The sequence below is a fragment of the Bos mutus genome, chromosome 8 (assembly GCF_027580195.1).
Source record: "Bos mutus isolate GX-2022 chromosome 8, NWIPB_WYAK_1.1, whole genome shotgun sequence".
NCBI lineage: Eukaryota > Metazoa > Chordata > Mammalia > Artiodactyla > Bovidae > Bos > Bos mutus.
This window is the reverse complement of record NC_091624.1, coordinates 31734513-31806601: the sequence shown is the minus strand read 5'-3', so window position 1 is coordinate 31806601 and position 72089 is coordinate 31734513. Positions and strand designations below refer to the sequence as shown.

General features: G+C 42.2%; 2 protein-coding genes and 1 pseudogene across 2 annotated transcripts in view; 1 reads left to right on the top strand and 2 right to left on the bottom strand.

Annotated features, from left to right (window-relative positions):
* The window catches only part of CTSL (cathepsin L), a 5798-nt gene extending 1193 nt beyond the window's left edge, over positions 1–4605 (top strand). Inside the window, exons 3-8 of the mRNA XM_005909490.2 lie at positions 4–126; positions 221–367; positions 841–1065; positions 2609–2771; positions 3656–3773; positions 4241–4605. Coding sequence (XP_005909552.2) covers positions 4–126; positions 221–367; positions 841–1065; positions 2609–2771; positions 3656–3773; positions 4241–4340 — 876 coding nt within the window. The 3' untranslated portion in view covers positions 4341–4605. The remainder of the gene's footprint in view (positions 1–3; positions 127–220; positions 368–840; positions 1066–2608; positions 2772–3655; positions 3774–4240) is intronic.
* Positions 4606–4834: 229 nt separating this feature from the next.
* LOC138988837 (CTD nuclear envelope phosphatase 1 pseudogene) lies at positions 4835–8105 on the bottom strand (annotated as a pseudogene).
* Positions 8106–27632: 19527 nt separating this feature from the next.
* FBP2 (fructose-bisphosphatase 2) lies at positions 27633–71294 on the bottom strand. The gene is made up of 7 exons (XM_070375365.1): positions 71029–71294; positions 65765–65927; positions 63696–63788; positions 44434–44574; positions 37778–37915; positions 31272–31391; positions 27633–28038 (listed from the first exon to the last, which is right to left on the bottom strand). The coding sequence occupies exons 1-7, from the start codon at positions 71196–71198 to the stop codon at positions 27844–27846; spliced, it is 1020 nt and encodes a 339-aa protein (XP_070231466.1). The 5' UTR covers positions 71199–71294; the 3' UTR covers positions 27633–27843.
* Between the last annotated feature and the right edge of the window lie 795 nt (positions 71295–72089).

The following is a 72089-nucleotide window of genomic DNA, read 5'->3' as shown; positions in this document are numbered from 1 at the left end:
TAGAATGAAGAAGGATGGAGAAAAGCGGTGTGGAAGAAGAATATGAAAATGATTGAGCTGCATAATCAGGAATACAGCCAAGGGAAACATAGCTTCAGCATGGCAATGAATGCCTTTGGTGACATGGTGAGTGTGGCATGAATTTTTTGTGCCTTCTCTGCTTAACACTTTAGCAAAATAACCTCTTGCTTTTCAACATTCTATTTCCTTTTCCTTGAAGACCAATGAAGAATTCAGGCACACGATGAATGGCTTTCAAAGGCAGAAGAACAAGAAGGGGAAAGAGTTCCATGAAACTATCTTTGCTTCGATTCCTCCATCCATGGATTGGAGAGAGAAAGGCTATGTAACTCCTGTGAAGAATCAGGTATGATGGTACTCAGCAAATCTCTCTCCAAGAGTAAAGCCAAATAGGAGTTGCCATCCTTGCTATGATACACTGTGCTGCTGCTGCTGCTGCTAAGTCGCTTCAGTCGTGTCCAACTCTGTGCGACCCCATAGACAGCAGCCCACCAGGCTCCTCTGTCCCTGGGATTCTCTAGGCAAGAACACTGGAATGGGTTGCCATTTCCTTCTCCAATGCATGAAAGTGAAAAGTGAAAGTGAAGTTGCTCAGTCGTGTCCAACTCTTAGCGACCCCATGGACTGGAGCCTACCAGTCTCCTCCATCCATGTGATTTTCCAGGCAAGAGTACTGGAGTGGGGTGCCATTGCCTTCTCCGGACACACTGTGCAACAACATGCCATTCACTAGGTTTTAAAAGCATTTCCATATATATGGGCTACTGTCCAAGTCTTGCTATTTGTTTTGTAACTTATGCTTTTAAATTTTGTTTTCAGGGTAAATGTGGTTCTTGTTGGGCTTTTAGTGCCACAGGTGCTCTTGAAGGACAGATGTTCCAAAAAACTGGCAAACTTGTTTCACTGAGTGAGCAGAACCTGGTGGACTGCTCTCAGCCTGAAGGCAATCGGGGTTGTCACGGTGGCTTCATAGATAATGCCTTCCAGTATGTTTTGGACGTTGGAGGCCTGGACTCAGAGGAATCTTATCCATACACTGGATTGGTAAGAGGAGCTCCTTGTAATCAAAGTTGAACACTTTAGGGGAAAATAGATATCACGTTTAGAATCCACATTTTAGATTGTAGAATCTTTATCTGCAGACTGTCAGAACTGTCATTAAAATAGTTAGCCTTGCACAGTTCTCTGTTTAGCTACTTACCATGTGTTCATGCTGTCGCTTCAATCATATCCAACTCTGTGTGACCTTTTAGACTATAGCCCACCAGGCTCCTCTCTCCATGGAATTCTCCAGGCAAGATTACTGAAGCGGGTTGCCATGTCCTCCAGAGGATCTTCCTGACCCAGGGATCGAACCTGCATCTTTCATGTCACCTGTATTGGCAGTCAGGTTCTTTACCACTAGTGCTACTTGGGAGCCCAGATAGTTACCATAAAGCTGTTAATGTTTCTACTGAATGTGGAAATATACATTTGTTGTTGTTGTTTAGTCACTCAGTCGTATCTGACTCTTTTGCAACCTTTTTGGGCTCCAAAATCACTGCAGATGGTGATTGCACCATGAAATTAAAAGACACTTACTCCTTGGAAGAAAAGTTATGACCAACCTAGACTGCATATTCAAAAGCAGAGACATTACTTTGTCAACAAAGGTCCGTCTAGTCAAGGCTATGGTGTTTCCAGTGGTCATGTATGGATGTGAGAGTTGGACTGTGAAGAAAGCTGAGCGCCAAAGAATTGATGCTTTTGAACTGTGGTGTTGGAGAAGACTCTTGAGAGTCCCTTGGGCAGCAAGGAGATCCAACCAGTCCATTCTAAAGGAGATCAGTCCTGGGTATTCTTTGGAAGGACTGATGCTGAAGCTGAAACTCCTTTGGCCAAATACTTTGGCCACCTCATGCGAAAAGTTGACTCATTGGAAAAGACTCTGATGCTGGGAGGGATTGGGGGCAGGAGGAGAAGGGGACAACAGAGGATGAGATGGCTGGATGGCGTCACCGACTCGATGGACATGAGTTTGGGTGAACTCCGTGAGATGGTGATGGACAGGGAGGCCTGGTGTGCTGCAATTCATGGGGTTGCAAAGAGTCGGACACAACTGAGCGACTGAACTGAACTGAACTGAACTGAGACTATAGCCTGCCAGGCTCCTCTGTCTGTGGGATTTACTGGGCAAGATTACCGGAGTAGGTTGCCATTTCCCCCTCCAGGGGATCTTCCCAACCCAGGGATCAAACCCCTGCCTCCATGTCTCGTGCCTTGTAGGGATCAAACCCCTGTCTCCTACCTTGTAGGAGTAAAGGTGGATTATTTACTGCTGAGGCACCAGGGAAATATACATATCATTCTTTATAAGTACAAATTTCTCCTGAGTAAAGGTTTCTTATGGGCAGGTAGATTGAGAGTGTTTGATTGCATAGACACAAGCTAATTTTTTCCATTTCAAAACAGCCAATGGCATTCCATCTCCTGGGATGCTTTGTAACAAACTTGACTTGGAAATCATTAAGCTGCAGAATGTCTTGAACTCATATACCCCAGGAGGAGGATGGTATTAATCAAGCCTCTTCCCCATTACCTTTAAAAGGTTGGCACCTGCCTTTACAATCCCAACAATTCTGCTGCTAATGAAACTGGTTTCGTGGACCTCCCTAAGCAGGAGAAGGCTCTTATGAAGGCAGTGGCAACTTTGGGTCCCATCTCTGTTGCTGTAGATGCACACAATCCATCTTTCCAGTTCTACAAGTCAGGTAAGTATTTGTCTATCTTGAAATTTAGGCAGAAAAATTGGAAAATCACCATGACATACAGCAAAACTGACTCTTTGGTATGTAGAATTCAATGTAAAATTTGAAGGTCTATAGATTTAATATAGTTGTTAATGTTAGTATTTGTACCTGATGTGTCCATTTGACATTACTTGAACCATGTCCCCATGATTTTAAGCACTTCATAAATATATTTGAATGGCTACTTAATTTGATTCATATAGCTTAATTTACTTTTTTCCAGTTGTGTGTGCTCAGTTGTGTCCATAACTCTTTGCAGCCCCATGGACTGTAGTCCACCAGGCTCCTCTGCCTGTAGAATTTTCCAGGCAAGAATGCTGAAGTGGGTTGCCATTTCCTACTCAAGGGGATCTTCCCAAACCAGAGATCAAACCCACGTCTCGTGAATCTCCTGCATTGGCAGGCAGATTCTTTACCACTAGCACCACCTTGAAAGTCCTATTTACGACTGTAGCCACCCAGAGTTTCAACTGTTAGACCTTTGAAATTTTCCAAAGAATTTTGCTACTGTAATTAAAACCAGAAAGAACTTCTTGGCTGAAGTAATTTTGTGTTGTGTGCTATTTCCCTAGACTGAATGTCTTGAAAGTAAAATGATAAGATTTTAAGGAGTGTTCTTTTATGTCTCTTGACATGTTGTTTACAAAAGAGAGTATGCCGTTTGTATATCTGCTAGTGTTAGATGAGGGCCTGGATCCCTAGCCTAGAATGAAAAAAAAAATCTTGTTTTTAAATCTTATCTAGATTTGTATCATTTAGCTTAATTTTGAGATGTCTCCTTACCCTGATTAATAGACTAGGTCACTTGGAGGTCTTCACCCCAACATTGTATTTTATTTTCCCAGGCATTTATTATGAGCCAAATTGTAGCAGTGAATCCGTGGATCATGCTGTTCTGGTAGTTGGCTATGGCTTTGAAGGAGCAGACTCAGATGACAATAAATATTGGCTTGTCAAAAACAGGTATAAAATGCCCCAAATACTTATATTTGAGGTTGAAAAGGGGAGTCCTTTTTGGAATCAGCATTTGAATTCAGGTCCTCAAATCCTTAAGTACACTTCTGAAGTCTTATGCCACTTAGGATGATCACAGGCATATTAATGTTTGATTATAACATTAAGATACTGTCTGAAGTTGCCTAAGGTATTGATGTAGTTTGGGTATCATCTCATTTCTAAATCCAAACATTTTTTAAATTCTAAAACACATCTGGCCCCAAGAGTTTCTTTTTTATGTCTCTAATTTTATAGTTTTGTGAAAGGTTTGGGATAGAAGTTATGTATACATTTAGAACTCAACCATGAATAAGAACAACTGCATTTCTTGCTTCTTTCTGAATCTGTCTTGACCTCTGGTGCACTGTTTAAATATTAATAAATATAAATGTGTTTGATTCTTCATATAAAATGAAAACCTTCTCTTCTTTCAGCTGGGGTGAACATTGGGGCATGGATGGCTACATAAAGATGGCCAAAGACCGGAACAACCACTGTGGAATCGCCACCATGGCCAGTTATCCTACTGTCTAAATGTCAAAGGCTGGATTAAGAACAATATCCAGAGGAAGGATTTTCTCTTAAAACTGACCAGACTTTATTGTGTGGGAATGAAAGGCTTGAATCACTGAAGATCCAAGTTGTGGTCTGAATTCTGTGACCTTTTACACTGGTGAAACGTTACCACTTCTTTCACTACTGTTGTAAATATGTTTGTATGATCAACTTGCCTAATGAATTTTGAACTTTCATGTTTTAAAAGGATGTATACAGTTTTGCCTTTTAAAATAAAACTTTATTTCAGAATAGAGGTGGCTTCTTTCTGTTTTTAATACATTACATTTTTAGAGTAAAAAACATAATTGGGCTCTTAAGACGCAACTGATTATTTTTTGTTGTTGTTTAGTTGCTAAGTCACGTCTGACTCTTTTGTGACCCCATGGACTATAGTCCACAAGGCTCCTCTGTCCATGGAATTCCCCAGGCAAGAATACCAGAGTGGGTTGCCATTTCCTTTTCCAAGGGGATCTTCCCAACCCAGGGATCAAACCCACGTCTTCTGCATTGCAGGTAGGTTCTTTACCTCTGAGCCACCAGGGAAGCCCCTAACTGAATGTGCCAGTGGTCTATTAGGAGAATGGCTGTATGGCCTTCTGGTTCTTATAGTTATCAATATGCAGATCTTATGTTAGCTGCCCATTGACTGTGTCTGACATCCCTTGAATAGAGCAAAATTTGACAACCTAAAGGACAAGGGTAAGTCGTTTTGTACAAGAGTTATTAAAAAATCAAATCAAAACAAAGCTAGCTTGGATTCTCTTTTGAGCCTCCTAGATTACTGAATGTGTCTCATACTCTGGCCAGTCGTGTTTCTCGACCGGCCAGAGCACTGTTGTGGCTCTCCTAGACTGTTAGGTCCCAGTCTGGAGTTTTCAGGGAGTGCAAACATGAAGTTAAAGGGTGGCTGCTTCAAAATCTGGCCCTTGTGTCCATCCAGACTCCATACAGAGTGCAGGGCTCTGAGGGCAGAGAGGGTGGGAGGGCAGACCCTGCGCAGGCCGTCATCATCATTGGACAGGGCATCAAACAAACAGCCTTCCAAGGGCTCAACCTCCCTTCCCCACCCCAACTCAGGGGGAGGGGAAGCAGCTGCCACCAGAGCCTATGTTGGTGAAGTTTTCCGCTCAGCACAGAACAAACATCAGTGGTGAACCCGAGGGCATCTGGCATCAGAATCAGGTTGAGAAGAGTGAGATTGCTGGGGTCACTGAGCTAGGATTTGATGGGGATGACCTTGGCTGGCTTCTGTACGCCCTGGGGAGTCATGCAGGATCACAGTGCTGGAGAAGTCACTGTGGATCACAGAGAGTGTCCTGGAGGTAGTGGCCAGATTCCCAAGTGCAGTGCCGTCTGCAGTATTTCCAGAGTGCTTCTGCTATTATCCAGTGCATCAGCCACAGTAGAGCCCCGAGTCTCCACGCTTGCTGTGACCACCACCAGCTGGGACCACTGGCTCACCTCTTCCAGGAAGGAAGCCACATGGGGCCTCTTTACTACAAAATCCCAAGGGGATGTTTGTCTATTGCCACCTCCAGAATGAAGTCAGGAGGTGTTCCAGGTGGACTGTGGGCCTCAGGACCCCATGAAAAGGGGACTGAGTAACACCAGGATCTTCCCCTTCACCTGGCTTGGCCGATTCCGGGACACATGACCGCCGGATCCCTGGCGGGGGGAACGCGGTAATGGGACGGGGTTGGGGGTGGGTGCCAAGGGGGCGGAGTCCCAAGTGGCCGAAGAAGATGCAGAGAGGGGCGTGGAAGGGGCGGCTCAGAAAGCCACCCACGACAAGTCATCTTTCTGATGACTTAGAAAGTCCAGTAGAACAGGGAGCTGGGGGACAGATGTGGGCAGCCCACTGGGGCCCACGTGGGCTGGGAGTGGTACTGACAGCTTCGCGGAGGTTGCCGGCAGGGCCGAGACAAGTGGTGCTACAGTGGGGTCCTCTGAGACCAGGCGGGAAGGGGATGAAGAATTGAGGAGCTAGGGAGAAGGGACGGAAGGTTAAGGAAGGGGGAGGGGCAGGGGGAAGCAGGGGGTGGCCTGCTGCGCAGGTGTGCTAGGGCACTGCCCTCAGGAAAGACGGTAAATTGTTCTCATAAGGAAATAATTCACATTTTGGAAAAGTGAACACACATGCATATGATTTCCAATCAAGAAAAGGGCCTTAGAGGTCACGATCATTTGGCCCACAATGTTATAGGCTATAACTGTGAAAAGCAATGTCCCAGGGCCTGTTTCTGGTGCAACTTGCCGGACTTCTAGTGAAGACAACGTGGCTACTTTGCAAAAGACCCAAAGCATTGCCAAGAATGTTTGTCTTCACATCCATAAGCAATGAGGGACAAGCACCCACTTTGGAGACTGGGCTTCAAAAGTAGTATGGTGGCCTCAGAGGTGGACAATAGGTGAATATCAAAAGTGATTGTCTGAAGCCTAATTTACACCTAGGTCCCTAATTCCTGAATTTGATTTTAAAAAGAAAAACCCTACATTCTGCAGGCTAAGGAAACACATAGTATTTACTGTCTTTGGGTTTAAAATTATCATATTCCTACTCAGGGAAATAAAAAGCAAATGGAAGCATTCAGTTAATAGAATGCTATGAGGACGTGAAGTGGAGCACAGCTAGGGTCTCAGCCCACGAAACTTCCAGCAGTCTCTGGTCAAGTCCATCTGCACTGGACTGTGTGTCATGCTGGAGCTTCAGTGTGGCCACAGGTGCTTACATTTCCAACTTCCTGACCCAAAATGACAGATGTGTTTGGAGTAAAAGTCTGTGGGTTTTGAGATAGCATGACCCAGTGTAGCCACAGGAAAATTTGGGAGGCTCCCAATCTGAGCCCCTTCGACTGGTTGGGGCCAGATTGAGACACCAGAATTGTAGCATCCTCTGTGTCCTGGTGATGCTGTGGACGAGACATTTCCAATCCTGAGGAGGAGATGGTGCTATTCGAGGGAGGTGGTTGAAACACCAGAAGGGAGAGAAACCTAACTCTCTAACCTAACCTAACCCAGAGGGTCCAGTCAGTGTTATGGTTGTGTTGTTTAGAGACTAAGTCATGTCCACCTCTTTTGCGACCCCCTGCACTGTAGCCCACCAGGCTCTTCTGTTCATGGAATTCTCCAGACAAGAATACTGGAGTGGGTTGCCATTTCCTTCTCCAGGGGATCTTCCCAACCTAGGGATCAAACCTGGGTCTCCTGCAATGCAGGCAGATTCTTTACCACTGAGCCACCAGGGATGCCTGAGTCGATCAATAATATAGGATAAAAGGGTGGGTGTCTGAGCATAGAATTCCCAGGTCAGAACCCTTAGAAAAGAGAAATGACATTTAGAGAAAGTGGGAAGTGATTAGATTAAGGTGCAGGAGATGGGGATTTTTAGGTTTTTAGGACACAGGGGAACCAGTGGGGCATGCAGTGAAAAGACTATTCTGGTTATTTATTACTGTAAAAATAAACTATAAGGAAACATAGCAGTTTGGGAAAAAAAAAAACAACTATCTTTCCAACTTCCTGACTGAGCTTAACTACACTGTTTTCCATTGGAAGTCTTTCGTGCTTTCAGGAATCGCTAGCAGTTCTGACAGGCTGACATCCAAGCAGGCTCACTCATGTGGCTATCCTAGATGCTGTTGCAGTCTGGGCATTCAGCCCTGGCTGCCAACCAGAGTACCTACATGGACCTCCCCGTGACCTGAACTCCCACGGCATGAAGGCTGGCTCGGAGAGGAACATCCCGAGAGAACAGGCCAGGATGCCTAACGAGAAACTGTGAGGCTTCTTTTGACCTGATCTTAGTTCCAAGTGCAACCTCTGCTGCTTCACTGTATTCACAGCATGTTGCTCGGGTTCCAGGGGAAGGGGTTGACAGTCCACCTCCTGGTGGGGCAAGGCAAGGTCACTTAGTAGAAGAGCATGTGGGATGGAAGATGTGGTTGCAGCCATCCTTGGAAAATGCTATCTGCCACCTTCAATCTCTGAAAGTCCACTAGAAAGGACTGCCTTAGTGTCTGTCACCTTGCTTCACTATGACAGGCTAGTTCATACTGCTTTCATGTAACCTTGGAAGCACAGCCCAAGACTCTAAGAAAATGCCTAGGTGCTGATATGAATGCAAATGTGAAGACTTCTCAGACATCAGATAATTAAACAGATATTAGAATCTTCTGCAACATTCAAAAACATTTATACTTGTTTAAACTCTGAAAAGTTTGAAACAGTATCTGTCGTAAAAGCTTTTTAAAATAAGCCAATTGACATAAATCAAATAAAGCTGAAAACAAATTTTTATTTTAGACAAATGTTGCCATATTAGTAAGCCAAGGATATTGCAGCCATCAACCCCTCAGCCACTAAAAGCTGCCACCAACTGTGAACCTGAGGGGATTCGGGATGGAGAAAAACAGGATACCAGACCTAGATAATTAAGGTGCAAATCAAAGAACTAATTGCAGGGAATATAGATTCTGGCATCTCCCCAAACATAGAAAAGCACTAAAGTAATTAACTGACTTCCCTCATGGCTCAGAGGATAAAGAATCTGCCTACAATGCAGGAGACCTCAGTTCGATCCTCAGGTTGGGAAGATCCCTAGGAGGAGGGGTATGGCAACACACTCCAATATTCTTGCCTGGAGAATTCCCATGGTCAGAGGAGCCTGGTGGGCTACAGTCCAAGGGGTCTCAAAGAATGAGATGCAACTGAGCGATTAAGTACACAAAGTAATTAACACTTATCTTTTGATGTTCTGACTGTGTGTTAGTCACTCAGTCGTATCCAACTCTTTGCGACCCCATGGATTATAGCCCGCTAAGCTCCTCTGTCCATAGAATTTTCCAGGCAAGGATACTGGAGTGGGTTGCCATTTCCTTCTCCAGGGGATCTTCCTGATCCAGGGATTGAACCTGGGTCTCCTAACTTGCAGGCAGTTGCTTTACTGTTTGAGCTTCTAGGGAAGCTACCTGGGGTATTTTTTTATTTGTTTATTTTGTTTTTTGCAAAAACTCCTATATATCCTGGCTCCTCCCTTACCTCTTCAGAACAGTCATTCAGAGTTATCTGAGAGGCTGTCTCTCCTGCTTAAGTCTGTAAGTAAAGCATAATTCCCAACTTTTAGGTTGTGCTTTTTTTTCCTTCTTCAGTTGACACAATAATCTGGTCTGAAACATAAACTTACTGTCAGAAGCTGAAAAGTCAACAGAGGATTCCTCCCTAGAGCCCTCAGGAGGAATATAGCCCTGCAGACACTTTGGTTTGGAATTCTGGCCTCCGGGAGTGAGAGAGTAAATTCCTATGACTTTAAGCCATAGTGTGTGGTGTATGTCAGCCCCAGTGCAGCCCTGGCCTGCGCAGCTCGCCTGTACTCTCCTTCGCAGCCCAGACAGCCCAAGAGGACTCATTGGCTCCGGACCGCCCGAGACGAGTCAGACCTGCTGAACACAGAGGGATAACATCAGGAATCCCTCAGCTCATATCCCTCTCAGCCTTTCTTTGCAATTCTTCAAATGGTACCGACCACAAGGCAATAGTCAGCTAAGACAGGAGAAGCTGAAGAAACCCTACATGACTTAGCAGTGGATTTAATGATCAGCAAGTGGAAAAAAAGGCACAAGAAGTTTGGGTATCTTTTCCCTTCCTTACAAGTCCTCTCTCATCTAAATCAAGCATTGGTCAGTGTTTCAAACCAGAGATAGTCAATACCTCATAGAAAGACATTCTCACACATTAAAATGCACTGAAAACAAGCTTTGCTTCCTTCTCTTTGTATTTAACGTGAGAATTAAAGTTATTAACTTGAAAATTAATGTCTTCTTTACTCACCGGCACCACTTTTACTTGATAACATCAAATGTTTCCTGTTTTTCTCTGTGAGGGAGGAAAGATCATAAGAAGGATATGAAGGAAACATGGGAGTTGATGCAATAAGACTTAATATTAACAATATAAATGCTGCTAAAAAAAAGTGGTCGTGACACAAAATGGCCTAACTCGTGCTGGGGAGTACTTTTATGGTCTTTTTTGACACTGAATTCCTGATCTCTAGTAATAGGAGTCTTTCTCTGACTCCTGGGTTGACTTCTGTTTTCCTTTGGTAGGAGGTAGTCCTGGCCTGCACTTACTGGCCCACCTCCCTCATTCTCCCTGGATGTCTCAGGAGCCTTTTGTCACGTGACTTTTGTCACAGACTGTCATACTGGCCTGAGTATCATTCTAACTTCTGAGAAGAAGATAGCTTCCTGGAGATAAGCTGCATTCCCAAACAAAAAACCCTTGTGTTTCTGAGAAACTCTTTTGTTAAGGAACAGGCCAGAAAACATGGTCTCAGGTGGAGTTAACTATTCACCTGGTGAGAACCAGAACTTACCTTTTATCTACTCACTTTTCCATCTATCAAATGTGCACCAGTAAATCAAAACTACAGCGAGGTCACACCGGTCAGAATGGTCATCATTAAAAGTCTACAAATAACAATTGCTAGAGAGGGTGTGGAAAAAAAAGAACCCTTCTACACTGTTGGTGGGAATGAAATTTGGTACAGCTACTATGAGAACAGTATGGAGGTTCCTCAAAAAACTAAAAATAGAGTTATCATATGATCCAAAAATCCCATTCCTAGGCATATATACAGACAAAAGTATAATTATGTCCTTACCCAGAACTAAAATTAAAATAACCCCTGATAGTACTGTTCTCCCCTCCCCTGATTTATTTTTCCCATAGCGTTTACCGCCATCAGGCTATTACATTTTATTTGTTAGTTTTGTTTACTGTGTCTCTTCCACACATCAGCATTTAGTCTATACAGAGGTCCACACAGAGACAAGGGGTTCTGTTTTGTTCACCTCTCTATCCTCAGCCGGAGAAGGCAATGGCACCCCACTCCAGTACTCTTGCCTGGAAAATCCCATGGGCGGAGGAGCCTGGTAGGCTGCAGTCCATGGGGTCACGAAGAGTCAGACATGACTGAGCGACTTCACTTTCACTTTTCACTTTTCACTTTCCTGCATTGGAGAAGGAAATGGCAACCCCTCCAGTGTTCTTGCCTGGAGAATCCCAGGAACAGGGGAGCCTGGTGGGCTGCCATCTATGAGGTCGCACAGAGTCAGACACAACTGAAGTGACTTAGCAGCAGCAGCAGCAGCTATCCTCAGCGCTGAAGACAAGAACTGGCACAGAGTAGGCACAAAATATTATCTGCTATCCGGACAAATGAATAACCAACGTACCCACATTATATGAATACATTCTCAGAGCTTTGAAAGTCTAGCAGTGAAGATAATGCAAAGGCCCCTTTTGAAACTGCTAAGTTGCTTCACTCGTGTCCGACTCTGTGCGACCCCATAGATGGAAGCCCACCAGGCTCCCCCGTCCCTGGGATTCTCCAGGCAAGAACACTGGAGTGGCTTGCCATTTCCTTCGCCAATGCATGAGAGTGAAAGTGAAAGTGAAGTCGCTCAGTCGTGTCCAACTCTTAGCGACCCCATGGACTGCAGCCTACCAGGCTCCTCCGTCCATGTGATTTTCCAGGCAAGAGTACTGGAGTGGGGTGCCATTGCCTTCTCCGTTTTGAAACTATATCCCCTTAAATATTCCCCTTCCTCAGGGGAACAACCACAATTATTAATTCAGGGATATGAGTAGTCCTTTTTCTTTGTCTATACCCAAACACACGTGGGGTTTTGTTTTTCACTGTTTTTGTTTCTTCTTTTTTTTTTTAAAGATGTAAATGTGTCTCGTCCATCATAAAATAAGCAAGCAAACCTCCTTTTAGCCCCAGGTTACTACTGCAGTCACTACATTATATTCTTCTTCCTGTTTCCAGGTAAAATCTCTTGAACAGCTTGTTTAAACTTGCTATACCCCACTTCCTCACCTTCTATTAACTTAGGTCCATCCCTAAAGTCCAGACCCTCCCAAATGACCTCATTTACTCTAGTTACTGCAGGTACCACCTGAAATTTCTGATGACTTTCAGTCCCTCTCCTGAGCTCGAAACCCGCCATGTACCCAACTGCCTATAAGATGTCCTAACCCAGCTGACCCACAGAAACTTCAAACTCCAGTGTACAGAGCTGAATTTTACACTGAACAGGTCATCTGCAAGTGCTCCCTGGCTTTGTATATGGCACAAACATACATTTCATTAATTCCCTCCCTCTCCTTTCCTCTGACATACATAATCAACCCCTGATACCTCAACCCTCGTGAATATTCCTCAAACACCTATGCTTTCTCCATACTTATGGCTTTTTTGCTTATCACCATCAATTTTCGTGGAGATGACGACATTAACCTTCTTATGGTGGTGAACTAACAAAACTAGTTTGACTACTCCAAATCCATTTTCTATAGTATAAGTTGTTGTTCATTTGCGCAGTCATGTCTGATTCTTTGCTACCAAATGGGCTGTAGCATTCCAGTCCTCCCTGTGCCTCACCATCTCCCAAAGTTTGCCCAAGTTCATGTCTATTGCATCAGTGATGCCATCCAGTCATCCCGTCCTGTGATGCCCTCTTCTCCTTCTGCCCTCAATCTTTCCCAACATCAGGGAATTTTCCAATGAGTCAGCTGTTCGCATCAGATGACCAAAATACTGGAGCTTCAGCATCAGTCCTTCCAATGAATATTCAGGGTTGATATCCCTTAAGATTGACTAGTTTGATCTCCTTGCTGTCCAAGCAACTCTCAGGAGTCTTCACCCCCCACCACAGTTCAAAGGCATCAATTCTTTGATGCTCCGCCTTCTTTACAGTCCAGCTCTCACAACCGTATGTGGCCACTGGGAAGACTATAGCCTTGACTATATGGACCTTTGTTAACAGAGGTAATGTCTCTGTTTTTCAACACACTGTCTAGGTTTGTCTTGGCTTTCCTTCCAGGAAGCAATCATCTTCTGATTTCATGGCTGCAGTCACTATCCACAGTGATTTTAGAGCCCAAGAAGAGGAAGTCTGTTGCTAATTCCATCTTTTCCTCCTCTATTTGCCATGAAATAACGGGACCAGATGCCATGGTCTTAGTTTTTTTTAATATTTAGTTTTAAGGAGGCTCTTTCACTCTCCTCCTTCACCCTCATCAAGAGGCTCTTTAGTTCCTCTTCACTTTCTGTCATTAGAGTGGTATAATCCACATATCTGAGGTTGTTGATTTTTTTTTCCTGCTTATCTTGATAGTATAAGTAATATTTACTAAAATGCATATTGATTATGTTCCTCCATTGCTTAAAACTCATCAGTGGCTCCCCATTGCCCTCAGGATGAATTTCAAACTCCTTAACCAACTCAAAACACCCTGTATGAGTTAGGCCTTGCTTACCCCTGCAGACTCACCTCTCACTCCCACTCCTCACATTCTACTCCCAACTGAATTACCAGCTGTGCCCCCAGGAAATCATACTCTACCTATTCTCAAATCTTTGTTCTCTCACCTGCTAGTGCATATCCCTCTCACTTGCCTTCTCCATCCTCCCTAACTTTCTCCTGACTAGTTTCTGGCCTCACTTTCAAGTCTGAGTTTAATGTCATTTCCATTGGAAAGCCTTGCCTGACTCCTCACTTTCAGAATGGCAGCTCCTTTAAATGGCTCCAGAGCAAACATATGGTACTTTATTCCTAGAGCCCTTATCGCAGTGAATAGCAATTAAACACATGTCTCACCCACCAGGTCTGAGCTCCTTGAGGGCAGGGACTTTGTCTACTTCACAGCTAAATCACTAGCATGGGTTCATGGTGTGTGTGTGTGTCTGTTTCCCCAATCAGTTGTGTTTCTCTGGAGAACCTTGACTGACATACAGACCCACCTTATAGACCCACCCTCCCTCCCACTTTCCCTCCATATCTTTCTCATTTGTATTCTCTTTCTTACCAAAAAAAAAAAAAAGATTAGCTTTCATTTCATGAACATGAAGCCAGAGAGTAAAGAACGTATTAATTCTATTCAGGTTAAAAGGAAACAAAAGGCCAAAGGGTGCTGCTGCTGCTGCTGCTGCTAAGTCACTTCAGTCGTGTCCAACTCTGTGCAACCCCATAGACGGCAGCCCACCAGGCTCCCCCGTCCCTGGGATTCTCAAGGCAAGAACACTGGAGTGGGTTGCCATTGCCTTCTCCAATGCATGAAAGTGAAAAGTGAAAGTGAAGTCACTCAGTCATGTCCGACTCTTAGCAACCCCATGGACTGTAGCCCACCAGGCTCCTCCATCCATGGGATTTTCCAGGCAAGAGTACTGGAGTGGGGTGCCATTGCCTTCTCCCCAAAGGGTGCTAGCAGACATATTTTCTTTCTGCATTTATCTATTTTAATGTTAAGAATGCCTTTGTATAAATCTATTTAATGTATTTATTTCCAGTGGGTTTGTAAGTCCCAACTTATGTAAACTACTACATGGCAAATCTGTTATCTCCCTGCAGGTGGATATATTGTTCTCATCCTGGGTATTTTGTTTGTTTTATTTTATTGCTTGTTCATTTTTTCTGGTCAGCTAGGTATATATGAAGTTTAAAGGCTAAGTATACTAGCAACTATAGTTTGGAATAAATCTACAAGAATCAAAAGTCAACACATAGCTCAGATTGCTAAAGGAGGAAGCAATTGTAATTCAGTATTCCATATTAACCTAGAAAAAAATAGACCATGGATTTCTGTGAATAAGGCAAAAAAAAATTATTCTCATCCTTTTGCTATCACAAATAATACTTAATTTTTAAAAGACTAATATAGGTTTTTGTAAATACCAAAATGGGACTATTGGGCCAGAGGGGCTTTCCTATTAAAAAGAACTTTCAGGGCTTTCCTGGTGGCTCAGTGGTAAAGAATCTGCGTTGCAATGCAGGAGACACGGGTTTGATTCCTGATTTGGGAAGATTCCACCTGCTGCGGGGCCAGTAAGCCTGTGCACTACAGCTATTAAGCCTGTTGTTCTAGAGCCCAGGACCTGCAACTGTTGAGCCCATGAGCTACAACTAGGCCTGAGTGCCCTAGCCTCTGTGCTCCACAACACAAGAAGCTACTGCAGTGAGAAGCCAGTGCACTGCAACGAAGAGTGGCACCACCGCCCATCCCCCCACCCCCGCTCACAACTAGAGACAGCCGCACAACAAAGACCCAGCACAGTCAAAAATAAAGTCAATAAGAAAACATTAAAGAAAGAAGAAGAACTGTCAAATTGCCCTCCCAGAAGAATGTGTCCACTATCTGTCTCACTAGCGGGGATAAGGGGATCATTTCCCACCCTTGTTAGCAATGTAATGCTTGCAGGCTTCATTGTTCTTTGTTAATCAAAATCACTGTAGATGGTGATTGCAGCCATGAAATTAAAAGATGCTTACTCCTTGGAAGGAAAGTTATGACCAACCTAGACAGCATATTAAAAAGCAGAGACATTACTTTGCCAACAAAGGTCCGTCTAGTCAAGGCTATGGTTTTTCCAGTAATCATGTACGGATGTGAGAGTTGGACTATAAAGAAAGCTGAGTGCAGAAGAATTGATGCTTTTGAACTGTGGTGTTGGAGAAGACTCTTTTTTTAAAAAATATAAATTTATTTATTTTAATTGGAGGCTAATTACTTTACAATATTGTATTGGTTTTGCCATATCAACATGAATCTACCACGGGTGTACACGTATTCCCCATCCTGAACCCCCCTTCCACCTCCCTCCCCATACCATCCCTCTGGGTCATCCCAGTACACCAACCCCAAGCACCCTGTGTCATGCATCGAACCTGGACTGCCGATTCATTTCACATATGATATTATACATGTTTCAATGCCATTCTCCCAAATCATCCCACCCTCACCCTCTCCCACAGAGTCCAAAAGACTATTCTATACATCTCTGTCTCTTTTGCTGTATCACATACAGGGTTATCATACCATCTTTCTAAATTCCATATATATGCATTAGTATACTGTATTGGTGATTTTCTTTCTGGCTTATTTCACTCTGTATAATAGGCTCCAGTTTCATTCACCTCATTAGAACTGATTCAAATGTATTCTTTTTAAAGGCTGAGTAAACAACAGACTGGTTCCAAATAGGAAAGGGAGTACATCAAGGCTGTATATTGTCACCCTGCTTATTTAACTTATATGCAAAGTACATCATGAGAAACGCTGGGCTGGAAGAAGCACAAGCTGGAATCAAGATTGCCGGGAAAAATATCAATAACCTCAGATATGCAGATGACACCACCCTTATGGCAGAAAGTGAAGAGGAACTAAGAAGCCTCTTGATGAAAGTGAAAGTGGAGAGTGAAAAAGTTGGCTTAAAGCTCAACATTCAGAAAACGAAGATTGTGGCATCTGGTTCCATCACTTCATGGGAAATAGATGGGGAAACAGTGGAAACAGTGTCACACTTTATTTTGGGGGGCTCCCAAATCACTGCAGATGGTAACTGCAGCCATGAAATTAAAAGATGCTTACTCCTTGGAAGAAAAGTTATGACCAACCTAGATAGCATATTCAAAAGCAGAGACATTACTTTGCCAACAAAGGTCCGTCTAGTCAAGGCTATGGTTTTTCCTGTGGTCATGTATGGATGTGAGAGTTGGACTATAAATAAAGCTGAGTGCCAAAGAATTGATGCTTTTGACCTGTAGTGTTGGAGAAGACTCTTGAGAGTCCCTTGGACTGCAAGGAGATCCAACCAGTCCATTCTGAAGGAGATCAGCCCTGGGATTTCTTTGGAAAGAATGATGCTAAAGCTGAAACTCCAGTACTTCAGCCACTTCATGTGAAGAGTTGACTCATTGGAAAAGACTCTGATGCTGGGAGGGATTGGGGGCAGGAGAAGAAGGTGACAACAGAGGATGAGATGGCTGGATGGCATCACTGACTTGATGAACTTGAGTCTGAGTGAACTCCGGGAGTTGGTGATGGACAGGGAGGCCTGGCGTGCTGCGATTCATGGGATCACAAAGAGTCGGACATGATTGAGCGACTGAACTGAACTGAATACTCCATTGTGTATATGTACCACAGCTTTCTTATCCATTCGTCTGCTGATGGACATCTAGGTTGCTTCCATGTCCTGGCTATTATAAACAGTGCTGCAGTGAACATTGGGGTACATGTGTCTCTTTCAATTCTGGTTTCCTCAGTGTGTATGCCCAGCAGTGCGATTGCTGGATCATAAGGCAGTTCTATTTCCATTTTTTTAAGGAATCTCCACACTGTTCTCCATAGTGACTGTACTAGTTTGCATTCCCACCAACAGTGTAAGAGAGTTCCCTTTTCTCCACACCCTCTCCAGCATTTATTGCTTGTAGACTTTTGGATCACAGCCATTCTGACTGGCGTGAAATGGTACCTCATAGTGGTTTTGATTTGCATTTCTCTGATAATGAGTGATGTTGAGCATCTTTTCATGTGTTTGTTAGCCATCTGTATGTCTTCTTTGGAGAAATGTCTATTTAGTTCTTTGGCCCATTTTTTGATTGGGTCATTTATTTTTCTGGAGTTGAGCTGTAGGAGTTGCTTGTATATTTTTAAGATTCATTTGTCAAGTGCTTCATTTGCTATTATTTTCTCCCATTCTGAAGGCTGTCTTTTCACCTTGCTTATAATTTCCTTTGTTGTGCAGAAGATTTTAATTTTAATTAGGTCCCATTTGTTTATTTTTGCTTTTATTTCCAATATTCTGAGAGGTGGGTCATAGAGGATCTTGCTGTGATTTATGTCAGAGAATGTTTTGTCTATGTTCTCCCCTAGAAGTTTTATAGTTTCTGGTCTTACGTTTAGATCTTTAATCCATTTTGAGTTTATTTTTGTGTATGACTGCAAGGAGATCCAACCAGTCCATTCTGAAGGAGATCAGCCCTGGCTGTTCTTTGGAAGGAATGATGCTAAAGTACTTTGGCCACTTCATGAGAAGAGTTGACTCACTGTAAAAGACTCTGATGCTGGGAGGGATTAGGGGCAGGAGGAGAAGGGGACGACAGAGGATGAGATGGCTGGATGGCATCACTGACTCGATGGACGTGAGTCTGAGTAAACTCCGGGAGTTGGTGATGGACAGGGAGGCCTGGTGTGCTGCGATTCATGTGGTCGCAAAGAGTTGGACACGACTGAGTGACTGAACTGAACTGAACTGATGGTGTTAGTTTCATTCTTTTACAAGTGGTTGACCAGTTTTTCCAGCACCACTTGTTAAAGAGATTGTCTTTTCTCCATTATATATTCTTGCCTCCTTTGTCAAAGATAAGGTGTCCATAGGTGCATGGATTTATCTCTGGGCTTTCTATTTTGTTCCATTGATCTATATTTATGTCTTTGTGCCAGTACCATACTGTCTTGATGACTGTGGCTTTGTAGTAGAGCCTGAAATTAGGCAGGTTGATTCCTCCAGTTCCATTCTTCTTTGTCAAGATTGCTTGGGCTATTCGAGGTTTTTTGTATTTCCATCCAAATTGTGAAATTATTTGTTGTAGCTCTGTGAAAAATACCATTGGTAGCTTGATAGGGATTGCATTGAATCTATAGATTGCTTTGGGTAGTATACTCATTTTCACTATATTGATTCTTCCAATCCATGAACACAGTATATATCTCCATCTATTAGTGTCCTTTTTGATTTCTTTACCAGTGTTTTATAGTTTTCTATATATAGGTCTTTTGTTTCTTTAGGTAGATATATTCCTAAGTATTTTATTCTTTTTGTTGAAATGGTGAATGGAATTGTTTCCTTAGTTTCTCTTTCTATTTTCTCATTATTTTTTCATTATTAGTGTATAGGAATGCAAGGAATTTCTGTGTGTTGATTTTATATCCTGCAACTTTACTGTATTCATTGATTAGCTCTAGTAATTTTCTGATGGAGGCTTTAGGGTTTTCTATGTAGAGGATCACATCATCTGCAAACAGTGAGTATTTTACTTCTTCTTTTCCAATTTGGATTCATTTTATTTCTTTTTCTGCTCTGACTGCTGTGGCCAAAACTTCCAAAACTATGTTTAATAGTAGTGGTGAAAGTGGGCACCCTTGTCTTGTTCCTGACTTTAGGGGAAATGCTTTCAATTTTTCACCATTGAGGATGATGTTTGCTGTGGGTTTGTCATATATAGCTTTTATTATGTTGAGGTATGTTCCTTCTATGCCTGCTTCTTGGAGAATTTTGATCATAAATGGATGTTGAATTTTGTCAAAGGCTTTCTCTGCATCTATTGAGATAATCATATGGCTTTTATTTTTCAATTTGTTAATGTGGTGTATTACACTGATTGATTTGCAGATATTGAAGAATCCTTGCATCCCTGGGATAAAGCCCCCTTGGTCATGATGTATGATCTTTTTAATGTGTTGCTGGATTCTGATTGCTAGAATTTTGTTAAGGATTTTTGCATCTATGTTCATCAGTGATATTGGCCTGTAGTTTTCTTTTTTTGTGGTATCTTTGTCAGGTTTTAGTATTAGTGTGATGATGGCCTCATAGAATGAGTTTGGAAGTTTACCTTCCCCTGAAATTTTCTGGAAGAGTTTGAGTAGGATAGGTGTTAGCTCTTCTCTACATTTTTGGTAGAATTCAGCTGTGAAGCTGTCTGGACCTGGGTTTTTGTTTGCTGGAAGATTTCTGATTACAGTTTCGATTTCTGTGCTTGTGATGGGTCTGTTAAGATTTTCTATTTCTTCCTGGTTCAGTTTTGGAAAGTTATACTTTTCTAAGAATTTGTCCATTTCTTCCAAGTTGTCCATTTTATTGGCATATAATTGCTGATAGTAGTCTCTTATGATCCTTTGTATTTCTGTGTTGTCTGTTGTTATTTCTCCATTTTCATTTCTAATTTTATTGATTTGATTTTTTTCCCTTTGTTTCTTGATGAGTCTGGCTAATGGTTTGTCAGTTTTATTTATCCTTTCAAAGAACCAGCTTTTGGCTTTGTTGATTTTTGCTATGGTCTCTTTTGTTTCTTTTGCATTTATTTCTGCCCTAATTTTTTAAGATTTCTTCCCTTCTACTAACCCTGGGGTTCTTCATTTCTTCCTTTTCTAGTTGCTTTAGCTGTAGAGTTAGGTTATTTATTTGACTTTTTTTTTGTTTGTTTCTTGATAAGGTAAGACTGTATTGCTATGAACCTTCCCCTTAGCACTGCTTTTACAGTGTCCCATAGGTTTTGGGTTGTTGTGTTTTCATTTTCATTCATTTCTATACATATTTTGATTTCTTTTTTTTTTTATTTCTTCTGTGATTTGTTGGTTATTCAGCAACGTGTTGTTCAGCCTCCATATGTTGGAATTTTTAATAGTTTTTCTCCTGTAATCGACATGTAATCTTACTGCATTGTGGTCAGAAAAGAGGCTTGGAATGATTTCAATTTTTTTGAATTTACCAAGGCTAGATTTATAGCCCAGGATGTGATCTATCCTGGAGAAGGTTCCATGTGCACTTGAGAAAAAGGTGAAATTCATTGTCTTGGGGTGAAATGTCCTATAGATATCAATTAGGTCTAACTGGTCTATTGTATCATTTAAAGTTTGTGTTTGCTTGTTAATTTTCTGTTTAGTTGATCTATCCATAGGTGTGAGTGGGATATTAAAGTCTCCCACTATTATTGTTTTATTGTTAATTTCCCCTTTCATACTTGTAAGCATTTGTCTTACATATTGTGGTGCTCCTATGTTGGGTGCATATATCATTGTTATAGCTTCTCCTTGGATTGATCCTTTGATCATTATGTAGTGTCCTTCTTTGTCTCTTTTCACAGCCTTTGTTTTAAAGTCTGTTTTATCTGATATGAGTATTGATACTCCTGGTTTCTTTTGGTCTCTATTTGCGTGGAATATCTTTTTCCAGCCCTTCACTTTCAGTCTGTATGTGTCCCTTGTTTCGAGGTGAGTCTCTTGTAGACAACATATATAGGGGTCTTGTTTTTGTATCCATTCAGCTAGTCTTTGTCTTTTGGTTGGGGCATTCAACCCATTTACATTTAAGGTAATTATTGATAAGTATGATCCCGTTGACATTTACTTTATTGTTTTGGGTTCAAGTTTATACACCCTTTCTGTGTTTCCTGTCTAGAGAAGATCCTTTAGCATTTGTTGGAGAGCTGGTTTGGTGGTGTTGAATCCTCTCAGCTTTTGCTGGTCTGTAAAGCTTTTGATTTCTCCTTCATATTTGAATGAGATCCTTGCTGGGTACAGTAATCTGGGCTGTAGGTTATTTTCTTTCATCACTTTAAATATGTCCCCCCATTCCCTCCTGGCCTGAAGAGTTTCTATTGAAAGATCAGCTGTTATCCTTATGGGAATCCACTTGTGTGCTATTTGTTGTTTTTCCCTTGCTGCTTTTAATATTTGTTCTTTGTATTTGATCTTTGTTAATTTGATTAATATGTGTCTTGCCTTGGGTTTATCCTGTTTGGGACTCTCTGGGTTTTCTTGGACTTGGGTGATTATTTCTTTCCCCATTTTAGGGAAGTTTTCAACTATTAACTCCTCAAGTATTTTCTCATGGTCTTTCTTTTGTCTTCTTCTTCTGGGACTCCTATGACTTGAATGTTAGGGTGTTTAACATTGTCCCAGAGGTCTCTGAGATTGTCCTCATTTCTTTTAATTCTTTTTTCCTCTGTGTTTCATTTAATTCTACCATTCTATCTTCTACCTCACTAATCCTATCTTCTGCCTCTGTTATTCTACTATTTGTTCCCTCCAGAGTGTTTTTTATTTCATTTATTGCATTATTCATTATAGATTGACTCTTTTTTATTTCTTCTAGGTCCTTGTTAAAACTTTTTTGCATCTTCTCAATCCTTGTCTCTAGGCTATTTATCTGTGATTCCATTTGTTTTCAAGATTTTGGATCATTTTCACTATCATTATTCAGAATTCTTTATCAGGGAGATTCCCTATCTCTTCCTCTTTTGTTTGGTTTGGTGGGCATTTATCCTGTTCCTTTACCTGCTGGGTATTCCTCTGTCTCTTCATATTGTTTATATTGCTGTGTTTGGGTGGCCTTTCTGTATTCTGGCAGTTTGTGGAGTTCTCTTTATTGTGGAGATTCCTCACTGTGGGTGGGGTTGTATGGGTGGTTTGTCAAGGTTTCCTGGTTAGGGAAGCTTGTGTCAGTGTTCTGGTGGGTGGAGCTGGATTTCTTCTCTCTGGAGTGCAATGCAGTGTCCAGTAATGAGTTATGAGATGTCAGTGGGTTTGGAGTGACTTTGGGCAGCCTGTATATTGAAGCTCAGGGCTGTGTTCCTGTGTTGCTGGAGAATTTGCATGGTATGTCTTCCTCTGAAAGTTGTTGGCCCTTGGGTGGTGCTTGGTTTCAGTGTAGGTATGGAGGTGTTTGATGAGCTCCTGTCGATTAATGTTCCCTGGAGTCAGGAGTTCTCTGGTGTTCTCTGGATTCGGACTTAAGCCTTCTGCTTCTGGTTTTCAGTCTTATTTTTACAGTAGCCTCAAGACTTCTCCATCTATACAGCACTGTTGATAAAACATCTAGGTTAAAGATGAAAAGTTTCTCCACAGTGAGGGACACCCAGAGAGGTTTCACAATTACATGGAGAAGAGAAGAGGGAGGAGGGAGATAGAGGTGACCAGGATGAGATGAGGTGGAATCAAAAGAGGAGAGAGCAAGCTAGCCAGTAATCACTTCCTTATGTGCACTCCACGGTCTGGACCGCTCAGATATTTTCACGGAGTTATACAGAGAAGAGAAGAGGAAGGAAGGAGACAGAGGTAGCCAGGAGGATATAGGGGGGAATCAAAAGGAGTGAGACAGATCCAGCCAGTTATCAGTTCCCTAAGTGTTCTCCACCGTCTGGAACACACAAAGAGATTCAAAGAGTTGGATAGAGAAAAGAAGGTGGAGGTAAGAGATAGAGGTGACCTGGTGGAGAAAAAGGAGAGTCCAAAGAGGGAGAGAGCAGTCAAGCCAATAATCTCGCTCCCAAGGAAAAATGGGTACTGAAGATTGGGTTCTTAAAGGTACAAAATTGATAACAAATACCAAAAAGCAAAGATTAAAAATCTAGAGTAGAGGTTGGATTTTCAAAAATACAATATTAAAGAAAAAAATTTCACAAAATTATAAAATATATATATATGAAGTTTGCTTTAAAAAATAGGGTCTCTTTTTTTTTTTTTGCAAAGTAATAGTAGGTTATAAAAAATGAAAATTAAAGGAGTAATAGAGGACTTAAAATTTAAAAAAATTAAAAATATAAAGAATGATAGTAAAAATAGTAAAAATATATCTAGGACTTTCTCTGGTGGTGTTGTGGGCAGTGTGGGGTCAGTTCATTTTCGGATAGTTCCTTGATCTGGCTTATATGTCTCAAGATCTATAGGCCCCTTCCCAGAGAAGGCAATGGCAACCCACTCCAGTACTCTTGCCTGGAAAATCCCATGGATGGAGGAGCCTGGTAGGCTGCAGTCCATGGGGTCGCTAGGAGTCGGACACGACTGAGTGACTTCACTTTCACTTTTCACTTTCCTGCATTGGAGAACAAAATGGCAACCCACTCCAGTGTTCTTGCCTGGAGAATCCCAGGGACAGGGGAACCTGGTGGGCTGCCGTCTCTGGGGTCGCACAGAGTTGGACACGACTGAAGTGACTTAGCTGCAGCAGCAGCAGCATACTGGGTTTTAATCTATTGCACCTTTCACTTCCAAGGAGGTTCCCTCTGTTTTAGCATCTTCTGTTTGCTGGTCTCTTCAGTGTCTAATTTCCACCCTGACACAAGGGGGCAGTGGTGGACACTTTTTTAAGCTCACTTGTTCAGTCTTGCTGTGGGGAGGGAGGGATGCTGCAAACATTTAAATAACACTGGCGTGTGCTCGCAGTGTCTCAGCCACACTGGGTTTGCCCCTGCTCACGGCATGTGGGCTTTCCCTGTCATCACTGCTTAGGCTCTAGGTTGCTCTGCCAGGAACTGTCTGAGGCCGGCCCTGGGTTGTATGCACTTTTCAGGTCTAAGCCACTCAGATTCAGGTATTCGGGTAGTTCTCAGAGGTGCAGACTCAGTTGCGCCTGCGTTTTGTGCCCTTCACAGGTCCAAGCAGCTCATGTGACCAGGTGTTTGGCGAGCGCAGTTACTCGGTTTTCTGGGTGAACAACCGGCACACCTTCTCAGGCGGATGTTGACCGTCCAGAACCCCAAGAGGTCTTGGTTAGCAACAAAGCCTGCTTGCAGTTTGGTAGGTAATGCCTCTCTGGGGCCACAATTGCCCCCTTCTGGCTCTGGCTGCCTGTCACCAGAGGGGGATGGTCTGCAGCCGGCTAGCTCTGCTCAGTTCTTTGTTCTGTGAGAGGGCCTGGCGGTGCTTAGGTTAGGGCTTTTCGCATGGTAGCTATCCCACAGTCTGGTTTGCTAGCCCAAGTTAGTTCCTTCAGATTGCCCTCAGGGCATTCAGGCCGTGTCCTTACTCTAAGCAATGCAGTCGGTGCCTCCCTGCCCAGCCCCTGCTTGCTAGTGGAGAATGCAGGCATGTGCGCTGCTTCTCCGCTGGGGGAGTTACCATTGGGCATGTAATCTATGGGTTTTAATTATTTATTTTTTCTCCTGGTTATGTTGCCCTCTGTGGTTCCAAGGCTTGCCACAGACTCAGCAGTAAGAGTGTTTCCTGGTGTTTGGAAACTTCTCTTTAAGACTCCCTTCCCAGGACGGAGCTCTGTCCCTACCTCTTTTGTCTCTCTTTTTGTCTTTTATATTTTTTCCTACCTCCTTTCAAAGACAATGGGCTGCTTTTCTGGGTGCCTGATGTCCTCTGCCGGCATTCAGAAGTTGTTTTGTGGAATTTCCTCAGCGTTCAAATGTTCTTTTGATGATTTTGAAAAGACCCTCATGCTGGGAAAGATTGAAGGCAGGAGAAGGGGACAACAGAGGATGAGATGGTTAGATGGCATCACCAACTCAATGGACATGGGTTTGGGTGGACTCCAGGAGTTGGTGATGGACAGGGAGGCCTGGCGTGCTGTGGTTCATGGGGTTGCAAAGAGTAGGACACGACTGAGCGACTGAACTGAACTGAACTGAATCTGACGTTATTTTACTTATATTTCCCTGATTATCAGGGAGTCTAACCATCTTTTCACTATTTGCATTTTCTCTTCTGCAAATTGCAGTTTTTTATCATTAGTTTATTTCTCTAGGATGGCTTCTTTTTTCTCTCAATGTGTATGATTCTTGGTGTTCATTTTTTGTTATATATTATAAATATTTTCTCCTAAGCTATCAATTGTCTTTTTTAATTTGTGGTGTATTGTTTTTATGTTGATGTAATCACATCGGTCTTTCCTTTATATCTTGGGCTTTGTGTTTTTGGTCCTGTTTAAGGTCATAAATATATGCTTTATCTTTTTGCAATGCCTTTACAGTTTTACTTTTTATGTTTTATTTTTGAATCCATCTGCAACATGTTTGGGGATCCAGGTTTTGGGATTTTTTCCCCCCTCAAATGACTAGCTAATTATTCAAACATCAGTCATTTCTTGTCCCACTGATTTGAAACAGCATGTTTTCTTTTTATTTTTAAAGAACACCTACTAAAATGTCTTTTCTCCTTTTGATGTGTTAATGGGTCTGCTCTGAGAAGCTCATCTGTACAAATCACAAAGGAAGCCAGTGAATGGTCCTACTTTCCTCAAGTGGGGCCACACCTGGAGAGTGTACTGCTGGAAAGTGGAAAGAACTGGACTTCTCCTGAATTGGACACCAGCATCTAAACTGTGAAGATATTCAGGGGGGAATGAGAAACCAAGAGAAAAGCCACTCTCAGATCACTTAGGCCAGAAGGCACAACCTCTTTCTGATGGTCTTTCCAGACTTCTTACGAAAGCACTGGCCACTCAGGCACCATTGCACTGATACCCTCAAATCTTTGATGTGTAGCCACTAAGAATTGAATGAGAGTCCCATGCTCTTCACTGGATTCCTGTTTTCAGATTTGATGTGCAGGGACCAAGAGTCTCAGCTTAAAGAAGGATAGTGAATGGATCTTTCCCTGAGCACCTACCATATTCATCAGAGCAATACAAATCATGACTGAAGGTGCTATCATTCAGCTTTGCTTCCTGAAAAACTTTCCTCCTGGTTGTGATGTCTTGAAACCATGTGTTATAAATGCACCATATCAATTTATTCCTAAGAAGCGAAGACTTCAGTTTGAATCTTTCAGATATAAGTTTCAGATGAACTGTCTAATAAAGCATTCATAGCCCATTGCTTAGCATCAGAATTTTTCCTAGAGAAAGAAAATCTTTGTGTTTTGTGGGGGGAGATGAAAACTTTTTGATTATGCTTAAATTTTACTGCTTCTCTTACTGCTGCCAAGCAGAGGTGGACTGAGGAACACTGTTGGGTCCTGAATTATATCCAAATTGAAATCCACCTCTGGGATGTATGAACCACCTTGTCCAAAGCTAAAGTGAGGAATGTTTCTTCCCATGGTTTCTCCAAGCCCCCACTTCCCCACCATTGCCTTTTGCCTTAATCTAATGCATTATGTAATGGATTTTCTAATATTGAATCATTCTTGAAATTTGGAGTTAAGCCTAATTTTGTCCTGATGTATCTTTGTTTTATATTTCTGGATTTGTTTGTGAATATTTCACTAGGCATTTTTTGCCTCCGGGTCTATATACATATATAGCAACTCTTGGAAAAGCAAACAGATTTCTGATGCATATGCCACTCATCCCAATCATAACACAATTTGGACAAATGAAGTAATTAACCAGTGTACTCTGGTTAGGATCTAGAATAGATTAAAGTATTTCCCCAAAAAATTAAAAAGGAAAAGTCACAAGGCTGAGAAAACTAGGTATTAATTTTTAAATATTAACTCCACTTAGTATGTGACTTTGTCAACAGGTGACCACATTTTTCCATTCAAGTAGTTATTGGTCATCCAAATCATTGCTCCTAAAAATGGCTTGACTTTGTCCTGATGTATCTTTGTTCACTTGATCCAAAATTTTACAATTTAATAGCCATGAGATTTATAACTCAAAGCCTATCCACAATAAGACAAAACTTTTAAGAAATTAAGTCAGGCATTTAAATATCTATAATGGATATATTTATATACATTAAATATATATGTATAAGTATATATGAAATGAGTATATATAGTAAACATATGTATCTATTTTATTAGAAAGAAAATTAATCACTATAGGATTAAGACATTAGGTTCAAATTCTCAGCCAAGACAAATTCTTAACTGACCTCTGTACTTTCTGCCCACAAGGGATAGCTGCTGATTACTTGGGCTGATAAATAACAACCCTATTTACCACTGTTCATGACAGAAGACAAATCACAGTTGTTCTTTTCATGTGTGGGTTTTATTTTCAGCCCTTTACATTGAGCACAAACTCGCCTCTGGTTTCTAGACCTGTCATGAGCAGTTCGCTGCTGCTCTTCTGCACACGATTCAGTGAATTTACTTTTTGTTTCTCATCACCAGCATTCACTCACTTATTCATCCCTAACAAAGCACATACAAAGAGAAGAGGGCTTGTGGGTCAGACTCACTACCTGCCTGCCTGATTTTTCTGTACACAGGTGAGATATTCCTGTACATCTTCTGGGGACCCTAGAATGAGGGGGACTCGTTGGTGAATGGCTTCAGGCTTCACGTCCAGCACGGGTTGGGTGCCTGTGGTCGCTAGCCCTCCCGCCTGCTCGATGATGTAGGCCACAGGATTGCACTCATACAGGAGCCGGAGCTGAGGAGAAACAGAGTCAGGTGGACAAGTGTTCTAAGTTGCCAAGACCCCCAAACCATGTGCCTGAAGCTCCAGGAGGAATTCCAACTGCTGAGCCTCTGTCTCATTAGTGTGAGTACATTTGCCCATCTCAGGGGAGCTGCTGCCAGAGACCAACACTCTCCAGAAGGCTGGGTGCCCTAGCTGATGCTGATCACATATGCCTCTGGGGACACCTCCAGTCGATAGCTACCTGTCTGCTGACCTTTGTGATTATGAGAGACTTGGGAGTATGAGATCTTAGTGTTCACTTCTCATTAGTTCGTTAATGAGGTGAAGTGATTCTGGGTCCAGATTAGGAGCCTCTACATGCCAGACCTTAAGGCCAATAGAGTCAAGCTTGGATGGGATTGGAGGGTCACCTAGAGAGTGCTGGGTGGTCTCTCAGGATAACCACACTGTCCAGGATGGTGGGGAGGAACAGCTCAAGTGTCAACTTGGCTGAAGAGTTTTCTGGTGTTTAGATGACCTTTTCTTTTGATCCCTTAGACTGAATTGCCTGGTCTCTTGTTGCTTGCTCTCCCACAGCATCCTGTACTTCCCCTTTCGTGATAATTCTGACTCTGAGGTTTGTTTAACATCTGCCTTCCTCCTTGGACGCCCTCCCTTGAGGGCAGGGGAGGCATCTCTTAAGGTTGGTCTTTGTGGCATCTTCATTCCTAGTACTGCCTGACATTTAGGAAGTGTCCAAACAAGGCTGCAGTGTATGCTGCACAAGGGCTCCCAGTGGAGGGCAGAAATGGGCGGAAATCAGTTGTACTATTTTTTGCCAAGCCAGGTACATGGATCCAGTGCCTGTTCTGAGAAAGAAATGCCCTTCTAAAAGGCACTATGAGATGACTAGGTGTCAATCCTGTGTCCAGTTAGTATATGGTGAGTTGAATTGAAACGGGCTGATTGAATGTCCTTTCTGGGTCTTTTTCTGTCATTATGTTTTGACTTCTTCCTCATCCCCTGACCCACAGCAGACACACGCACACACGTCACACAGATTCAGGTGACGTTCTTGCTGCATGCTCTGACTCTATATCACACTATCCTCTCCTTCCTTCCCTCATAGGTATGAAATCTGTAACTTAAATTTCCTCTTCTGTAATCAGCTTTCAGAGTGATTGATCCAGCTCTGCACAACTTCTTTCCATTCTTTTCTTCATAGTTACATCTTGTGCTGATTTTTAAATTATTGTTATTTCAAAGAGAGGAACAAACTATTTCCAATCTGAATTGGAGAGCCAGGCACTGAGCAGAAAGTAAGTTAAAACTGTAGGGGGCATTTATTTCCATTTGGGGGAAACAGAATAAGATGCTTTTATTTGTACCATGTTAATTCAGATACTATAAAAAAATAGATAGATAAGGACATGGATACTTACATAAAACTTACCTTGGGACCAAGTTTTGTTCTGAGCTTAAGATATTTTTGTAGTAAACTCATTTTAAAACACAGTGTCCAGATCTTCATGGTGCCTTTACCTGCAGGCTATGTGATCTATTTTTTTCCCCACAATTAAAATCTACATTGCTCTACAGAGACAATAGGAGGAGAAGCAGTCACATCCCACTACCCACCCACTCACACAAACATGGTCACAGAGACCATGAGAGCTAAAACATGGAGATCAGAAATCAGTGGTACCTAGATCTTGTTATATAGACTGAAGTAAATCAGAAAGAGAAAAACAAATATCATATATTAGCACATATATATGGAACCTAGAAAACTGTACTGATGAACCTATTTGCAGGGCAGGAATAGAGATGCAGACACAGAGGACAGACTTGTGGACACAGCAGGGGAAGGAGAGGGTGGGACGAATTGAGAGAGTAGCAGTGAGACATATATATTACCACATATAAAATAGATAATGGGAAGTCTCTGTGTAACACAGAGAGCTCAAACCAGTGCTATGTTGGGATGGGATGGGGTCGGGAGTGGGAGGGAGATTCAAGAGGGAGGGGATATATGTATACTTATGGCTGATTCGTGTTGTCATATGGCAGAAACCAACACAACACTGTAAAGCAATTATCCTCCAAATAAAATTTAAAAAAAGAAATCAATGGTACTATGAATGTAGGTCTATATATGCAGTTATATATCTTGTGGAAATATTTTTGTAATTATATGTAGGTATTTTCTGACTAATTTTAAATCATCTTAGTATTAATAGCTAGTAGTAATTAGTCTTAATGTTCTCCTTGTTAGAACTGAGTAGATGGCAAATGTGGTTCTACCTAAGAATTTCCACATCTTCTACTTGATCTCATGTAATACTCCTTAGCACTGTTCTGCTCACTAGATTTATCTGTCCAACAAGCTGATATACAAGAGCTAAACCATCACAGGAAGAGAAATGCCTGGTACACTAACCTGCATGTTAAAATCTTCTCTTTGGTTTCACATGGTGTGTTAGACTTCTTATCATGGCTTTGAATCTGACATTCCAATAATTCAGGTCGGATCGCCCGCACTGAGAGATGCATATATGTGTGGCTATTTGTTAGTGTGTCAGAGAATATGCAGACATTTATTTGAATTTGTCTTCTTACCTATGATTCTGTGACTGGCTAAAAATCAGACACCTTTCCATGGCAGGGTCTATTCAAGATAGACGCATTGGGATCATACGATTCCCACTTGATAACATGGGTATTTTAGGTTTTGTTTCATAAAGTTGCAATGAGATCTTTCCAGAGCTACCTTTACAGGTAGTTCAGAAGTTCTTAGCCTGAACTTCTGGAAACTCTCTAGGAAATTCTTGGGTCATCCTCAGGTTATTGTGAACCCCCTGACAATATATGTAACGTGTATGTTTACATGTAATAAGTTTCATGTAAGTTTTGTAAGTTTCATTAAGTTCTCAAAAGGATCTATGATCCAAAATCAGCTGGTAATGAAGCAAAAAGACAGACACAGCATGTGGAAAGTGGAGGGTGAACACAGCTGATTCACAGTCAATTGAGGAGCATGAGAGCCGCAGAAGTAAAGGCCAGTGACAATCACCAACAACTTCAGCCTCCTCCTCCTCCAGACCTTCTACCACAACCTTAGAACACTATTAATGGCATATATACTTCATTTCTCTTCCACCTGCCCACTCACAGACAGATGGTAGCCAAAAACAGGCATGATGAGAAAGGGAATTGTGACCGGCTCCCTGAGCAGATTCAGCCAGCAGACAGAGGAGAGTTACCTTGCCCTTCGGACTTTTCTGGTTTGCTGGGTACAGGAAGATCCCTCCATAGACAAGGGTGCGGTGCACATCAGCCACCATGGAGCCCACGTACCTGGCCCCATAGGGAGCACTGCCGTCCTGGAGGATGGAGAGAGGAGAGGCAAGATGCAATGGGTTTAGCAATCAGTCAGCACCTGCTTCAGGTGACACATCCAGTGGGTGTGAGCTCTGCATTCCAGGTCCTCTTTCCTCTACCCACTAGCTTAGGAATTGAAAGTATTATGTAGCTGACCATTCAGTTCAGTTCAGTTCAGTTGCTCAGTTGTGTCCGACTCTTTGCGACCCCATGAATCGCAGTACGCCAGCCTCCCTGTCCATCACCAACTCCTGGAGCTGACCATTAGGAGTTCCCAAACCTCAACTAGTAATCAGACTCATTAAATGTTGCACTACTTAAAGTGAGAGACAATGTGTGTCCTAAGACAGAAGCTAATGAGAAAAAAACAACAACAACAAAACAAAACACTGGAAAAAGAAGTATAGACAAACACCAACTGTTGGGCTCCTCTTTGAATCTCCTCCTTGGCCCTCACAGTTCAGAACACTTTTTAGCTTCTTGAAAACCAGATCCCCTTGAACCATGACAACTTTTGCACTTAGTGTAAGCAGCATTTATCCACTGGTAAAATTATTTTAAATACCTTTAGAAATCATTCAAAGAAATAAAACAGCTTCCGTGTAAATGTCAATTTCATTAGTCTTGTAACGAAAAGATTTGCTCTGAAAGAAATAAGCCAAAGTTCATGATTTCCCTTATGTAGGGCATATCAGTAAGGCATGGCTATCTGATGAAAGGGCTCCTTCGGGCAGGTTTGCTTTTTCCTCACTCAGTGACCCATGTGAGATTTCTGTGTCTAATCTAATAATTCTCTGACAGTACAAGGAAACACCAAGAATTTTCAGAGTAAATATCCAATGCTTTGCGTGGCATCAGCCACTATAAAGTGCATTGATTTTATAAGCATTTATATGCCAGATCTCTCCATCAGTGTGTGCCGCCCTTGGGGAAAAGACTGTCTGCTTTATCTTGGCATCATTCCCTGAGTTCAGCCTGGTGTGGGGCAAAAAGTAGCTGCTGGGGAAATACTTTCTGAAGTGTATACTTATGCGATATCTTGAAAGCACTATTCAGGTTGTATGTTAAAAATTACATGGGAGATTTTGCCTCCTCCATTTTATTTACATAATGATATTAAGTATACAAAACACCTTCAGATGCCAATTAAGAGACTTCTCAATAGGTAAAAGAATGCAGGTCTGAATTGGGGATGAAGAAAATGGACTAACTTGAGTAGCTCAGAGGGTAAAGAGTCTGCCTCCAATTCAGGAGACCCAGGTTCAATACCTGGGTAGGAAAGATCCCTTGGAAAAGGAAATGGAAACTCACTCCAGTATTCTTGCCTGGAGAATCCCCATAGACAGCAGAACCTGGCTGGCAAGAGTCCATGGGGTCGCAAAGAGTCGGACACAACTGAGTGACTTCACTTTCACTTTTTGAGGAATATTTAGGAAATAGAGTTGGTAATGCCCAGTAAATGATTAGTCATGGGCATAAGAAAGAGGTAATCCTCTGGGTTCCCCAAACTTTGTTGGGAATGAACATGATGGTAGAGGCAGTATAGGTCCAGAGAAGAAAACCAGAAAGTAGTAAACTTGGGAGATGGTGTGTGTGTGTGTGGGTGTGTGTGTGTGTAGAGTGGTGGGGGGTGGGGAATAGGAGGGTCAGAGTTGGATATGTGGAGTTCTAGGTGTCTGGAGGAGCAGGCAGATCTGAACCCTATGAGAAGAGACTAGATGAGATCACCCTGGGGGGACAAGAGTGAGCCGAAAGGTTTGTTGGGAATAGAGTACTATAGGTACCAAGATGGAAGTGTAGGCAGAGGTGTGGGAACTAAAAAAAGAAGAAGATGGTTAGGAAGAGAGATGGAAAACCAGACACAAGGCTAAAGAAGACAAGTTTCATGAAGGACAGGGTTGCTGTTGTTGTTTAGCAACCAAATTGCGTCCGACTCTTTTGCAATCCCATGGACTGTAGCCCGCCAGGTTCCTCTGTCCATGGGATTTCCCAGGCAAGAATACTGGAGTGGGTTGCCATTTCTTTCTCTTGGGGATCTTCCAGACTCAGGGATTGAACCAGTTTCTCCCACATTAACAGATGGATTCTTTACCACTGAGCCACCAGAGAAGCTGGAAAGGAAGAGTAAACAACTCTAAATGCCATGGAGAGGTCAAGTAACATAAGGTGGAAACATGATGCTGGATTACGTAAAAGAGGATTACCAAGGGCTGATATTGGAGCAAAGAGGGTTAAAGAGGGAATGAAAGGAAAGAAAAACTTTCAAAAAATGAAAACTTTCTTTCCACTTCTGGGTATTTATCCAAAAGAATTGGAAACAGAATCTCAAAGAGATATCTGCATATCCATGTTCATCGAAGCATTATTCACAATAGCCAAGAAGTGGAAGCAACCTAAGTGTCCAGTGACAGATGGATGGATAAGGGAAATGTGGTATACACACACAGTAGGATATTATTTGGACTTTGAAAAAAAAATCTTGTCACTTGCTCAACTGATATCAAGCAGGGCCCTTTGGGGCTCCTGGGCACAAAGACTTTCTGTGTCCCCCATTTTTTTGATTATAGGAAGCAGCCTTCATTCAGCCTTCATGACTGTCCCTGAGTTACAAAGGGCAGATTCAAGCAGTTGTTAATCAGAAAAGGGAGGGGATGGAAGATCAAGGAGAAACAGTCAAGAGCAGCCTTGGGACAAGGTCCTGTTTTCCCCATCAAAGGACACACACAGCAATATCTTTGAACTATTTTGCAGATATTGAAATCCCCACAGGTGAAAGAAGATAACAATTAATGTTATCCAATGTATGCCACCCACAAGCATGTAGACCCCAGACCAGTTGGACCTGCAGGTTGATGATGTTGACTCCAACTCAGCTCACCACCAACCCATCAGAAGAATGTCCACAAACTGATCATGTCCTCTTTGGACAATTACTACGAAACTTCTCACTATCTTCCCCAAGAGGGGACTCATGATTTTGAGGGTATGAGCCTGCTGTGTCCCCCTTTGCTGGAAAGGCAATAAAACTATTCTTTTCTACTTCACCCCAAATTATGTCCCCAAGGTTCAATTCAGCACCTTGTTCAGCACCAGTGTACAGAGAAGATGAGCTTTCAGCATCACAACATGGATGAAACTTGAGGACATTGTGCCAAGTGAAATAAGCCAGTCAAAAAAAAAAAAAAAAAAGACAAATACAACATTATTTAACTTACATGAGGTATCTAAAGTAATCAAATATATAGAAACACAAAGTAGGACATGGTTACTAGGGATGGGGTTGGGGGAAGGAGAAAATGGTGAGTTGTTGTTCAATGGCTATAGAATTTCAATTTTGCAAGAAGGAAATGGCAACCTACTCCAGTATTCTTGCCTGGAGAATTTCATGGACAGAGGAGCTTGGGGGGCTATAGCTCAAGGGGTTGCAAAGAGTCAGACATGACTGAGCAACTAACACACACAGAGAAATAAAAAGTTGCAGAACAGAGAATAACATTTGTCTTGTTGGAGTTTTAAAGGAACACCCTGACCTACCTGGGCAACTGCAAGAACAAAGGATCCTGACACCAAAAAGTTTGCAACAAACAACCACATCCTCTCTCTTTTTAGTATAAAAGAGGCCTGAATTCTAACTCAGGAAAGATGGTTCTTTGGGACACTAGTCCACCATCTTCTTGGTCTGCTGACTTTCCTAATAAAGTCCTTATTCCTTGCTCCAACAACTAGTCTCTCGATTTATTGGCTTGTCACGTGGCAAGTAGTAAGAGCTTGCACTCCTTAACATTACTTGACTGTTCTGGGCCTCAGATCCTTTATTTGTAAAATGAAGGTTGTGGTATTAATACTTATCTTGTAATCTGTTGGAGAATTGAATGAGTTAGTACATGATAAGCACTTGGAACAGACACAGGACACACTAGCTATGATTATCATGACTAATAGAAGAGTGCAGTTAGGGATAGGAGAAACTGCCATTGGCAAGAGACAGAAATAGCAAAGCAGGACTGCTCTTTCCACAATGGTGGATGGTATAGAAAAGTGCTGGTCCACTTCCCATCTCCTTGGGGTGCAGCATGTGGAAGCAGAGCAGCCAGAACACAAAGACCCTGCCAGAAAGCAATGGCCTCCGGAAGAATGAGGAGTGGGAGGGACACTGCCTGCACACCCTGGAGATGGGCTTCCCAGGGCAAAACTACAGACAGCAAGGGGACTTCTTTTCCAAACAGAATAGTCTATCTTCTTTCCTTTTTTTTAAGTGTAAGAGTAAACACTTATTTAAAATAAGGGAGAAGGAATCACAACATATTACACATTTTTAAAAGCTGACTCTTACTATACTAAACACCATAAAATCCAGAAAAAGAATATAGTATTTTTATTAATTAAATACTTGATATGCTTTTTCCCTTTCAATTTTCTTGGTTGCATACTCTTTGATTGCCTCTGCAAATGACAATGGTTTTTGTAATAATTTCTAGAAAGAGTTACAATGATCTCTTTTCAATGACATATTGCACATATTCATACATCAGAGAAAGTCAAGAACTCTATAATATCAACTTCTAGAAACCACTATTAACAAGATGGCACATTTTGAAGACATTTTATGCATACACACATCCTACATATACATATGTGTGTGCAAAAATACATTCACATGTATTTAATGGTGTAATCCATTTCGTTGACTGCCTATCTTGTGGACATGTCTCACTACCAATATATAAAGCAGGACTTAAATTTCTAATGGATGAATAGCTGTGTGGCACAACACTTCACTAGAATATTGTGAATGCCCCAACCAACCCTTCCTGTTGGATACTTCAGTTGTTCCTTCGTTGTTGTTATAAAACAATGCTGCAGTGACATATCCTTGTTCATTTATCTCTGTTTTTATTTGATCAATTGGTTTTTTAGGGTCAGTTTCTGGGGGAAATTTAGGATTAACTGAGTCAAAAGATATGAATATTTAATATTGGAAATCATACTGTCAGATTGCCCCACCCAGAAAGGTTGAGGGGTGAGGGGGGACATTTAAGTTTCCTTTAACATTTTATAAGAGTATTTATTTTCCCACACCACTGAGCACTATTCATCTGTTGAATCTGTGCAAATCTCAAATGACGTTGTGTTTTAATTTGCATTTCTTTTTTATTAGCATCATCCAATTTGCTGACTGGACATTCCTGTTTCTCTCATGACTTGCATGATCGTGCCCTTTGTCTGGTTTTCTGTTTGGGTGTTCATCCCTGTATTTGGGTCCTCGTGCAGTCAGACTCTTCACCTGTTGTTGGTCATACATGGGATGACTCCTTTGTTTCTCAGTTTGAAACTTCTCCTTCAAAGGGATTTATGGCTTTTTTTTTTTTTTTTTTTTGCCTAAGAGTTTGGTTTTCCAGGGGTAAAATAAGTATCTTCCTTTATGGGTTCTAGAAGAGGTACCTTTTACCTTAGAATGGGAACCGCTGTGAAATTATCACCGAAACTGGGAATTTGTAAATAAATAATTTTGACTTTATCAACCTCACAATCCATATCCTATTACCTCTGCCCTTAAGATACCTGATGGGTTTTTGTGTGATGACAAAGGAGAGATACCAGAAACTGCATTCTAAGATTTTTGCTTCAAGAACAAACAAGACAGAAAGAAGAAAACTCTCTAAAGCTTCAGTCTGAGGCAGCAGAGGTAGGTCCAGCACCCTGCTAACCGAGTGCTCTGGACTCCATGGAATCCTGAGCACTTTCTGCCTAGAGCTTGTGAAGGGCTTGCAGGGACAGCCAGGCTGGCGCCTCACACCACTGTCCTTCCTGTCACTTCCAGTGTGGGTCAGAATTCACACTCTTGACCTGGAAACACTGTGACTCCCTCCCACACTTGTCTTAATAGGGCTTTTTGTATGGCAGACATACTTATTGGATTGTTTGGGCTGTCTGAATAGCCACATGAAGTCCAGGACTCGGTGTTCACCCTTAGAGACGAAGACTTTTCTAAAACTTGGAGTAAACACCAGGTCCTGATTTTAGACCATGTGAAAGGGACCTTCACTTAACCGAGTGACCAGAATCTACACACATGGTAGCTTGGCAAAAAATGAGATGCCCTGGCCTGAAACTCTGTATTTTGAAAAATTTGTCTCTGCCTTCTTCATAGACAATTTTTCCTGGATAAACTAACCTAGAGAGTAATACCTTTAGTAGGTAAATCTTAGCTATGAAAGAAAGATATTGATTGCTAATGAAGAAAGTCAGAGTCCGCCATGCTCACACTGGTCAAAGCCACAAACAGGGGCAACAACCCCTTTCAGCCAGCCTCCCACAGCCATTTCCCAAACAGGAACCTACTGAGACAGTATTCTCCCTGCTTCTGTTTCAGGCTTTCTTCACTCACCTCAGGAAACTTCTTTTTCTGCACATATTCTGTGGTGGCAGCATCAAAATACTTGGCATAGCCCTCGTTGAGGCTGTAAATCTTTCCTTTCTTTTTAATCTTGACATCTTTTTCCACCAAGACAAATTCACCAAGAGCCTAGAAAGGTGAAGGGAAATACCAGGAAGAAGAGAGATATCAGGAAACAGAAGTCAATAGCACACACCCCAATAACCAGAGAACAATAACTGAGGTGGACCTGCTGAAAGGACCCAGCGGGTAGCAAGGTCCTCCTATAGCTTGTCCAGTGATGTTGTTATGAGACTTACAAATAACAGGGACAATGCAGAGCCTACACAGGTAGCACAAGCTGCAATATAACAAAAAATAAAATAATTCAAAGGAATAAGAAGGAAAGTTTCCCTTGTAACTCTCATTTGTAAAGAACCTAGCTGTATTTATCCCCTCAAGTTCTCATCCCCAGTTAATCCCTAATGTTTTCAGGAAGATTTGAGCCATCAACAATGAGAGGAAGAAGTTACACAGATGGGATTTGTCATGAAAGTGGGGATGTAATTAGACCACTAATTTGTGGTCCAGTTATTTTATCTTAATGATTCCATCTTGGAAGCCATTCAAATTTTCTTACATCCCTAGGGACTTCCCTGGTGGTCCAATGGTTAAGACTCCATGTTTACAATTCAGGGGGCATAGGTTCGATCCCTGGTGGGGATCCTGAAAGTTGCGTGTCACAGCAAAAAAAAAAAAAAAGAGCAAAGTTCCTTGTACCCCAAGTATTCTTATACAGGGTAAAGAGGAAATCCCTTCAATCAGAAACTGTATTCACTTGGCATGAAGAATCATTGATAAAATTTATTTTAATCCTCAGAATTACTTATAAAAGTGCCCAGTCTCCCGATAGCTACCTGGTCCCTTTCTGCAGGGCATCCCTCAGGTATCTCTTTAGCTGAGTGCTGGTGGTCTCATCTCTAGGGCTGCAATTAGCTAGCTGCAAATTCACTTTGAAAGGCTCAACGTCTCACTAAGTCACTAGGAAGGAAATCAAGACCCGGAAATCTAATTGGTTCTGATTAAACTTTGAAGACTGAGAAAGGAAAAATCCCCCAAGATGACAGCTCACAGCTAGAAGATTCCTAATGAACATTGACAACACTCTGACAAAGAGACAAGGCTACGCTGACTGTGTCTGAAATAAGACAATGACAAGGATATTAAACTGCAAAAATAACCAAACATGCTTCTTTTCTGTGAAATGTGAGTACTGACTGCTTTTTTACCAATGAATCGTCACCCTCACTTTAACCTTCCCACCTCCCAGATAAAAATTGAGATACAAAATCATTAATTGTACCCACATCTAGACAATACCCAATCCAGAATTGACCCTCTCTTTCTCAAACCTTCCTTAGAATCATCAAGCAAAAGCCCATGTTCTATATATAATAAGATCATGCCAACCTCCTCTCTCATCTGAATGAGACGGTTGAATGGCATCACCAACTTGATGGACATGAGTTTGAGCAAGCTCTAGGAGTTGGTGATGGACAGGGGGCTTGGCATGCTGCAGTCCATGGGATCACAGAGTTGGACACGACTGAGCAACTGAACTGAACCCCCTCTCAGCACGAGGCCTCATGATTCTTCTAGAATGCCTTCTCCCAAGCTTAGTAAACCCAGCTTCTTAGGTAAGTTCTTGACAGTCTCTGGATCATGAACTTTAATAACCTGCTCTAGGCATTTGTTGCTTTGGAGTAGACCAGTGTGGAGTTCCACTTTTTAAAAGCACTTGAACTTCCTTTGAATAACTAACTCTTCCTATTGGATGCCAATCTAGAAAGACTCTAAACTGGACCTCCCCTAGCCCAAGGTCAAGTACTTGACTTAGCTTGGCAAAATAATTATTCCTCCCTGGGTGGTGTCCAGACCAGGGGCAGTGCTGTGGGACTGGTCCTGTGAATCCTGTCTCCTAGACCTGCCCATCTCTAACCTGCGGCCTCAGTTTTTCCGTTAATACAATAACACCCTTTACTTAGTTAAGCCAAGATCCTTGACTCTTTTAGTTCAGTCACTCAGCCGTGTCTGATGCTTTGCGACCCCATGGACTGCAGCATGCCATGTTTCCCTGTCCATCTCCTGGAGCCTGCTTAAACTCATGTCTATTGAGTCAGTGATGCCATCCAACCATCTCATCCTTTATCATCCCCTTCTCTTCCTGCCATCAGTCTTTCTCAGCATCAGGGTCTTTTCTAATGAGTTGGCTCTTCGCATCAGGTGGCCCAAGTATTGGAGCTTCAGCTTCAGCATCAGTCCTTCCAATGAATATCCAGGGTTGATTTCCTTTAGGATTGACTGGTTTGATCTCCTTGCTGTCCAAGGGACTCTCAAGGGTATTCTCCAGCACCACAAAGATCAAGACAGATACACAACTGTTGTCTAAATAATGTCTTCACTTGTTTATCCACCCCAGGGCTGGGAATGTGGACACTTAGGACCCTGGCAAGTTGTTCTGTATTGTGGGGTGAAGATGGTTGTGGAGCCTTACTCCAACCTGGAAAATACATACCTTTGTTCTGACTGTGATCACTAGCACCCACTGTGTATACAAATGGCCTTCCACAACTTGGACAAGAGGGCACCTGATGATCAGGCACCATATCCCTGCCATTTCGAAATTATATCTGTCATATGTAAACAAATACGTCTCATTGTGGCTTAGACCACAGTTAAGTGTTTGATTAAGTGAGGTAGTCCCTCTGTACCTGAACAAACTCTGTGTTCTGACAAAATCAAATTACCAGCCCTGCAAACTTGCAGATTAGGGAGGCTCTGGTTGCCCCACCAAGGAACTTTGTCCTGTGAGGCCCTGCCTGAGTAACGTGCAAGCCATCCTCCATGGTTTTCTACCTGTAACAAGTGCCATATGCTGCTTCAACCTCTCAGACAGGTCCTAAGCTTCATACATAGGGTCCTTGTTCAAGTGTCCTTTGTGGGTTTTCAGGCTAATAAAGAGAGCTCAGCAGAGAGCGTGTGACAATTGATACAGGAGGGAAGTGGACAGGGCACAGTCTTTAAAAGAATGACATAATACAAGGACACAAAATAAACTGACTAGAACCAAATAGATCCAAGATGGCAGACAGAGTTGACATTCACTAGACCTTGAGCCTCGGTGCACATTAGCAAACTAAATGATACACCCACAGGCACCATGACCAGAGCTGTGTGCTTTCGCATGCATCAGCATGTAAACTCCTGACAGATAATTTCTGTTTGACCAGTGCACTATCTCCCTCCACTGCCTAGAATGGTATCTGAGGACTCACTGGATGCTCAATCAGTTCAGTTGCTCACTCGTGTCTGATTCTTTGCGACTCCATGGACTGCAGCATACCAGGCCTCCCTGTCCATAAACAACTCCCAGAGTCCACTCAAACTCATGTCCATTGAGTCGGTGATGCCACCCAACCATCTCACCCTCTGTAGTCCCCCTCTCCTCTTTCCTTCAATCTTTCCCAGCATTAGGGTCTTATCAAATGACTTAGCTCTTCACATCAGGTGGCCAAAATATTGGAGTTTCAGCTTCAACATCAGTCCTTCCAACAAACACTCAGGACTGATCACCTTTAGGATGGACTGGTTGGATCTCCTTGCAGTCCAAGGGACTCTCAAGAGTCTTCTGCAACTCCACAGTTCAAAAGCATCAATTCTTAGGTCCTCAGCTTTCTTTGGAGAAGGCAATGGCAGCCTACTCCAGTACTCTTGCCTGGAAAATCCCATGGACGGAGGAGCCTGGTGGGCTGCAGTCCATGGGGTCGCTAGGAGTTGGACACGACTGAGCAAATTCACTTTCACTTTTCACTTTCGTGCACTGGAGAAAGAAATGGCAGCCCACTCTAGTATTCTTGCGTGGAGAATCCCAGGGATGGGGGAGCCTGGTGGGCTGCCGTCTATGGGGTCACACAGAGTCGGACACGACTGAAGCGACTTAGCAGCAGCAGCAGCAGCAGCAGCAGCAGCTTTCTTTATAGTCCAACTCTCACATCCATACGTGACTACTGGAAAAACCATAGCCTTGACTAGATGGACCTTTGTTGGCAAAGTACTGTCTCTGCTTTTTAATACACTGTCTAGGTTGATCATAACTTTTTTTCCAAGGAGTAAGCATCTTTTAATTTCATGGCTGCAGTCAGCATCTGCAATGATTTTGGAGCCCCCCAAAATAAAGTCAGCCACTGTTTCAACTGTTTCCCCATCTGTTTGCCATGAAGTGATGGGATCGGATGCCAAAATCTTAGTTTTCTGAATGTTGAGTTTTAAGCCAACTTTTTCACTCTTCTCTTTCACTTTCATCAAGAGGCTCCTTAGTTCTTCTTTGCTTTCTGCCATAAGGGTGGTATTCTCTTCATATCTGAGGTTATCGATATTTCTCCTGGCAATCTTGATTCCAGCTTGTGCTTCATCCAGCTGAGCATTTCTCATGCTGTACTCTGCATAAAAGTTAAATAAGCAGGGTGAACTAAAGAGCCTCTTAATGAAAGTGAAAGAGGAGAGTGAAAAAGTTGGCTTAAAACTCAACATTCAGAAAACTAAGATCATGGAATCTGGTCCCATCACTTCATGGCAAATAGATGGGGAAACAATGGAAACAGTGAGAGATTTTATTTTGGGGGGCTCCAAAATCACTGCAGATGCTGACTACAGCCATGAAATTAAAAAGTGCTTGATCACTGGAAGAAAAGCTATGACCAACCTAGACAGCATATTAAAAGCAGAGACATTACTTTGCCAACAAAGGTCCATCTAGTCAAAGTTATGGTTTTTCTAGTAGTCATGTATGGATGTGAGAGTTGGAATATAAAAAAAACTGAGCACTGAAGAATTGATGCTTTTGAACTGTGGTGTTGGAGAAGACTCTTGAGAGTCCCTTGGACTGCAAAGAGATCCAGCCAGTCCATCCTAAAGGAGATCAGTCATGAATATTCATTCAAGGACTGATGCTGAAGCTGTACTCCAATACTTTGGCCACCTGATGTGAAGAACTGACTCATTGGAAAAGACCCTGATGCTGGGAAAGATTGAAGTCAAAAGGAGAAGGGGACGACAGAGGATGAGATGGTTGGATGGCATCACCAACTTGATGGACACGAGTTTGAGTAAGTTCCAGGAGTTGTTGATGGACAGGGAGGCCTGGCGTGCTGAAGTCCATGGGGGTCGCAAAGAGTCAGACACGACTGAGTGACTGAACTGAACTGAACTGAATCTTTCATTCTAGAGCCGCCCCCCCCAAATCATTAATTCTCAGAATAGATACCTTGCTTCTATGAAATGACGGATTAGCTTGATCATAGCATTACAAAAGAGTTTCATAGTTAGCAAGTAAAAGTATGTGTAGTAAATTTATTGTTTATTGTTTTTAGTATTTTCCAGAGAGGCAATGGCACTCCACTCCAGTACTCTTGCCTGGAAAATCCCGTGGACGGAGGAGCCTGGTAGGCTGCAGTCCATGGGGTCTCGAAGAGTCGGACACGACTAAGCGACTTCACTTTCACTTTTCACTTTCATGCACTGGAGAAGAAAATGGCAACCCACTCCAGTGTTCTTGCCTGGAGAATCCCAGGGACGGCGGAGCCTGGTGGGCTGCTGTCTATGGGGTCTCACAGAGTCGGACACAACTGAAGCAACTTAGCAGCAGCAGCATTGACATAAAAAATTTTAAGAACAGTTGATCTCCTGAACATTTTTAATGTACATTTGCCATGAAGGCTCAATCTTTGTTTTTGAACTCTGTGTCTTTATCCAATTACTTCTGCCAATCAGCACTGTGTTATATTTTTCATCTACCCAGAGGTTGTGCTTCTTCCTCTTCTGCTACTGCTATTTTATCATCGTGGAAAGTGTGGAGAATAACACAGGATCTGATAAAACAGCTTTCTACCAGTGACTCCTCCTTTTGGGAAGAACATGTATATTAGGGGACATCGTCCAAACTGGTGTCCAATAGGGTACCAGTAGTCCAATCGTCACGTGTAGTAATTTAAATTAATTAAAATGAAATAAAATGTAAAAACCCAGTTTCTCAGTCACACTAACTCACTGCAAATGTTCAATGGTCACAAAAGGCTAGTGGCCATACCAGACAGCATAGATTACAGAACATAACCATTATCACAGAAAATTCTACTGGATGGTGCTACTGTAAAGAATCCATGTTTGGTACTTCCTTGGTGGTTCAGAGGTTAAGATTCTACCCTTCTGATGCAGGGTCACCAATTGGATCCCTGGTCAGGGAACTAAGACCCTGCATGTTGCACAAAGTGGCCAAAAATCAAACAAACAAACAAAAAGAATCTATGTTTCTGTCTGGAAATTGGCAGCATTGGGATTCTTAAGTCATTGTATTTCCACAAACCACAGAAGCTGAATATATTTTTTTGATAATAAATTCCTTACAAACAGGGCATGAGTGATACATTTAACCTTGTAGAGCCCCTCAAATACCCTCCCATGAACAGAGATCTTAATGTTTTTAGATTATGCTGTTGGTCCCCCAAACTAGACTCCCTGCCCCCCAAAACAAGTATTAGGAATAACCAGTAAATTATCCCAGGGGACAGAATTAAAGCACAAAGGATCATACTTCATCACGAGGTACCTACTGGGTCAAGCATGAAGAGGTCCACTCCTTGCCCTGTGGAAAGAGCCACCAGGGTTGCACTTCCATAGAGTGCATAGCCAGCAGCCACAATGTTGCGACCTGGCTGCAGGGCATCCTTTTCAGAAGGCTCATCCTCTGAGGTCTGCAAAAGAGAAAGAGAAACATTACTGTCTCTGGAGAGAGCCCTTTGCCAGAGGCAGCATCACCGACTTGATGGACATGAGTTTGAGCAAGCTCTGGGAGTTGGTGATGGACAGGGGCACTTGATGTGCTGCAGTCCATGGGGCTGTGAAGTCAGACACAACTGAGCAACTGAACTGAACTGCACTTCAGATCTACTTGAACCATGGAAGGAAGTGCGGTTCTTAGATTTTCAAGCTGCAGTAAAGGTAGCTGGAGGAAACGAGTTGCCATGTTAATGACTGCATCTAGCTGAGCCATTGCAAAGGCCATTCTTGGATTTCTCCATTTCTTGAACATAGTTATCTCTCTCCTGCCAAGAAGAGCATGCCAAGGTGCTAAAATCACAGCCTTTCTTAAAAATCATAAGCCATGCTCCCTAATGATTATAATGACCAAGGTCATTGAGCTCTGATTTTGTGCAATATCTCATTATACATACACAACGGCACTCCGAGATAGGTATCTTTATGGTCTCCATCATACAGATGAAAAACTTAGAGCCTGAGTGATTGGATAATTCACCCAACATCAGACGGAGCTGGAATCAACCCAGGTAGCTGCCCCTTCAAGGCTCTGCCCCTGCCTGTTCCCACCTTAGGGCCCAAGTCTACAAATCTGGACATTTTCTTGAGGAAGCCTCTCTTGTTAGCTAACAGTGTGCATAGAAGTGTGAATTCAGTGAGACAGGATGAGGCAGGCATCCAAGGGAGAAGCAGCAAAGGTTCTTGACGGAAGGGGGGAGCCGCAGATGAGACTGGATTTCACAACCTGCTTTTCCAAGGATCTCCTGAAGGGCTTGTCCTTCCCTACCTTCTTATGCTCAAAAAAGCAAGGAAGCAAATCTTATGAATTTGGAAACAAAGAGAGTGAACTTCCTGCCCCCACTGTGAGGAGCTGATTGGATGGGGGAAGGAGAGGCAGGAACGTGGCCACTGGGGTTGCTCAGTTCTTTTTCCACCATCGTCTAAGATTCTGACTACACTGCACACACTTTGGAAGCAGTAGGGGAGAGGGGAATGTTTGCAGGAACACTCGGGCTCTGGTTCTACACCTTAACATCATTATGGATGGCAAATGTGAGAGGAGCTTTGAAGGAAAAGTGAATGGGCAGATCTGAATGAACTATTTTCAGAGCAACAGATCCAACTAGCTTCAGCTTCACACACAGAGCAAATAAGTATGACACGTGACAAGTTGAAGCTCCAAACTTGCTTCCCAAAGATCACCATACCCAAAGACTGTGGTGCTTCCTATGCAAGGATCAAATCAAAAATTGTTGGCCTTACTGCTTCTGTCATTCGATTTTCTCCCATCTGTTTACTAGAGTAGCTACCACAGATATTCAGCTAGAGGCTGTGCTTTCTCTAGACACCAGTGAGTTTTGGCTAAAATGTCAGGGGAAACACTGACTGAAACCACCCACATTGGTCAGGCACAATAGTAACCACTTGCATGAGTTATTTAAGCCAGGAAGTCCTGGTAAGGAACACAGAACTAACAAGCCACCACCAACTGGAAGAGTTGGGAAAAGGTCAAAAGGAGATACCACATGTCCTAACAACCTCTCAGAATTTTCCTTGCTGGAATCCATCTTGGCTGAGCAATGTGTGCACCAGTAGGCCAAAGTCAGAATGATTGGACAGAGATGACCAGGAAATTAATCCCATCCCCATAAAACCCAAGACTGAGACTGGGAGCCACGTGGCAGAGCAGTCCTGGGTTCCCTCACCCTCTTGCTCATAACCAGGGCATCCCAATAAAGTGTCTTGCTCTGTCAGCACATGTGTCTCCTCGGACAATTCACTTCTGAGTGTTAGACAAGAACCCACTCTTGGGCCTTGGAAGGATCTCCCTTCCTGCAACAAAAAGACAGGTCCAGAAATACTACATAGAGATTTCCTCCTGAGCAGAATTATTCCAGAGAACTGGAAACTGATGGAAGTGAAAAATAGCACATTTAAAGTTAGGAAGACAGATTATGTTCATAGGAAAGAGAATGATAGTGAGCTTGAATATTACACACACATTGGAAGCATGTCCATTATGATAATTAACTCCTGAAAAAAAAATTTGGTGGTGGGGGGGCAGCCATGCCATGTGGCTTATAAGATCTTAGTTCCCCAACCAGGGATTTTAACCTGGGCCCCCAGGAATGCAATCATGGAGCCCTAACTACTGGACCATCAAGAAGTTCCTTAAAAAAAAAATTTCAAGGTAAAAAAATAAGTTGTAATTATATGAGATTTTATATCTTTTAAAGTACTATCAGGGAGAAAGAAATTTTCCTCTACGCTTTTAAGTTCTTCAGGCTCTTCTAAGAATTATATTGATTTGAGGCAAATTAACAGGATTAACAAAAAAAGGTTTAGTAATATGTATACATGGGAGAGACCCAGGAAAACTGTAACTTGCCAAAATGTCTAAAGCCCTCCTCATCAGTTAAAGACAAAAGAGGATGTTGGAGGTAGTGGCTTGGGACTTCAAAGGTGAGGAAGACAATTCACACGGAGATGGAAAAGCAAATGTTTGGTAAACAAATGTTCCCTGGACCCTGCAGAGACAATCGGATACAGAGTGCAATTCTAACAAACAGATTCTGCTAAGTTCCTCCCAGTCTACAAGCCTAGTTTCATACTATAATACGGATGGTAATAGCTCCCTTCCGGAAACAATATCTTACTATCCACATTGTTTTAGGCAACTGGGGTGTAGATTAAAGGTTCTTCCTGAGTCTTTCGGGCCTTAAAAATAATCAGCCTAAATGAATTTTCGTGCCATAGAGACACTTTTGGGGGTGGAAAATTTTGCTTCCCTAAGGCACAGCACTTTCACATTATGTTTTATGAAACAACGAAGAGGCTCTATAAAATTTTTTTGAAAGAGAATTTTTGTTTTTCAAAGAGAACTTTTCTCTTCTTCTGAAAGAGAAGAGAAGGAGGTCAGAAAGGTACACAGCATCTTGAAACCAGACAGTAATAAAGCTGGGGCTTGACCCAAGCCTCTTGGTGGGAAGCCAGCATTCTTCTCAACAGCATTTGGAATATGGGGCCGAGTTTGCTGTCCGCTAGTAAAATCACAATGACTTTTCTTTTTTTGGCCATGCTGTGCAGCTTCTGAGATCTTAGCTCCCCTCCCAGGGATTGAACTCCCATGCTTGGCAGTGAAAGCACAGAGTCCTAACCACTGGATGATCAGGGATTCCCTTAAGGCCTTTGTTTTTACACCAAATTTTATCCTTCTTTAAAGATGCCACATTTACACCAAATTTTATCCTTCTTTAAAGATACCACATTCCTTTTAATATTTTTGTTATTTTCATATTTCCTCAGGACTACAAAAACCATTAATTAAAAAATTAAAACAGTGTATTCCCTTTAATATTTTTTCCTTACTTTCACAATCTTGCATTCTTTCTAACCTTTTTTTTTTCTTAGAGCTAGATACATTTTTATGCAACTTGCACATGTACTCGATAAATTTACTTTATTTCCAGATTCCCAGGCCACATACAAATTCTGAGAACCAGGCTCTAGAGAAATGATTCTCAATGTGGTTAAGAAGCAGCATTATCACCTGGGATCTTGGAAATGCAAATTCTTGAACCTCACCCCAGGCCTACAGAATCAGAAACCATGGGCCCTCAGAATCAACCTTCCACACTAAAGTGTGGGAGCTACTGCTCTACAGCATGATCTCCTAAGGACTTTCAGCAAAGTAGAAGTCAAAGGCAGAATTGGATTTTTTAATTAAAATCTTTAGTTTTTCCCATTGAAGTTTCTGAAATATCTTCATTTTAGTCATCAGAAGGATTACGTTTTCTGTGTATGAAACCAGAGTTCTGTTCTCCGATTTCTCCCAAACTAGAGCCTATTCTTTCTCAGAGCTGGGATCCTGCAGCCTCCGCTTGGCATCACACCTTGTCCTTGGTCCTCTAGACTCTGCACTAGGGCTTGAAAAGAACCACTCCTCCCCCTTTGGCTCCTCTGGCTTTGACTTACAAATAGACCTCACCAGCCTTCAGTTCAGTTCAGCCTCTCAGTCGTGTCCAACTCTTCGTGACCCCATGGACTTCAGCACGCCAGGCCTCCCTGTCCATCAACAACTCCCAGAGCTTGCCTAAACTCATGTCAATGGGCCGGTGATGCCATCCAACCATCTCATCCTCTGTTGTCCCCTTCTCCTCCTGCCTTCAATCTTTCCCAGCATCAGGGTCTTTAAAATGAGTTAGTTCTTCACATCAGGTGGCCAAAGTATTAGAGTACAGCTTCAGCATCAGTCCTTCCAATGAATATTTAGGACTGATCTTCTTTAGAATGGACTGGTTGGATCTCCTTGCAGTCCAAGGGACTCTCAAGAGTCTTCTCCAACACCACAGTTCAAAAGCATCAATTCTTTGGTGCTCAGCTTTTTTATAGTTCAACTCTCACATCCATACATGACTGCTGGAAAAACCATAGCTTTGACTAGATGGACCTTTGTTGGCAAAGTAACATCTCTGCTTTTTAATACTCTGTCTAGGTTGCTCATAGTTTTTCTTGTAATGAACAAGCGTCTTTTAATTTCATGGCTGTAGTTACCATCTGCAGTGATTTTGGAGCCCCCCAAAATAAAATCTCTCACTGTTTCCATTGTTTCCCCATCTATTTGCCATAAAGTGATGGGACCGGATGCCATGATCTTAGTTTTCTGAATGTTGAGTTTTAAGCCAACTTTTTCACTCTCCTCTTTCATTTTCATCAAGAGGCTCTTTAGTTCACTGGTCTTAGAAAAATTTAAACAGTACTTTCTAGACCCAGGGCTTCCCTCAAGCTATTGCCCCATCTCTGTCTTCATCTTGGTTTTGGGATGGAGAACATCTGTCTACACTGGTTATCTCCCTTCTCCTGTCCTCACTGCAGGCTGCCACTAAATTGGGCATACACTTTCCAGTCTTCCTCTTACTCTGCCTTTTGGCAGCACTGGATCCAGTGGCTGCTACCTCATTCATGAAATGTGTCTCTCCTGAGCTTCTGTCCACTTCCCTCTTTTCTGAATTTCTTTCTAAGACTCTCCATATGCCTTCTCATTTGCTTTTGCCAACTCCTCTTCTTCTGACCTTTTAAACGTCAGTGCTCCTCCTGGTTCTTCCCAGCACTCAGAATATCCAGCCAGACCATCTAAAGAACTTTCTTCATTGCCACCTTGTGGAATGTGATGACTCCAACTGGCCCACTCTATGTTCCAGAAATCTGTTTGGGGCTACAGCATTCTGGTGAATATCCACATAGAAGTTATTGGGTGACCATCTTTCCTCTGCCACTGGCTAGAGAACAAGAGAAAACTGGGAAGGTGAGATGAGAGACTTCAAGGGAAAAAGCTCTCCTGGCCTGACCTTCTCTGGTCCAGTCCCTCTCTGAAGCTTTGGGGTTTCCTGACTCATCCCTGACATTTATAACAGAGTCCTAACTAATAGAGATCTCTTCTCTTTATATTCTACACACTTCTTGGCCATCTCACCTGCAGCCAAAATCCTAAGCCCCACACAGATGCTGCCTCCCAGACCTACAGCTCCATCTACCCTGAGAGCCCAGCCTTGGAGCCACCTGCCCATCAGACATTCCTGCTCAGGTATTCCACAGTTGCCTCAATATTAACATGTCTGAGATGGACTTATCTGCCCCTTCTCACCCACCCCTCCCCAAATTCCTGATCTTCTCCCATTGCTGCCCGTCTTGACAAATGGTTCCTGGAGCAACTTGAGTGTCACCCTCCCCACCATCTCCTGACCATCCTCCTGGTCTTCTGGGTACTCAATGCTTTTCCTCTGACACTCCCAACATAACTTATTAGCGTGATTGATGACTGGCTTCCTAAATAGACTGTAAGCTCCCATACTGGCAGTTCTGTCTTGTTTACATCTGCTTTCCTACCTCCTAGTGCAATCTGGCCCGTGGTTGTTGCATTCAGTTCATACACACATATACATACGCAATTTTATTCACACTCATATATACTTTTTCACCAGTATGCTGAACAGGCTATTGTATGGACACCCCAAATTTAATCAATCTCTGTCACTTCAAGTTTAGGTTTTTCCTAAATTTAAAAAACATTTTTGGACTCCGTGGTGATCCGTGGTTAAGAGTCTGCCTGCCAATCCTGGGAACACAGGTTGCACAGGAAGATTCCACATGCCACCAGGCAACTAAACCCATGCATCACAACTACTGAGCCCACATTTTAGAGCCTGCAAGCCACAACTACTGAAGCCTGCGTACCCTAGACCCCGTGCGCTGCAACACGAGAAGCCACAACAAAAAGAAGCCTGCACGCTGCAACGAGAGAGTAGCTCCTTCTTGCAGCAACTAGACAAAGTCTTCACACAACGATGAAGATCCAGCACAGCCAAAAATAAAATAAATTTTTAAAAAATTTCTCCTAAGTTTTTACTTAAAAATAATTATAGATCCACAGGAAGTTGCACAGGTAATACAGAGAGATCTTGTGTACCTTTCACCCAATTTCCCCAAATAGTTACATTTTATATATTTTATGATAGTACAATATGAAAACCAGGAACTGACATTGGTATTAAGTGTATGTATAGCTCTATGGCATTTTAACATGAGTGGATTATGTACATACCACCACATAAAGATATAGCACTTAATTTGCATTTGCTAATTTGCATTTTCCTAATGACTTGTGATGTTGGACATTTTTCATGTGCTTATTTGCCAAAAAACTTATCTTACCTGTTCTGTGACATGTCTCTTCATATTCCATGTTCTAAGTGAACTGTTTGGCATTTTTACAGTTGACTTTTGAACTTCTTTTATATTCTAGGTATGAGTCCTCTGCAGGCATGTAGTTTACAAATATTCTCTATAGTTTTTATATTCATCCCCTTAACAGAGCTTTTTGCAGAGCAAAAGTTTTAAATTTTAATGAAATCCAACTATCATTTTTAAAAATTTTATGGATCATAATTTTGGAATTAGGTCTAAGAACTTAAGCCTTAATTCCTAGAGATTTTTATCTTATGTTTTACTATAATTTTTTAAAGTTTTACATTTAGGGAGTTCCCTGGTGGTTCAGTGGTTAGGATTCCAGGCTTTCACTGTAATGGCCCAGGTTCAATCTCTGGTCAGGGAAATGAGATTCCACAAATTGTGTGGTGGGGCCAAAAAAAAAAAAACAATAAAAGATAAAGTTTTAGGACTTCCCTGGTGGTGTAAATGCAAATCTGCCTGTCAATGCAGAGGACGCCAGTTCGATCCCTGTTCCAAAAAGATCCCACATGCCTCGGAAGAACTAAGCCCATGTGCCACAAGCACTGGACCCGTGTTCTACAGCTCAGTGCTGCAACTACTGAGCCCACTCGTCTACACACCCACTCTCTGCACAAGAGAAGCCACACTTTGTAAATAAATTTATTTGTGCTCTTTTTTTATGTGTGTTGTTAGTCGCTCAGTCATGTCTGAATCTTTGTGACCCCATGGGTGGTAGCCTGCCAGACCCCTCTGTCCATGGGATTTCCCAGGCAAGAATACTGGAGTGGGTAGCCATTTCCTTCTCCAAGGCAAATTCCTGACCCAGGGATTGAAACCAGGTCTCCTGAATTGCAGTCAGATTCTTTACCATCTGAGCCACCAGGGAAGCCCACTCTTTTTTTTTTTTTTTTTTAGATTCCACATATAAGCAGAAATAGAGTTACAGACATGAAAAATAAACTTATGGTTTGTTGTTGGTGGTGGTCAGTCACTAAGTAGTATCCCGCTCTTTGAGACTCCATGGCCTGCAGCATGCCAGGCCCCTCCATCCTCCTCTATCTCCCCAAGTTTGCTTATATTCATGTCCATTGAGTCTGTGATGCTTTCTAACCATCTCATCCTTTGCCACCCTTTTCTCCTTTTGCCTTCAATCTTTCTCAATCATCAGGGTCTTTTCCAATGAATCTGCTCTTACCATCAGGTGGCCAAAGTATTGGAGCTTCAGCTTCAGCATTAGTCCTCCCAATGAATATTCAGGGTTGATTTCCTTTAGAATTGACTGATTTTATCTCCTTGTAGTCCAAGGGACTCTCAAGAGTCTGTTTCAGCACCTCAATGCAAAGCATCAATTATTCAGCGCTCAACATCCTTTAGGGTCCAACTCTCACATCCATACATGACTACTGGAAATATCATCAGATCAGATCAGATCAGTCGCTCAGTGGTGTCTGACTCTTTGTGACCCCATGAATCGCAGCACGCCAGGCCTCCCTGTCCATCACCAACTCCCAGAGTTCACTCAGACTCACATCCATCGAGTCAGTGATGTCATCCAGCCATCTCATCCTCTGTCGTCCCCTTCTCCTCCTGCCCCCAATCCCTCCCAGCATCAGAGTCTTTTCCAATGAGTCAACTCTTCCCATGAGGTGGCCAAAGTACTGGAGTTTCGGCTTCAGCATCATTCCCTCCAAAGAAATCCTGGGGCTGATCTCCTTCAGAATGGACTGGTTAGATCTCCTTGCAGTCCAAGGGACTCTCAAGAGTCTTCTCCAACACCACAGTTCAAAACCATCAATTCTTCGGCACTCAGCCTTCTTCACAGTCCAACTCTCACATCCATACATGACCACAGGAAAAACCATAGCCTTGACTAGATGAACCTTTGTTGGTAAAGTAACAGCTCTGCTTTTGAATATGCTATCTAGGTTGGTCATAACTTTCCTTCCAAGGAGTAAGCGTCTTTTAATTTCATGGCTGCAGTGACCATCTGTAGTGATTTTGGAGCCCAGAAAAATAAAGTGTGACACTGTTTCCACTGTTTCCCCATCTATTTCCCATGAAGTGATGGGACCGGATGCCATGATCTTCGTTTTCTGAATGTTGAGCTTTAAGCCAACTTTTTCACTTTCCACTTTCACTTTCATCAAGAGGCTTTTGAGTTCCTCTTCACTTTCTGCCATAAGGGTGGTGTCATCTGCATATCTGAGGTTATTGAGATTTCTCCCAGCAATCTTGATTCCAGCTTGTGTTTCTTCCAGTCCAGCGTTTCTCATGATGTACTCTGCATATAAGTTAAATAAACAGGGTGACAATATACAGCCTTGACGTACTCCTTTTCCTATTTGGAACCAGTCTGTTGTTCCATGTCCAGTTCTAACTGTTGCTTCCTGACCTGCATACAAATTTCTCAAGAGGCAGATCAGGTGGTCTGGTATTCCCATCTCTTTCAGAATTTTCCAGTTTATTGTGACCCACACAATCAAAGGCTTTGGCATAGTCAATAAAGCAGAAATAGATGTTTTTCTGTAACTCTCTTGCTTTTTCGATGATTCAGTGAATTTTGGCAATTTGATCTTTGATTCCTCTGCCTTTTCTAAAACCAGCTCAAACATCTGGAAGTCCATGGTTCACATATTGCTGAAGCCTGGCTTGGAGAATTTTGAGCATTACTTTGCTAGCATGTAAGATGAGTGCAATTGTGTGGTAGTTTGAGCATTCTTTGGTATTGCCTTTCTTTGGGATTGGAATGAAAACTGACCTTTTCCAGTCCTGTGGCCACTGCTGAGTTTTCCAAAATTGCTGGCGTATTGAGTGCAGCACTTTCACAGCATCATCTTTTAGGATTTTAAATAGCTCAACTGGAATTCCATCACCTCCACTAGCTTTGTTCATAGTGATACTTCCTAAGGCCCATTTGACTTCATTTTTTTTAATCTCAGTTTTATTTATTTACTTTACTTTACAATATTGTATTGGTTTTGCCATACATTGACATGAATCCGCCATGGGTGTACCTGTGTTCCCCATCCTGTACCCCCTCCCACCTTCATCCCCATCCCATCCCTCTGGGTCATCCCCATGTACCAGCCCCGAGCATCCTGTATCATGGATCGAACCTGGACTGGTGATTCATTTCACATTTGATAATTTACATGTTTCTGTGTCATTCTCCTATATCATCCTACCCTCACCCTCTCCCTTAGAGTCCAAAAGACTGTTCTATACATCTGTGTCTCTTTTGCTGTTTCACATACAGGATTATCATTACCATCTTTCTATATTCCATATATATGCGCTAGTATACTGTATTGGTGTTTTTCTTTCTGGCTTACTTCACTGTATAATAGGCTCCAGTTTCACCACCTCATTAGAACTGATTCAAATGTATTCTTTTTAATGGCTGAGTAATACTCCATTGTGTATATGTACCACAGCTTTCTTATCCATTCAACTGCTAATGAACATCTAGGTTGCTTCCATGTACTGGTTATTGTAAACAGTGCTGCGATGAACATTGGGATACATGTGTCTCTTTCAATTCTGGTTTCCTCGGTGTGTATGCCCAGCAGTGGGATTGCTGGGTCATATGGCAGTTCTATTTCCAGTTTTTAAGGAATGTCCACACTGCTCTCCATAGTGGCTGTACTAGTTTGCATTCCCACCAACAGTGTAAGAGGGTTCCCTTTTCTCCACACCCTCTCCAGCATTTATTGATTGTAGACTTTTGGATCACAGCCATTCTGACTGGCGTGAAATGGCACCTCATTGTGGTTTTGATTTGCATTTCTCTGATAATGAGTGATGTTGAGCATCTTTTCATGTGTTTGTTAGCCATCTGTATGTCTTCTTTGGAGAAATCTCTATTTAGTTCTTTGGCCCATTTTTTGATTGGGTCATTTATTTTTCTGGAATTGAGCTGCAGGAGTTGCTTGTATATTTTTGAGATTAATTTTTGGCTGTTGCTTCATTTGCTATTATTTTCTCCCATTCTGAAGGCTGTCTTTTCACCTTGCTTATAGTTTCCTTTGTTGTGTTTAATTTTAATTAGGTCCCATTTGTTTATTTTTGGTTTTATTTTCAATATTCTAGGAGGTGGGTCATAGAGGATCCTGCTGTGATATATGTCAGAGAGTGTTTTGCCTATGTTCTCCTCTAGGAGTTTTATAGTTTCTGGTCTTACATTTAGATCTTTAACCCATTTTGAGTTTATTTTTGTGTATGGTGTTAGAAAGTGTTCTAGTTTCATTCTTTTACAAGTGATTGACCAGTTTTCCCAGCACCACTTGTTAAAGAGATTGTCTTTTCTCCATTGTATATTCTTGCCTCCTTCATCAAGGATAACGTGTCCATAGGTGCATGGATTTATCTCTGGGCTTTCTATTTTGTTCCACTGATCTATACTCCGTCTCTGTGCCAGTACCATACGGTCTTGATGACTGCAGCTTTATAGTATAGCCTGAAGTCAGGCAGGTTGATTCCTCCAGTTCCATTCTTCTTTCTCAAGATTGCTTTGGCTATTTGAAGTTTTTTGTATTTCCCTACATATTGTGAAATTATTTGTTCTAGATCTCTGAAAAATACCCTTGGTAGCTTGATAGAGATTGCATTGAATCTATAGATTGCTTTGGGTAGTATACTCATTTTCACTATATTGATTCTTCCGATCCATGAACATGGTATATTTCTCCATCTATTTGTGTCGTCTTTGATTTATTTCACTGGTGTTTTATAGTTTTCTATATACAGGTCTTTTGTTTCTTTAAGTAGATATATTCCTAAGTATTTTATTCTTTTGATTGCAATGGTGAATGGAATTGTTTCCTTAATTTCTCTTTCTGTTTTCTCATTGTTAGTGTATAGGAATGCAAGGGATTTCTGTGTGTTGATTTTATATCCTGCAACTTTACTATATTCATTGATTAGCTCTAGTAATTTTCTGGTGGAGGCTTTAGGGTTTTCTATGTAAAGGATCATGTCATCTGCAAACAGTGAGAGTTTTGATTCTTCTTTTCCAACCTGGATTCCTTTTATTTCTTTTTCTGCTCTGATTGCTGTGGCCAAAACTTCCAAAACTATGTTGAATAGTAGTGGTGAGAGTGGACACCCTTATCTTGTACCTGACTTTAGGGGAAATGCTTTCAATTTTTCACCATTGAGGATAATGTTTGCTGTGGGTTTGTCATATATAGCTTTTATTATGTTGAGGTATGTTCCTTCTATTCCTGCTTTCTGGAGGGTTTTTATCATAAATGGATGTTGAATTTTGTCAAAGGCTTTCTCTGCATCTATTGAGATAATTATATGGTTTTTATCTTTCAATTTGTTAATGTGGTGTATTACATTGCTGATTTGCAGATATTGAAGAATCCTTGCATCCCTGGGATAAAGCCCACTTGGTCACAGATCTTTTTAATATGTTGTTGGATTCTGTTTGCTAGAATTTTGTTAAGGATTTTTGCATCTATGTTCATCAGTGATATTGGCCTATAGTTTTCTTTTTTTGTGGCGTCTTTGTCAGGTTTTGGTATTAGGGTGATGGTGGCCTCATAGAATGAGTTTGGAAGTTTACCTTCATCTGCAATTTTCTGGAAGAGTTTGACTAGGATAGATGTTAGCTCTTCTCTAAATTTTTGGTAGAATTCAGCTGTGAAGCCGTCTGGTCCTGGGCTTTTGTTTGTTGGAAGATTTCTGATTACAGTTTCAGTTTCCGTGCTTGTGATGGGTCTGTTAAGATTTTCTATTTCTTCCTGGTTCAGTTTTGGAAAGTTGTTCTTTCTAAGAATTTGTCCATTTCTTCCAAGTTGTCCGCTTTATTTGCATATAGTTGCTGATAATAGTCTCTTATGATTCTTTGTATTTCTGTGATGTCTGTTGTGATCTCTCCGTTTTAGTTTCTAATTTTGTTGATTTGATTTTTTTCCCTTTGTTTCTTGATGAGTCTGGCTAATGGTTTGTCAATTTTATTTATCTTCTCAAAGAACCAGCTTTTGGCTTTGTTGGTTTTTACTATGGTCTCTTTTGTTTCTTTTGCATTTATTTCCGCCCTAATTTTAATGATTTCTTTCCTTCTACTAACCCTGGGGTTCTTCATTTCTTCCTTTTCTAGTTGCTTTAGGTGTACAGTTGGTTATTTATTTGACTTTTTTCTTGTTTCTTGAGGTAAGCCTGTATTGCTATGAACCTTCCCCTTAGCACTGCTTTTACAGTGTCCCATAGGTTTTGGGTTGTTGTGTTTTCATTTTCATTCATTTCAATGCATATTTTAATTTCTTTTTTATTTCTTCTGTGATTTATTGGTTATTCAGCAGCGTGTTGTTCAGCCTCCATATGTTGGAATTTTTAATAGTTTTTCTCCTGTAATTGACATGTAATCTTACTGCACTGTGGTTAGAAAAGATGCTTGGAATGATTTCCATTTTTTTAAAATTTACCAAGGCTAGATTTATGGCCCAGGATGTGATCTGTCCTGGAGAAGGTTCTATGTGCGCTTGAGAAAAAGGTGAAATTCATTGTTTTGGGGTGCAATATCCTATAAATATCAATTAGGTCTAACTGGTCTATTGTATCATTTAAAGTTTGTGTTTACTTGTTAATTTTCTGTTTAGTTGATCTGTCCATAGGTGTGAGTGGGGTATTAAAGTCTCCCACTATTATTGTGTTATTTAATTTCCCCTTTCATACTTGTTAGCATTTGTCTTACATATTGTGGTGTTCCTATGTTGGGTGCATATATATTTACAATTGTTATATCCTCTTCTTGGATTGATCCTTTGATCATTATGTAGTGTCCTTCTTTGTCTCTTTTCACAGCCTTTGTTTTAAAGTCTATTTTATCTGATATGAGTATTGCTACTCCTGCTTTCTTTTGGTCTCTATTTGCGTGGAATATCTTTTTCCAGCCCTTCACTTTCAGTCTGTATGTGTCCCTTGTTTCGAGGTGGATCTCTTGTAGACAACATATATAGGGGTCTTGTTTTTGTATCCATTCAGCCAGTCTTTGTCTTTTGGTTGGGGCATTCAACCCATTTACATTTAAGGTAATTATTGATAAGTATGATCCGTTGCCATTTACTTTATTGTTTTTGGGTTTGAGTTTATACACCCTTTTTGTGTTTCCTGTCTAGAGAAGATCCTTTAGCATTTGTTGGAGAGCTGGTTTGGTGGTGCTGAATTCGCTCAGCTTTTGCTTGTCTGTAAAGCTTTTGATTCCTCCTTCATATTTGTTTTTTTTTCCTCCTTCATATTTGAGTGGCATCCTTGCTGGATACAGTAATCTGGGTGGTAGGTTATTTTCTTTCATCACTTTAAATAAGTCCTGCCATTCCCTCCTGGCCTGAAGAGTTTCTATTGAAAGATCAGCTGCTATCCTTATGGGAATCCACTTGTGTGTTATTTGTTGTTTTTCCCTTGGTGCTTTTAATATTTGTTCTTTGTGTTTGATCTTCGTTAATTTGATTAGTATGTGTCTTGGGGTATTTCGCCTTGGGTTTATCCTGTTTGGGACTCTCTGGGTTTCTTGGACTTGGATTCCTTCCCCATTTTAGGGAAGTTTTCAACTATTATCTCCTCAAATATTTTCTCATGGTCTTTCTTTTTGTCTTCTTTTTCTGGGACTCCTATGATTCAAATGTTGGGGCATTTAACATTGTCCCAGAGGTCTCTGAGGTTGTCTTCATTTCTTTTCATTCTTTTTTCTTTTTTCCTCTCTGTTTCATTTATTTCACCATTCTATCTTCTATCTCACTTATCCTATCTCCTGCCTCTGTTATTCTACTGTTGGTTCCCTCCAGAGTGTTTTTTATCTCATTTATTGCATTATTCATTATATATTGACTCTTTTTTGTTTCTTCTAGGTCCTTGTTATACCTTTCTTGCATCTTCTCGATCCTTGTCTCCAGGCTATTTATCTGTAACTCCAATTTGTATTCAAGGTTTTGGATCATTTTTAGTATCATTATTTGGAATTCTTTATCAGGTAGATTCCCTATCTCTTCCTCTTTTGTTTGGTTTGGTGGGCATTTATCCTGTTCCTTTACCCCACTTGACTTCACATTCCAGGATGTCTGGCTCTAGGTGAGTGATCACACCATTGTGATTATCTGGGTTGTGAAGATCTTTTTTGAATAGTTCTTCTGTGTATTCTTGCCACATCTTAATATCTTCTGCTTCTGTTAGGTGCATACCATTTCTATCCTTTATTGAGCCCATCTTTGCATGAAATGTTCGCTTGGTATCTCTAATTTTCTTGAAGAGATCTCTAGTCTTTCCTATTCTGTTGTTTTCCTCTATTTGTTTGCATTGATCACTGAGGAAGGCTTTCTTATCTCTCCTTGCTATTCTTTGGAAATCATTTGAATATTCATTGGAAGGACTGATGCTGATGTTGAAGCTGAAATTCAAATACTTTGGCCACCTGATGTGAAGAATTGACTCATTTGAAAAGACTCTGGTGCTGGGAAAGATGGAAGCAGGAGGAGAAGGGGATCAGAGAAGATGAAATGGACATGAGTTTGATTAAGCTCCAGGAGTTGGTGATGGACAGGGAGGAATGGCGTGCTGCAGTCCCTGAGGTTGCAAAGAGTTGGACACGACTGAGCTACTGAACTGAACTGAACTGAATAGCCTAGTGGTTTCCACTACTTTTTTCAATTTAAACCTGAATTTTGCAATAAGGAACTCATGACCTGAGCTACAGTCAGCTCCCAGTCTTGTCTTCACTGACTGTATAGAGCTTCTGCATCTTTGGCTGCAAAGAACATAATCTGATTTCAATATTGACCATCTGGTGATGTCCATGTGTAGAGTCCTCGCTTGTGCTGTTGTAAGAGGATGTTTGCTCTGACCATTGCTTTCTCTTGACAACATTCTGTTAGTCTTTGCCTTGTTTCATCTTGTACTCCAAGACCAAACCTGACTGTTACTCCAGGCATCTCTTGACTTCCTAGTTTTGCATTCCTTATTTTTACAATCCCCTATGATGAAAAGGACATCTTTTATTGGTTCTAGTTCCCAAATGTGTTGTAGATCTTCACAGAACTGGTCAACTTCAGCTTCTTCACCGTCAGTGGTTGGGGCATAGACTTAGATTACTGTCACGCTGAATGGTTTGCCTTGAAAATGAACTAAGATCATTCTGCCATTTTTGAGGTTGCTCCAAAGTATTGCATTTCAGACACTTTTGTTGTTATAAGGGTTACTCCATTTCTTCTAATGGATTCTTACTCACAGTAGTAGATACAATGATTACCTGAATTAAATTCACCCATTCCCATCCATTTTAGTTTACTAATTCCTAACATGTAATGTTCACTAACATCTACTAAGAAACAGATGTTCAGTCTTGCCGTCTCCTCCTTGATCAGCGGCTTCATTCTTTCTGAACCTGTTAGTAATTGCCCTTCATTCTTCCCAGTATCATATTAGATGCCTTCCAACCTGAGGGGCTCATCCTCTAGTGTCATATGTTTTTATCTTTTCATACTGTTCATGGAGTTCTCCTGGCAAAAATACTGGAGTGTGTTGCCATTGCCTCCTCCAGTCGACCACATTTTGTCACATCTCTTCACTATGACTCATCTGTCCTGAGTGGCCCTGCACAGTATGGCTCATAACTTCACAGAGTTATGCAAGCCCATTCACCATGACAAGGCTGGTACCAGTGACAAGAGTGTTCATTTTAATTTAATCTGATAAACATAAGATAGTGCTGTTTTTGTTTTTTTTTTTTTCAACTTGGTCAACTTGATGGGTGGGAAAAAAAAAAGATACTTGCTTTAGTTTCCATTTTGTATAATTAATAAAGTAAAATTTTATATATTAATTGACCATTTTATTTCTTATTGTGTAAGTTGCCTGTTTCACGTCATTGGTTACTTTTCTATCTAGACAGTCATCTTCTTATTGTTGATTTTGGGCTTCCCAGGTGGCGCTAGTGGTAAAGAACCTGCCCGCCAATGCAGGAGACATGAGAGACTTGGGTTCAATCCCTGGGTCAAGAAGATCCCCTGAAGGAGGGCTCAGCAACCTCCAATATTCTTGCCTGGAGAATCCCACTAACAGAGAAGCCTGGTGGGCTACAGTCCATAGGGTAGCACAGTCGGACATGACTGGAGCAACTTGGCATGCAAGCATTGTTGATTTGCTTTTTACATATGAAAAATATAAATGCCTTATATGTTGCAAACATTTTCCTCAATTGTCATCTGCCTGTTAATTTTATTTACAGTGTCATTTCTTTTGCAGTTTTTTTTTTTTTTTGTAATTAGAGCTCTGAAGCGACCTGCTCTCTCACTAGAGCATTAAGCAATATTGTCCCCCTTCTTTAGCAATACAATCAGAGAGAATCTGTGGTTATTTGGACTAGCCTTCAGAGCCTGTGTTTTGCTTAAATTTTAAGACAAAATCTCTGTGTTCAAAAATCACCAAAATCCAAAAAAAAAAAAAAAAAAAAAAAAAAGAAAAAGAAATAAGCAAAAAAAAAAAAATCACCAAAATCCATATGTGAATAGCCCATATTATATATAATAATATTCCTCTCTTTTTTGTTTCAGACTTCATTTTCTTAGAACAGTTTTAGAATCACATAAAAATTGTGGGAAAGAAATAGAGATTTCCAACATATCCACTGTCTGCACACATGCACAGCCTCATTCATTATTCCTTTTCATTTTTAAATCAGTTGGTCTTAAGATGCTATTAAGACCATCATAAAAAAGGAAAAGGCAAAAACCGTTTGCAGATTATACATAGAATAAGGGATGAATATCCAGAATATATAAAGAACTCACACAACTTAATGGCAAAAAACACAATCTGACCAAATAGACATTTTTCCAAAGAAGACATACAAAGGGCCAACAGGTACATGAAAAGATGTCTAACATCATTAACCATCAGGGAAAGGTAGATCAAAACCACAATGAGATATCACCTCACACCTGCCAGAAGGACTAAATAAAAAAGATGAGTGAGGACACGTGTTGGTGAGGATGTGGAGAAAACAGAACCCTTGTGAACTGCCCGTGGGAATGTAAACTGGTACAACCACTATGGAAAACAGTGTGGTGGTTCTTCAGAAAATTAAAAATAGAGCTATATATAATTTCCAGGAATTATACTTTTTAGTATAAACATGAAGGAAATGAAATCACTATTTCAAATGTGTATATATATATATATAATTCAGCCATGAAAAAGAAGGAAATCCTGCAATTTGTGATGATATGAATGAACTTTGACAGTGTCATGCTAGATGAAATAAGCCAGAGAAAGATAAGAACTGTATGATCTCATTTATGTGTGGACTCAAAACAAACAAAAAAAACAACCCAACTCATAGAACAGATTGGTGGTTGCCAGAATCAGGGGATGGAGGTAGGTGAAGGGAGTGAAGGTAGTCAAAGATATAAACATCCAGTTATAAAATAAATAAGTCCTTGGGATGTAATAGATGGCATGGTGACTACAGTTAACAATACCACACTGTATATTTGAAAGCTGCTATGGGGTTTCCCTGGTGACTCAGATGATAAAGAATCTGCCTGCAATGCGGGAGACCCAGGTTCCATTCCTGGGTTGGGAAGGTCTCCTAGAGAAGGGGATGGCAACTCTCTCTAGTATTCTTGCCTGGGGAACTCCATGGACAGAAGAGCCTGGTGGGCTACAGTCTGTGGGGTGGCAAAGAGTCAGACATGACTGAGCAACTAATGTGAGAGTTGCTCATCACAAGAACAAAAAACTGCACCTATTGAGAGGGTGGATATTGACTATTTCATTGAATTTTGCCAACAACCTCAATAAGCCTGGAAGCGAGCTCTTCTCAATAGGAGACCAAGCCAGCTAACACCCAGATTTTGGCCTTATCAGATACAGCTCAGCCATGCTGTCAGACTTCTGACCCAAGAACTGGGACACAATAAATGGGTGTTGTTTTAAACCTCTAAATGCGTGTGAATTGTTACAGCAGCAACAGAAAATGAATGCAATAAGATGTGAGACACACAAGGAAGGAACACAGGGGCCTTCAGATGTCACTTGGAACTTAACTCCATGTCTGGCATTTGTATCACACCCAGATTTTCAAAATAAGGTCCCATGTATCCTCTCACCCTGCCTTCCCATGAACACTGAGACAAGGGCTGAGGGAAAATACCGACTTGGGTCTTCAATGAGGATTCTGAGGCAGAGGGAGGTTCGTAGCTTGCTTGCTGTGGTGTGTCTGGTTAGTGGGAGGACAAAGGTTAGAACTCCAGACTCGTGGCTCTGAGCCCAGGAACCTTCCTGAAACCATCAGAGGAAGGAGGTGTTAAAGAGCAGACTGTTTGCTCACCTTTCTGTAGATGGCAAATATGGTTCCAATGGAAGCCAGGCAGTCAATGTTGGAAGATCCGTCCAGAGGGTCAAAGCAGACCACGTATTTCCCCTACGTGCACAGAAGGCAGAACACCTGATCAACACAGGTCAATACACTGCATAAGTCAACACTCTGTTCCAGTGAACACACTCTGTGTAAGTGGCTGAGTCTGGCAGGTAACACCCCATCAGAAGCGACTTAGACCAAAGGGATATCCTTATCAAAAATTACAATTACAATTACTTAAGGAATGCAGAGCATATCCACATATATTAATTGTGCAGTTCAGAGCTCACTTGCCCATAAACAGATTAGCTGATTCCCACAGGGGGTGAAGATTAGCTGATTAATCAGATTAGCTGATTCCCACCTATCCCCAAATATCTTTACTCCCACCTACTCTGGCTTCATCCTCCCCTCCTACCTGGGACCACTGGGAATTGCTGAAGGTGTGAGAGGAACTGGTCTGAACTGGGCACCATGCTGGAAGGAGTTGGAGAAGCTTCAGATAAACTTGGGCAAGTTCTACCTAAGTCCATAGTAAGGTCGTTATTGAATTATTGATACATCGAGCTTCTCCCCAGACAGGGTTTCTTCATTTTGGCACATTTTTATCAAAACAAAACTTCAGGACAAGGTCCCAGGGCCTCTGGGCCTCTCTTAATTAAGATAGCAGCTGTATGAAAGTACATCAAGAGAATAAAAGTATTCCTTTGGGTTTTGCTACATCTGCCTTTCCTTTCTGACTTGAAGACCAGAAGACAGACCAGGTGGGGTCCTGGGATACCAGGTCCCTCATGTCCGCCCATGCTGCTGTCACAGACAACTCAGTGGAAAGAAATCACCAGATAATTTTTACTGACCGCCTAGGTACAAGGTTCTGTGAGAGCCTTAATGATGGGGACTGGGGTCTCCTGGCTCATTAAATACTGCCAGGACAACATCAAGTAAAATGGGAGTCATTTCTCCCACTGCTTAGCTACTTTTCCCCTGACTTTCCAATGAGTAGTGCCCTAGATTAATTTGGCTTTCCTTCCTTCTTTCTCAATAGGAGGTAGGGGTAGGGGAGTGGAATCCATAAACTTGGAAATCTCTCATTCTCCCTGTAGATAATCCAAATCAGCTCATTCATTCATGCCTGCATGCATTCAGCAGTTATTTGCTCAACATCAAGCACACACTGGAGAATGTTCAGGAGCCGGTGTGACAGTTGAGAATAACAGGTGTGACTTAGCCTGAATTACGTGAGACAAGTACAAAGGGCTTTTGCACAATCCTCAGTATATAGTAAGTGTTTAATAAATTTGGCTTTACTTTTTCCATCCTTTCAGCTAATCATAAAGCAATGGCACCTTGTCCCCAAGATCCAGTGTATAAAACAAGAGCCAACAGTACTGGCATTTATGTGGTATTACTGTATCGCAACTGAACATGGGTTAAATTTTTGGCCACCAATTTTTAAAAAAATAAACTGTGGAAACATACTGAATATAGACCCTCCCCAGGCATGCCATGAACTAAACAAGTTTACCATTGTATTAAGGCAAGAGCAACAATCTTTACAATTTCTTTTCTGTTGTAGTCTAACAGGTTGCCAGGCATGAGGAAATCTCTGCTAAAACCAAACCCCCTTGGGGAAGGGGCGAAGATTGTGGGGATGAGAAAAGTAAAAGACCAAAAATATCGCTCTTCCCAGGAACTCTACTTTTTACTGGACCTGATTTTCAAGCTCCAAAACGTTGGGACTTGTTACTAATACATTAGGTGAAAACCCAAGATGAACCGTGTCCACTGATAAGTTTCGGTAAAGCACTCTGATTTATTTCCTGAATGAATCACTTCCTTATTATGGAGTCTCTTTGACTAAACAGCAAAAAACTTCAAAGTAAAGAAATACGCAAACCGTGGTTTCTGGAAAACAAAAATTAAGCAATAGAGAAAAAAATCCCAGAAACTGAAATAAAGCAAGGCAATCAGGTTCTTCCCAATTCAATTGCGCCCTCCACTGGTGAACAGAAGAACCTCAGCCCGGCTGCCACACGTACCCTCTTCTCCTTGGAGGTGATAATGGCTTCTTTATTCTCTTCCGACACCAGGACGCAGGTGCTGTAGGAGGACTGGAGCATGTTGATCACCAGGGCATTGGATAACACGTCCAGTTTCTTCACCTCATCCCCCGTCACGTTCACGCTTCCCGCGATTCCGTACCTAAGACGGCAAAAAGCTGGAGGAAATCAGGAAGGGAGCCCAGGACTCCAGCGAAGATGCCAGGACGCCAGGACACCTCCCCTGTATCCCTCTTTTCCCTTCATGGCTCCAGGGTCTCCAGATGATAAATACGACCGAGTGCGTCCTGTCTCACAGCGCTGGTTCTTACCCTGGCTCGGAGCCACTGTTCCAAGTTCCTAGTCATCTCAGTAACACTACAGGATTCAATCTTACTAATGTACAACTCTGCCCCACCCCCGCCTCCCTCGGGGCCCTGAAGGACGGAGGGGGAGTTCATAAAGTCAGACACATCGCCATAATTAAAAACTTTAAAAAGTAAAGGACTGTGGATTTCCAGCCTTGGAATTTCTAGTATTTGTTGATTATCCTCAAATAGTGGCCTGTTGGGCTGAAATAAAAACTGTTCTGCTGTAGCCTGGCATTACTTGAATAAAGAAGGAAATTAGGGATAAAATTTAATTTGGTTCTTTATTACCATTACCAAGCAATATAAGAAAGAGTGGCAGTGTAAAAATTCTATTTGGGTGCTTTGGGTTATAGAGGATTGCTATCTAAAGTCTCCGGCTCCCGTCCTCGTGGGTAGGAACCTTCTAAAAAGCCAGTCAGATCACCCCCATCTCTCCCAGAGTCCCCAAGTCCCCCATACTTGGCTTCAGACCCTATCAAGGGAGCCCTGGCCCCACACTTGGCCTTGCCGCTTAGCCTTTCACCCTCAGCCTCTGGAACCCTGCGTGTGCACACACCTGCCTTCCATGGACTCCTGGTTCACTGTCCCCTGGCTTCATGCTCGTCTCTCCATGAGCCACATGGCTATCACTCCCCTCCAGCCTTCCACATTCCAACAGCCGCAAAGGTCCTGAGGCCACCAGCACCCCACAAGCTGCTTTTCTCTTTCCCACCTTCAGTCATGGGGTGTCCCCCCACCCCATGGAAGTGCTTTCTGCCCGCTGACAGCTTAGCCCTCCTAACATCTTCCAGAAGCTTCCCTGGTCCCACCACATACCAGACACAGCCCTGTCAGCCCTTCCACAGCAGCTCACAGTCTATTCATGGGAATGTCCTCCCTGATGGATTGTCTGCTCACTGAAGGCAAGAGCTATGCCTCACTGTGCCTGTTTGCACAGTGCTCAGAGGCTCAGTATACCTTCACTGAATTACAAAGAATGGATGGCAGGAAAGTAATTCCTTCCTCTCCTTTTTGTTAACACCATTTATTTACTGAAGGATTCTTCAAGTGTTTCTAGCAAGTAGCCAGGGTTGAGAGCCACTGATTCACCCTAAACTGGGAGACAACTCATTTCCCATCCCTTTCCCTGACTGACAACATCCCCCCTCTCCCCAAGAGGTGTCTCCCATCACTTGATGTCTGATGTGATGAGATCTGCCTTGGAAAATGATACTGGTAGACTGACCTCAAAGACTGTACCTTCTACTTCAAAATAAAAGCAAACAAGCACACAATGACAAAACTAGATTGTTCTGCATCAGCGTTTACAGTGTTCACAAACCCTGTGAACTCGGTTTTCTTGTTTAATGCAGCTTCTACTGGAGAATGAAAAGCTGGGGTGCCTGGGGCCTGTGGGTGGTGGGGAAGAGAAACAGGCTCTCTGTTCGATGTTTTGCAAACACCGCTCCCCAACACCACACTAACCCTGTCCTTACCCTACCTCTCAGCCCACCCTGTGCACCCTCCTTGCAGGAACTGGGCATGTTGCTCTGTCTCCCTCCCTTCCTACAATCCCTCCATCAACACCTCTCCTTCCAGAAAGAATGGAAGCTCATTCACAAGAGATCTAATTGCCTGACAACTGCTCCAAGTTAGATCATGGACAGGAAAATGCTTTATAAGCCATAGACAGTAACTTCTTACTGCTTTTACTAATGTTAAAACTTTACTGACATATTATAAATGAATTGTTCTGCATTTTGACATTAGGAAGCTGTGGAGAGGATTCTGGGGACAGCATTCCCAGAATGCTAACATTCCCTTCTTCCTATAGCAGGAAGCAGGAAAAAAAGAAGAAAAATATGAGACTTTCAGATCAGTTTTGCATTTATGGAGCATGTGCCTAGAAATATCTTCCCAAAAAGAGGAAGCAGAGGAATGAGGTGCTTGAAGCCCCCTAAATGGGAAAGAGACAGAAATATCTGAATCGGCAGAACACATGATCTCTGTCAGACTTAATCCTGCCTCTGTCCTCCGATGAAGTGTGAAATTCTGACATCTTGTTTCCACAGGCTGCGCCCGCCACCTAGTGGTCAGTTGGCAACATCGACCTGTTAGCCCGCAAATTTCCCCAGGTTTGGACCTGAGTTTGAGCAATCCCCGGGAGTTGGTGACGGACAGGGAAGTCTGGTGTGCTGCAGTCCATGGGGTCGCAAAGAGCCAGATACAACTGAGCGACTGAACTGAACTGGGCTTGGAACCCAACAACCTCAGATATGCAGGTGATAGCACTCTAATGGCAGAAGGGAAACGGAACTAAAGAGCCTCTTGGTGAGGATGAAAGAGGAGAGTGAAAAAGCTGGCTTGAAACTCAACATTCAAAAAACTAGTATCATGGCATCCTGTCCCATCACTTTGTGGCAAATAGTTGAGGAAAAAAGTGGAAACAGTGGCAGATATTATTTTCCTGGGCTCCAGAATCACTGCAGACAGTGACTGCAGCCACAAAATCAAAAGACACTTGCTCCTTGGAAGAAAAGCTATGACAAATATAGACAGCATATTCAAAAGCAGAGACATCACTTTGCCAACCAAGGTCTGTATATTCAAAGCTATGGTTTTTCCAGTAGTAATGTATGGATGTGAGAGTTGGACTATAAAGAAAGCTGAGTGCTGAAGAATTCATGCTTTTGAACTATGGTGTTGAAGAAGACTCTTGAGAGTCCCTTGGACAGAAAGGAGATCAAACCAGTCAATTCTTAAGGAAATCAACACTGAATATTCATTGGAAGGGCCAATGCTGAAGTTGAAGCCTCAATACTTTGGCCATCTGATGTGAAAAGCCAACTTATTGGAAAAGACCCTGATGTTGGGAAAGATTGCAGGCAGGGCAGGGGGAGAAGGGGATGACAGAGGATAAGATGGTCAGATGGCATCATCAGCTCAAGGGACAAGACTTTGAGCAAATTCCAGGAGATGGTGAAGGACAGGGAAGCCTCGCATGCTGCAGTCCATGGAGTCTAAGAGTCGGACACGACTGAGTGACTGAACAACAAATAATGAGCACTTACTGAGCACTTATTATGGGGCTGGCAATGTCAAAATCATCATCACATGGGCTTACTAAGCCTTACAACAGCCCCACAAGTTAGTTAGAGGCTATTAGTATCCAAGTCATTTTACAGTTTTACAGTCCCTAGCGAGAGTGGGTCATTGACTATAATCAGATGGCATGAAAAACCAAGTCAAAGGAACACCTGAATTATCCAATCCCTAAGTCCACTTCCTCTGGACACTACATGACCACGAAGTCACAGTTCTGCAGCAATTAGCCACAACCCCTGCCCTGCCCAGCCCCCTGCACAGGGGAGCCCATTCAGGTGAGTAACACTCAGCAGACAGCCTGGGGAACTGCTCTACACGCAGCCCCGCTCACCATCAGGCAGGAGCAGAACAGAGACAAGTGGCTGTGGCTCACATTCACAAAGGTCCTTGAAGATGGAGTTGGCCATTACTGCCAAGTGAGGTACTAAGACAGTTAAAGCAACTCACAGAGAGAAGGGAAGCCAGTCACAATCTCCTCTAACTTGGAGCTCATTACTGGGTTACTGGGTCATGAAACCTTACATTAATATAAATAAATTCTGTAATTATCACATTGTTTTTGGTGTTAAAAGTGCTAAGTTGTTAAGAATAAATATTTTTTACTTTTTTTTTTTTTTGGTCCCTTGGCTGTCAGGATCTTCGTTCCCTCACCAGGGATCAAACCCATGTATCCTGCGATGGAACCACAGAGTCTTAATCACTGAGCCATCAGGGAATGCCCAGGAATAAATATTTTTAATTATTGGATTTGGCTATTTCTTCATTTTGGAATAATAATAATAATGAATGATGGGGTCTCTTCATCTTCTGAGAGGACCTCCATTGGAATTGCTACCAGGAAAGTGGAAACCCAAAGACTAATCCTTTTCACCACAGACTGGAACCGGACCCTTGGCTGTGAGGATCAGCAGCACAGCCTGAACTTGGCCTCCTGGGCTTGGGTGAAGCACCAAGAGAGCAAAGTGGAAGAAGGCCCTTCATTCCCTGCTCCCAGGCCAGCACCTCCCAGCATCCTGCATACCAAGTGGACAGAAGGTTGAGTCACAGAGAAGAAATAACAACTGGTTTTAAAAGCAAAACACTTCTTTCAACAATGAACAGGAGATGGATGATGGGCCTTAAGATTTGGTAAATGAGAGAAAAAAAGATTCGGTAAATGATTTCTAGCTCCTGACAACTTTGGGCAAAGGTCGTGACAGTAAAACCACTCCTATCTGCCCAGGGCGTCAGGAGTGGTCTCAAGTCTCCCGGTGGTCGCTTTGTGCCAGTGAGAATGCTAATAAGAGTCTCCTTGTCAGAGGTGGGCTTTTCTGTTGGCTCAGAGGGTGAAGAATCTGCCTGCAGTGCAGTACACCTGGGTTCAATCCCTGGGTCGGGAAGATCCTCTGGTGAAGGAAATGGAAACCGACTCCAGTATTCTTGCCTAGAAAATTCTGTTGACAGAGGAGACTGGTGGGCTACAGTCCATGGGGTTGCAAAGAGTTGGACATGACCAAGCAACTAACAGATTTCAGATTTAACTGAGGATATGTTTTCATGGAACAAGCCCCTGAGCTTGTCATTAGAATACACAGCGACTGGAAAAATGATGCTTTTTTTCTCCATAGCATGTCTCCAAGAATTTTGTGCCTTTCCTGAGACAAGTCAAAGGCCTCCTTATCAAACCACACCTGGCAGAAACTTGGAAGGCCATTTCCCTGCAGGGTGTGCGGGTTAATACTTTTGACCCAGTTTCCGGCCCAGACTCCCGCAGCTCTGCCCACCCCCACCGGACCGGGGTCGCAACGTGTCGTCGGGGATTTCACTCACAGGTTGGCCAGGCCCGCCTTACGCACGGCTGAGGAGATGGCTTTGATGGCCGTCAGCATGGAGTTGAGCAGCTGCGTGAGCTCCCCGGTGCCTTTGGCCTGACGCCCCTTTTCCATAACATAGCGGGTCAGGGTGAGCATGTCCGTTTCGAAGGGGCTTCTGTCCCCCATGGCGGCGGGTAATTTTTCGGATTCTTTTCTCACTGCAGAAGAAAGCCTTATCTTTAAGGGCTGATCAGTGGCTCCGCAGTATCAGAGCTGATTAGAAATCTGTACCTTGGTGCCAGGACCTTTAAGGGAAAGTGCCTCAGATCACGTGGTTGAGATAACTGGGCGAGCCCTCAAGGAAACCTCTCTGGCTGGCTGACCTGAAGGCTGCCAAGGAGCCATAAGTCAGCTGTAAATAGAACCTGGAACACAGACCTGCTTTTTCTTGATGAACTTTTTTTCTTTAAAGACCTTAAGAAGCAATCATTTGGTAACAGGTAGGAGATGAGAAATCCAGCCACTAGAAAAATGAGTCATAAAACTCTTATTCAAAGACTCAAAAGTATTCTTCACATGTATTTCCTGCAGGGTTTCATTCCTTCCTGGGGCAGGAGTCAGTCTGGCAGATAACTTATCTGGGGTATAGGTCACATAACAAAATATTGGCAATCCGCTTAGCCAGGCTTCTTTCATATGTTTGAAAAGGATGCTTTTTAATTCCAAAAGGCCTATATGACTGAGTGGATATTTATAGTTGATATTCAAATCTGGAAGAAAAAAAATTTTCCAGCACAGTGCCTAACACCAGAGTTACTTTATTAATTCTTTAGTTTTCCAATTTCTCTACATTTGTATTTTCAAAACAAAAATAATACTTGCTTATTGAAAAGGAAACACTGTGGAAACGGCCCATCCCCTAAACCACCCTGTAGAAATAGCTGTATTAGAGCTGGTGGGGTCTGTATTGGTAATGGGCTTCCTTGTGGCTCAGACAGTAAAAAAAAATCCGCCTGCAATGCGGGAGACCTGGGTTCAACCCTGGACTGGGAAGATCCCCTGGAGGAGGGCATGGTA

Bases quoted from the DNA above. Each gene is read 5' to 3' on its own strand.
- FBP2 (XM_070375365.1), bottom strand. From the start codon at position 71,198: ATGGGGGACAGAAGCCCCTTCGAAACGGACATGCTCACCCTGACCCGC. The intron at 63,789-65,764 runs GTACGTGTGGCA...CTGTGCACGTAG, and splicing joins TCACCTCCAAGGAGAAGAGG to GGGAAATACGTGGTCTGCTT. The intron at 31,392-37,777 runs GTGAGTGAAGAA...TCCATCCTCCAG, and splicing joins AGAAAAAGAAGTTTCCTGAG to GACGGCAGTGCTCCCTATGG.